The following is a 72,089-nucleotide window of genomic DNA, read 5'->3' as shown; positions in this document are numbered from 1 at the left end:
CAGATAAACTTCGACTCATATGCTTGTTCTACTACTTATTGAATTGCACACAAAGGCACGTTTTATAACATCAAGTTACTGATGCGTTTACGTGCAATCAATGCACAACCAACTCATAGGTAACAACTCATATCTCTAGGTTTGAAGACTTATATGATATTACCGTCTCACGATCACTCGAGATAAATTCCATGAAGTGATACAAGTGAGCGTGGGTTTATTCCAATACTCATAACTTATGAGTACTCATGAATGTTGTAGCAACCATTGCTATGGCTAAACACCTTTAGTCATCTACAATCCCAATTCATGACAGTCTTGATTCATACCTACTTCCGACATATGACTGACTGTGGAGAGTTTGAATAAATTAATTATTCTGGAAGTCAAAACATGCAAAACTGAAACAATAGTAAATAATTGACAATGATAGCAACACTTTACTCATAAATAAATCACAAATTTTATTCATCATCAAACGTCGATTACATTTTACAAGTTTCAGAAAAGGCTATCTAATCTGTAAAACTAATATCGTCCCTCAGCCCGATGCGCCTCACATGCTGCAAATGCTTCACCCTCGTCAGTCCCTTCGTAAGGGGATCCGCAGGGTTCTCATCTGACGATACCCTCTTTGCCACGAGGAGTCCCTCTTCTATCTTGTGTCTTATGAAGTGATATTTTCTGTCAATGTGTCGGGATCTGCCATGATCTCTTGGTTCCTTGGCTAAGGCAACCGCACTATTGCTGTCACAGAAAATCTCCATAGGCTCCTTAATAGCTGGTACAACTCCAAGGTCTCCGATGAAGTTCCTCAGCCATATCGCCTCCTTTGCCGCTTCACTCGCTGCTATGTACTCTGATTCACAAGTCGAATCAGCTACAGTCTCCTGTTTGGAACTCTTCCAAGTGATTGCCCCTCCATTTAAGGTAAAGACCCAACCCGACTGAGAGCGGAAGTTATCCCTATCAGTCTGAAAGCTAGCATCACTATACCCTACTACTCTCAAGTCATCACTCCCACCAAGGGTAAGGATCCAATCCTTAGTCCTCCGCAGGTACTTGAGAATATTCTTTACCGCCGTCCAATGAGCCTTGTCAGGGTTCCCCTGATATCTGCTGACCATGCTCAAAGCGAAGGCCACATCAGGACGGGTACAAGTCATAGCATACATGATCGAACCAACAGCGAAAGCATAAGGTAATCGACTCATCTCAGCTATCTCATCTTCTGTACTCGGGCTCTGAGCCTTGCTCAGTTTGGCATTGCTTTGGATCGGTAATTCTCCTTTCTTGGAATTCTGCATGTTGAACCTTTTCAACACCTTATCCAAGTAGATACTCTGACTAAGTCCAATTAGTCTTTTACTCCTTTCTCTTAATATCCTTATCCCTAGGATATAGGTAGCTTCTCCAAGGTCCTTCATGGCAAAGCACTTCCCAAGCTAGGACTTAACCTCCTGCAAGGTTGGGATGTCATTTCCTATGAGTAGTATGTCATCCACATACAGTACCAAAAAGCTAACTATACTCCCACTAGCTCTGACATACACGCAGGACTCATCTTCACTTCTTGAGAAACCAAACTCTTTGACCTTCTCATCGAAACAAAGATTCCAACTTCGAGATGCTTTTTTCAATCCATAAATGGATTTCTCAAGCTTGCACACTCTATTGGGGTACTCTGCACTGACAAAACCTTCTGGCTGATTCATGTAAACATCCTCAGCCAACTTTCCGTTAAGGAAAGCGATTTTGACATCCATTTGCCATATTTCATAATCATGAAATGCAGCAATGGCTAGCATAACCCTAATAGACTTAATCTTTGCTACTGGTGAAAAGGTTTCATCATAATTAATACCCTGAGTCTGAGTAAACCCCTTCGCAACCATTCGAGCCTTATAAGTGTGCACCTTCCCATCCATGTCGGTCTTCTTCTTGAAGATCCATTTGCACCCGACTGTTTTACGGCCTGGTACATTGTCAACCAAGTTCCAAACTTGATTGTCATACATGGACTGTATCTCGCTGTCCATAGCCTCCTTCCATTTAGCAGACTCTGGGCCTGCCATGGCTTCCTTAACACTGTTAGGTTCATCCAGATTTACCAGTGTACTGTCACTGATAAATGTATCACCTTCCGTAGTAATATGAAATCCATAATAAAACTCAGGTGTGTTCCTAACCCTTGTGGAACGCCTCGGAAGTATAGACTCGTCAGCTGGATCAACAGGAATTTCCTCCTCAAGTTGATTGCTAGTGTCTGAGGTTCCTTCACCAATTGAGTCTTGAATTTCTTCAAGGTCAATTTGCCTCCCACTGTCTCCTTGGTTTATAAATTCTCTCTCTCGAAAGACCCCTCTCCTAGCCACAAAGACCACATTCTCACTGGGTCTGTAGAAGAGGTAACCAAAGGATTTTTATGGGTAGCCGATGAAAATACACCTTTCACTTTGAGGTTCGAGCTTGTCATGAGTTTCGCGCCTCACGAAAGCCTCGCAACCCCAAATCTTGATATGGTCTAGATTGGGAACTTTCCCAGTCCACATTTCATGAGGTGTTTTGGCAACCTTCTTTGTAGGGACTAGATTAAGGATGTGGGCGGCAGTCTCTAAGGCATACCCCCAAAAAGAGATTGGTAGCGAAGCTCGACTCATCATAGAGCGAACCATGTCCAACAAAGTTCGATTGCGCCTCTCAGCTACACCATTCAGCTGTGGTGTCCTGGGAGGTGTCAATTGTGAGACAATCCCACACTCCTTAAGATAGTCGAGGAGCTCAGTACTAAGATACTCACCACCTCGATCGGATCGAAGCATCTTAATGTTCCTGCCCAATTGATTTTCTACTTCCTGTTTAAACTCTTTAAACCTTTCAAAAGTTTCTGACTTATGTTTGATTAAGTAGACATAACCGTATCTACTAAAATCATCAATAAAAGTCACATAATAGCGATTAGCATCCCTTGTGGCGGTTTTGAATGGTCCACATACATCAGTATGTATAAGGTCCAACAAACCCTCATCCCTTGCACAAGTACCAGTGAAGGGTGATTTTGTCATTTTTCCAAGTAGACAAGACTCACAACTATCATCCGACTTGAGGTCGAACGACTCCAAGACTCCATCCTTTTGGAGCTGGCATATGCGTTTCTTGCTTACATGTCCAAGACGACAATGCCACAAAGATGCTTTATCCAAGCTAGTAGAAGAATCAATACATAATACATTATTTCCTAAATTATCTACAACCGATACAGCTTCATACACACCATCACAAGGTAATGCTTTAAAATAAAGAACATTATTAAAGAAAGCATTAATACTACCAACTTCATTATCAAAAGAAAAGGTAAAACCTTGTTTGTACAAAGCATGAAAGGAAATAATATTCCTCGCCATTTCAGACGAGTACACACATTTATTCAAATCTAACTTTAACCCACTATCTAGCAACAAAGTATAAACTCCAATCTTGGTAACAAGTGAAACCTTCTTGTTCCCCATGATTAAGTTTATCTTTCCGTGCTTCACATCCTCACTTCTTCTTAGGCCCTGCAAGTCACAACAGATGTGAATACCACAACTTGTATCAAGAACCCAAGAATTAGAATATGGTGAGTTATTAGACAATATAGTGTAAATACCTGCATGGGATGGTTTCACTTTCCCATCCTTGACATCCTGCAAGTACTTTGGGCAGTTTCGCTTCCAGTGCCCCTTATTTTGACAGTAGAAGCATTCAGCATCCTTAGGGATGGCAGAAGGAGTGATAGAACCACCTTTGGTTCCAGATGAGGAGCCTTCAAGGGACTTTCCCTTGGTACCCTTCGAAGGGTGCTTCCTCTTCTTCCCTTTGCCTTGCCTGATAGCCAAAACAGGGGTAGTAGTAGGAGTAGGAGTAGCAACCGACTTACTCTTAAGACCACTTTCGGCAGTCTTCAGAAGTCCTTGAAGCTTACTGAGTGTGACTTCCTCCTTGTTCATGTGGTATGTCATACGAAATTGATCATAACACGATGGCAAGGAGTGCAAAATGATATCAATTGCCAACTCCTCATGGAAGTTCACATTCAGTTTCATTAGACGGTCCACATACCTTTGCATTTTCTGCATGTGGCTCGTGATTGGTTTGCTATCCTTCATACGGGTAGTGATCATGGAGGAGATTATTTCATACCGCTCTTGACGAGCACTCTGATGGTACCTTTCCATCAGATCCTGATGAATCTCAAAAGGGTAATAGTCCTCATAGGACTTTTGGAGTTCAGCTGTCATGGTGGCCATCATGATGCATGCCACCTTGGTGGCATCTCTTTCATGTGCCTGATACTCAGCGACCTCCTCAGGAGTAGCAGTGGACTCATCAAGCTCCTTATCGAGGACATATTCCTTGTCCTCGTAACGAGTAACCATCCTGATGTTCCGGATCCAATCCATGAAGTTGGAACCATCAAACATGACCCTCCCACAAAGGTTCATGAGGAAAAAGGAGCCAGTAGGGTTAGAGCCCGAAGCTTTGTTGTTGGAAGACATCTGAAAAGAAGAAAACAAGTTCATATTAGATATATCGAATCCTTAATAATACACCTAAATGTAATATTAAGGCTAGGATCCAACACAATATATTATAACTTAGAAGAGGGATGCCGTAATCTAAGCTATAATATATTTGAAGGTAGGTGAATGACGATTCACCAATTTCCACCATGAAAACGAAATGAATTATTAGGTTTAATTGGTTTTTTGAAATTCCTAGATTCTTTTGAGATTTATTGAACTTTTCAATGGCATGTTTCAATCTCGATTGTGCCCTTCAAGTTTTGTGACTGGGATGCCGAGGATCACAAAACAAGGTGTGAATAACCATGCAAATTCACTTGGTACCCTTAATATTATCACCTAATCAATGTGCCGGTTAACCACACACGCTCCACCGATCTATGATAAACATTAAGTCACCCTTCGTGATCCTTACTAGTCCAAGTTAGTGTGCCGGTTAACCACACACGCTCCACCAACGACTTGGTAAGGTACAAAGTGTGAATTTCATGGGTTAGCACCATATTCACATTTTCCTAAAGTAACTAAGATTGGGAATTTATATAAGGTTTAGTTACTTTATAATATTCATCATACTTTTAATGAGAATTTATAAGTCCTTGTCCTACCCGTTCGGCTAACGACCCTCCACCAGTCAAGCAAGCGGTGGGTGAGAGTGGACACCCATTAAGTTGCCATTTTATAAGCAACAACCTTATAAACACCTTATAGACTGGCTTCGTGAATGAGGCGTACTAGCGGTAAGACGACTTTGATCTTATACATATATATATAATAATTAACCATTAATGTTATAAATAGTATAAGGGTTGAATTTTAACTTTTAAAACTCTAAGGGTTTGGAATTAAAGTATATTAAAGTGTGTGTAACTTTACAAATTCCAAAACTTGAGGACAAGTTTTCAAACTATTCAAAACCTTTCATTTCATAACTTATGAATTAAAGGTTCATAAAAATGAAGACTCTTCATTTCCATGTAACTTATGTGTTTTAAGTGTGTGTTTAAAAGAAGTGTCCTTTGGATATCCATAACTTGAGGACAAATTATGGACTCCATTAAAACACATAAATGATCAAGAATTAATCCTAAACAATTCAGCAAATAATTCCTATCATCTTCTAAATTCATAAGAACATGAACATGATTATCAAAGTTTCAAAAATTATATGAACACATACAAAGCATGAAATTTTGATATATGCTATTGTAAATGGATTAGAACAACCATTACACCAACCAAAAACAAGTTTTAAAACACCAAAACAGTTTAGAGTAATGTTTCTAGTCCATTTCCAGCAGCAAAAGTCGAAAATCTGCATTCTGAGGCTTCTACTCGCCGAGTGCACGAACCTACTCGCCGAGTAGGATGAGTTTACTCATGAACTCGGCGAGTCCCCCCGTGGACTCGGCGAGTTCATCAGGCAGACAGCAAAAAATTCGACTTTTTTCACTATTTTGCATCAAGTATCAAACAAACAAGCCTAGGCTCTGATACCACTGTTGGGTTTTGAGCATTCTAACACTTCCTAAGTGTACATGCAACCCTATTAAACCTTGGATCTATGTTTGTCTAAGATACATGCAAAATATTATTTTCCAAGGTTTATAACCTATCTAGCATGGCATGGGGTACTTTTAACCATAAAAGAACTAGATGAATTACATACCTTTTGTTGATTGTTGATTCCTTGGAGTTTGAGAGCCAAGCACCAATAATGTGAATGCCTCAAATGGAAATCACAAATCACCACAAACTTGGAAAATGTATGAGAGAGTATACTAACTCTTGATTTTGGCCACCACACTTACACACACATAAGGGTGTTTTTCATGCAACATAAGCTTGTTTATATAGTGTACATGGTTAGGGTGAAACCCTAATAACCCATGTCTTTTCCTCTTCCAAGGATCCATGGGTAAAAGCTCCATGGATCATCCATGGACTTCCATATAAGCTTAGCCCATTCCCAAATGAGTGTTAGCCCACACCATATAAGTATAATAGCCCATGATTTAATTAGTCTTCCTTTTAATCACTAAATTAATTCATAATTAATTCAAGATTAAAACTAATTAAGTAACATGACTTTATATTAATATATTATAACTTATAATATATTAATAAATCGTAAGTATACAACTCTCATAAAATTATCCATAACTAGTTTGGGTGAAGTGCAACCCAAATGGACCATGCCGGGTCGGGTCAAGTATATACCAAATAAGTTATGGACTTAGACATCTTATCCAACAGTCGGCGCCTTCCCGCGATCCTCACTAGTACCTGAAACACATAACACAACTGCAAGCCTAAATGCTTAGTGCGTTCCACAAAATACCACATACGCACATACGCCACTCAAGGCTATAAGACCTTTCGGTCACTGTGTCTCAGAGGACTTCCGTCCACAACCCTGGTAGACCTTCCGGTCCTACCCGTAATGACCTTCTGGTCCATATCATCATGACCTTCTGGTCCACATCATAATCACCTTCCGGTCCTTCTCATTCATAACATATATAACACATACATATCATATAACAACATACAACACATACATCTCATAGCATATAAGACCTTCCGGTCACACATTGGTACCATCCTAGGTACAGTATAGTGAGAAGACTCACCTCGTACGAAGTCGGATAAACTCTCGTGCTTGACGTCCCGACCTAGCCTCCTCCTATCATCCGAATAACATTCATGATCAATACCCTCTCATAGTCTCATCTCTAAAGATTGGCTAGAAGGCCATTCTACCCCTCCCTGAACTCTCCTGAATCAGCTTGACCAAAACCCTAAGGTCAACTGAAGTCAACGGTCAAACTTTGACCCGACTCGTCGAGTGCACATGGGCGACTCGGCGAGTCCATGCGAGTCCTCTGAATCCTTCTAGCGTCACTTGGCACGTCGAGTCATCCCTTCACTCGACGGGTTACTCCTATCACGAATCGCGGGGCAACCCCGACTCTACTCGTCGAGTCCACTTATGAACTCAGCGAGTAGCATCCATGGCAACACTCAAATAACCTTCTGAGGTCAGATCCGCTTCTCTAACCTATAGATCTGACCTTTCCATACCTACTAATCACGTAAAGGTGAAACCTTTACACTCATGCAACACATATATGGTTCCTTTTGAAGAAATAGCCTCAAAAATGGCAACCTAAGTTCATTCCTTCCATAACACTTCATAAAGCAAGATGGATAATGCTCTCTGGACCTCTATGGGTCCAGATCTGAAGTCTAACACATAAAGGGACCATAAACTCATCAATTCAAGCCATAAAAAGGGTATAGAAAACCCTAGATTCATAGATCTTAACCAAAACAGAAGGAGAGTTCGATTTGCTACCTCAATACTGCAGATCCAAGCTTGAAAACCACGGATTAGCAATCCTCTTGACCTCCTTTAGCTGGAAACACCTTCTTCTTTGCAAAACAACACCAAAAAGGATTAAAATGGCTTGCTCTCACACACAACTCGCCCAATCTCTCTAGGGTTTCTCTCTCTGGACTGGTAGCCGCAAATGAGGGCTATAAGGACCCTTAAATAGGGCATAGGCCCAAAGATTTAGGGTTTCTGCCGCCAGCACGGACTCGTCGAGTCACCCTGCCGACTCGTCGAGTCCATTCATTAATCCAGTCAGCAAATCGCGATCCTACTCGACGAGTCTAGGCGTCGACTCGTCGAGTCCTTCTCTCAAACTCAAAATAAATGAATAACATAGAATACCTAGGAATCCGGATGTTACATCATCACACCTGGCCGCACAACCAACCCGCGCAACAGCACACGGGTCGCGCAACTTGCTGATCTTGATCTTCCTTTTTGCTTCATTTTTCTAGTATAGTGGTAAGTATTCCCGCCTGTCACGCGGGTGACCCGGGTTCGATCCCCGACAACGGCGCCAAAATTTGGTGGTTGTCGAGGCCAACAAAATTAATAACCCTAAATATTACACACTAAAATAGTGTATAGTGGTAAAGGGATCGTATCCACGAAGATTGGTTCAATTTTATAAATCTATGAAAATCTCTTTGTAAAAATACTTGTAAAAATAACAATAAATTAAAAATGGAGGGTTTGATCTTTTGAAATACTTGAAATAAACTAGAATTAAACTAAGATTTAAATATACAATTTCAACAAAAATAAGAGTTTGATGTAAAATCAATAAGGGAAGGATGGTTGACTTAAGGTTTCCTCACTTTGACTTTTGATGAACATATCATTAGAATCAAATGGTGCAATGCTTGATTTAAATCCTTAATTTGGCTATAGTAATCCAAGAAGCTTGAGATTACCTAGACTTTTCTTAGTTGTTAAAATGGTTAGAGAAGCTCATAACAATTTCCTTAGTCAAAGTCATAATTTCCATTAAGCATGTAATTAGTGAAAGTCAACTAGCATTAAGAACCAAAAAGTCACCAAATCCAAGAGGAGTCAAATGCTTTCACTACCATGTTGGAGGAAATGTTTTTATGATTGTGTGAAGCAAAAACTGTTGGATTAGGTGTCTAAGCCCATAACTATAATTGGTATGTACTTGAATTGATAGCAGCACAGTCCTTTTGGGTTGCCCTCAAACCTAGCAACTGGACAAGGAAATTATGAAAGGAGAGATATTAATTTATAAAATTAATAAATTAATATAAATGATTTATTAATATGTTAAAAGATTAATATATTAATTAGAAATCATTATGTTTAATTAATAGTTAGCCAGAAATTAATCAGAATTAATTTTGGGGTTAAAAGTATTAATTATAAAGTGCAGGGACTAGTTTGCAATTGTCAGATAGTTGAGTGGAAGGCTCCAGAACCTCCTTGGAAGGAGATGGACGAAATCTATAGGGGAAACCCTAAGGATTTCGTCCAAGGGGCTTTGGATAAGGCCTTTGGATTAGCTTAGGCCCCAAGCAAAGGAATATTAGGGTTTTCCCTAAACCCTAGATCCCTCAGCTATATAAGGAGCCTCCCAGCTCCTAAATTCGGTGACTCCTTCATTGATGAAACCCTAGGGCCGAAAATTGCATACTCCCTCTCTCTCTCTCTCTCTCTCTCCTTATAATTTCCTTCTTCCTAGCTCTTAGGTGTGATTCCATTAGAGGCATTACATTTGTGGTGCTAAGCTTCCAAGAAGATCAAGATCAAGATCAAGATCAAGAGGATTGTCAATTGTTTGCTATAACAATTGAAAGGTATGTAACTCTTAAACTCTAGTTTGTTAATTTCGAAATTAGCCTCTCTCCTCTAGGGTTCTTGTTTGCAATTCAAAGTTATATGTTCAATAGTTAAAACATAGATCCAAAGTAGGTTGCATGTGAACTTAGGAATTGTTTTTCTAGTTTATTTGTTTTACCTAAAACCCATTAGTGGTATCAGAGCCATTGTTTGTTTTAAATTGAATTGCTATAATAGTTGAATTGCAAATTAGGGTTTATAGCCATTAAACCCTAAATGCCAAAATTTTCGTTTTTAGGGTTTTTGGTTCAAAGGGTTTTTCGAAAAAAACCTAGCCTCCATGAACCCTAATCGAAATTAGGGTTAGGGTTTTGGAAAACCCTAGCCTCCTCCCTTAAATTTCGAAATTTGCTTGTTATTTTAGGGTTTTATCTTATTTTGGATAATTATTACTTGATTGGATAATTATTGCCTAATTGGATAATTGAGAAAAATAAGGAAATTATCCTTTACCCTAATTTTCGAAATCTAGAGGGATAAGGATTAGGATTAAATTAATTGTTTAATTTGATTAGATAATCCTTACAAGATTTAATAGATTAATTAAAAGTTAAATAATAGATAATTATTAAATCTAGTTATTTAGTTTATTTTAAATTTAAATTAATAGTTTAATTTTTCGAAATTTATATATAAACCTTAAAGTTTTAAAAAGTTTAAAACACACCTTATATATGTATTATAATTAAAAGGTTAATATTATATATGTATAAGAATATGGTCAGTCAAATCGCTAGTATGCCTCATTCACGAAGCTAGTCTACAAGGGGGTATAAGGAAACTGCCTATAAAATGGTAGTTGAATGGGTGTCCACTCTCACCCACCGCTTCCTTGATTAGTGGAGGGTCGTTAGCAGAACGGGTTTGATAGGACAACTACATCTCATTAAAAGTATAATGTTATTAAATAAAGTACTAGAACATTATTTTACAAAATCCCAACTCTAGTTACTTTAGGAAAAATGTGAAAAGTATGCTAATCCATGAAATTGCACATTATGCTTTATTGGTCGTTAGTGGAGCGTGTGTGGATTACCAGCACACTAATAGGCACTAATAAAAAGTAGTAATGGGTATCTCATAATTATCATTTTGGTGGAGCGTGTGTGGTTTACCGGCACATCAATAGTTAATGATAAAGACAATGAGGTTACCAAGCATATTTGCATGGTTATTCACATCTTGTTTGTGATCCTCGGCATCCCAGTCACAAGTAGAAGAGCATAATCCGAGATTAAAACATGCCATTGAAAAGTTCAATGAATCTCAAAAGATCTAGGAGTTTCCAATACATTTAAAACTTAACCTTCTTTTTCGTTTTTCATGGTGGAAATTGGTAAATCGTCATTTACCTACCTTCAAATATTCTGCAAATTGGATTACGGCATCCCTCTTCCAATTTGTGGAATGTTGTGTTGGATCCTAGCCTTAATATCTCTTTTGGGTGTTTTATTAAGGAATCAATCAACTAACTTGAATTTCCTCCCGTTTTGTAGATGTCAAAGTATGACAACTATGGTCTTCCCAAATCCCATGGAACAAGCCTTCCGCATGAAGATGATATTCCACGATTCGATCGAGGAACACGAGATCATGCTTCACTTCCTCCACCTCCTCCTATTGTTCTCCCTAACCCACAAGTTCAAACGCTTGAAAATTTCAAACTCACTCAAGCCCTTTTGGCAAGTAAACATGAAGAAGGAAAGTCAGTGTGTGCACACGTCTTAGAGATGAAGTCACACATTGATAGGTTAAGAATGTTAGGAGTCGTTGTCTGTGAGGAGCTGGCTGTTGACTGGGTTCTTCAGTCACTTCCTGACTCATATAGTGAGTTCGTAAGAGAGCACTATATGTTAGACCACGACGTGACCCTCATCGATCTCACCTATTTGCTTATTGCTGCTGAATCAGCGATGACTTGGAGCACTAGAAAAGCAAAGTTGATTGGTGGATCTGCCTTCCAGACCTTTATGGATATAGGCAATGGCAACGAAAGGCATGCCATGGTCGAAAAGTTTGATCATAAGAAAAAGGCAAAGTCTGAAGTAGTTCCGTGTACTGTTCCAAAAGAGTCAATTTGTTTCTGCTGCCAAGAGAAGGGGCGTTGGATACAAATCTGCCCTGAGAACCTGAAGAGTCCAAGAGATAGGAGAGTCAAGGAGTATGGCTCTGCTTCAGGTAAAATCCACTATCTAACTCCATTAAGTTCCTATTCATTGATTCTTAATACATAATGTGATAAGATTACATTTGAATGTTTTGTAGGATCAGAGAAAAGAGAGGAAGCTTGATGGAAAAGCAAGATGAGTCTGATCACGAAGAAATGGATCACGATCGCATGGATTCGAAGATCAGATTTTGAGCTTAGAAAGTTATGATAGATTTGTTAGGAATATTTGATTACATAGTTTTTCAGTTGATTTTGCATTGTAAGGACATGTTTTCTGCTGCTTTTATGAATAAAATAAATTTTGGTTTGAATAATTTTATATATCCTTGCAATGAAATCATTATGAAAAATTGATGTTTGTGTATTACTACAATGAATGTATTTGATTCTTAATTATGTTATTTGTGGAAATGTCGAGAATTTACCAAATAAGGGAAGATTCTCATCGCCCAAGTTTCAATTGGACAGAAACTTGGAATCATACAACTAGATTGCGTGATGAATGAGAAACTTCATATTTGGAAATTAGACTAATTCTTTGGCAAAGTGTCAAGAGAAGGACTAGGAGATCGAGTACACTAGGTTGTGCGTTGATCAAGTCCACCACAAGAGTGATAAAGATATTCATCATGATTTACTAAAGTTTAGTAAATATGGTTATACTTATAAGATTAAGTATAATTCTGAGTTGATCGAAAGAGTTTCAATCAATAGCAGAACGAATAAGAAGAATCAAGTAGGCAGAAAGATAAAAGTTTCTCTATTCTAAGAAGAAGGGAGAGTACCTTTTATTGTGTTTTATGATAGGTCTTAATGATTAAGAACTATTTCTCAATTGGTCCTCTAAGTGAGTCTTAGTGCATTTGCATGTCTAAGAAGAGGAATCGAGAATTATGGAAATAGTTAAATCAATAAGTCAATCATACTTCGTTCCAATATCAAGTCTTAAGAGTCATACTCCAAGATTGTGACTTGAGTGACACGTCTTTAGTAGGTTTATAACACTCAACAAATGTGGAATTGGAAAAAGTCTTCTTATCCCTGCACATTTGAGATTGGTAAGCTGTGATGTCTTGGATAAGACAAAGATCAACTAGAACCAATTATGTGAAGTGATAGTCTTGATAAAAACTACACTAACTCTTGAATATTTGTTTTGTCAAGGAATGTTTCTTGACAAGAGAAACTTATATGTCAAGGAGTCAGTGGGAGTCTTAATGGTCTTGAAAGGTTGCAAGAACAAATCAAGAGTTAAACCTAGTTGATCATCACTAGCACACGACTTGAGGTTTAAAGCCTATCGTGGATGACATACTCCTTTTCTGTGCCATTCCAATTGAGTTAATTATGCATGTGAGTTCTATGAGTTCTCATGTGAATGCATAAAGACAAAGCACCTTGATCAATGGAAAGTACATTGATAAGTAAGGATGAGTTGCTAAACCACTTGGAAGACATGGTGGGCACTCGTGTTACCATGAGGCAAGAAATCAAGATTGAGCACGTTCGGTCCATATGAGTTTGGATTTGTCGCAAACTTTGTTTTGGCAAATTCACATGGATAGGAACACATACACCATAAAATCTAAGTGGCATAAGGTTTCCCTCCTTCATGAAAATGATTGTGAGGAAATGCTTTCACTAAGAGAGATTTTAAGAAGACAACAATTGTGAAAATTGTATTCTCAAATTCGATTATGATTACGGCATCCCTCTTCATAGTTCGAATTGTGAGATTTGGCAATTAGTCTGAACATTTGGGACTTAGTAACATAAGTTCTGAATTTGGCTAGACACACATATGAGCTTTCTAAGGCAAAGGTGTATGAGTTTAAGAAGCTTAGATAAAGGCTTATCAAAGCATTAGGTATTAGAAATATGAACTTAAGGAATTCAATAAGCATTGTTTTCTGGAAGTTAAAATTGTTTTTTGAATACATGTCAAAGCTAGTGGGAGCATAAGTGTTATGATGGTAAGAAAATAATCATCATGTTAGTGGGAGCATGATTATTATGGTAAGTATTGCAAGTTAGCAATATTAATTATAGAAAACAAAGATTCACTTTACAAAGTTGCAATGGTTGAAAAGTTGTTTTGCTATAATTAAGGGAGAGAATATTATACTTCGTTTCAAAATTATAAATCTTAGATCGAGAAACGTTAATAAATTTAGTCAAGGATACATAGTGCATTCTCAAAATTCGATTATGATTACGACATCCCTCTTCATAGTTCGAATTGTGGGAACAGGGCACATAAAATATTATGGCAGAAGGATGATAAAGTATCACGTCTTTATGTGAGACATTATGCATCGTGTCCAATACGCTTCGGGTATAGGAACGATTGCATATGCTGTAATATTTGACCATTCTAAAATTTTCCAAATGCCTAGGGCATTAAGAGGGAAAAAGGGACTAGAATCGGTTTTGACTAAAATAATTAAACAACTATCAAAGGACGATCTGAGGTTCACTGAGGATTTGTCGCTTGTGAGTAGTTGGAAGTATAGTACTGAATGGACTATATTGACATTATTATGAATAGATAAGATTCTATTAAGAATGAGTTGTCATATGGCAAATATGGAAATGTTTCCATTAATGGGAGTTGGATATTAAGAAATATGTCTAGATTAGAAACTTTTATGCGAGAAGGATGTTCAAAGGAATGTACTTTGAATGTGAGACTTCACGTCTATGGAATTGTCTTGTAACAATTTCCGATAGAATACCTTGTAATTTCATTAGTCGAGTCTTGGTAACTTTTGTGCTATGACATTACGAAAGAATCATTGCATAAAATGTTAGAATCTGACATATTCTAAAAGTGGTAAGAATTTGGTATTCTTATACTAATAATAAGGATTGGAGATTGTGAAATGAAAAGTTTTTCAATTGATCTATTTCACAAAGTATGGACCATAGGAAACCAAAGTGTGCATGCTTGGAGCATGGGACAATTGTGGTTATAATTCGAGTAATAAGTTGATTTTCTGAAACAGTAAGCAATGAATAATGAGTAATCAATATGGTGTTTAAATAAAAGTGTTTTTATTTACACTCAAAAACTTTGGGGCCATATAGGATTAATATTATTATTGCGTTTCACTTTGCATGTTTTGACTTCCTGAATAATAAGATTATTCAAACTCCATAGTCGCTCGTACTTTTGGAAGTAAGTAGTGAATCAAGACTGTCGTGAATTGGATTGCAGACTGTCTAAGGATAGACATGGCAATAGAATTGCTGCAATGTTCATCAGTACTCAGAAATTGAGATTTGAGTATTGGATAAACCCTCGCTCCGAGTATCACTTCATGGAATTCATCACGAGTAATACTGAGACGATAATATCTTATAATCTTGAAACGAAGATATATGAGTTGTAATTTACAAAGTCGGTTATACATTGGTGATACGAAAACGCATCAGTAACTTGGTGTTATAAAACGTATTGTCATGTATAATTTGATGAGTAAAAGATACAAGCATATGAGTCAACGTTTATTCGTTCCTTTTGCCCTAACCGGAAAAGCGATATCTGTGGGGCCCTCGATGATTTGGTATTGACTTATGTGTTGGGCCCAGCCAGGACTAAATTGATGTGTTCAATTAGAAGTCCTACATCATCACAAATCAGAAATCGGGAAACAGAGATTCTGGACAAAGAGATTGATTACATTCCATGTCTTATGTCTGGGGATATCTTGCAGAACGAAGGATTATATGATCACTTATCTAAGGACACGTAACTGACTGGGTCAGAGTTCAGCAGCAGCTTTTGGAAGCTACAATTTGCTGGTCAAATTTAGAAGTCACACTAGCAATTATAGTTACAGACTTATCCAAGTGGGAGACTGTTGGATTAGGTGTCTAAGCCCATAACTATAATTGGTATGTACTTGAATTGATAGCAGCACAGTCCTTTTGGGTTGCCCTCAAACCTAGCAACTAGACAAGGAAATTATGAAAGGAGAGATATTAATTTATAAGATTAATAAATTAATATAAATGATTTATTAATATGTTAAAAGATTAATATATTAATTAGAAATCATTATGTTTAATTAATAGTTAGCCAGAAATTAATCAGAATTAATTTTGGGGTTAAAAGTATTAATTATAAAGTGCAGGGACTAGTTTGCAATTGTCAGATAGTTGAGTGGAAGGCTCCAGAACCTCCTTGGAAGGAGATGTACGAAATCTATAGGGGAAACCCTAAGGATTTCGTCCAAGGGGCTTTGGATAAGGCCTTTGGATTAGCTTAGGCCCCAAGCAAAGGAGTATTAGGGTTTTTCCCTAAACCCTAGATCCCTCAGCTATATAAGGAGCCTCCCAGCTCCTAAATTCGGTGACTCCTTCATTGGTGAAACCCTAGGGCCGAAAATTGCATACTCCCTCTCTCTCTCTCTCCTTCTAATTTCCTTCTTGCTAGCTCTTGGGTGTGATTCCATTAGAGACATTACATTTGTGGTGCTAAGCTTCCAAGAAGATCAAGATTAAGATCAAGAGGATTGTCAATTGTTTGCTATAACAATTGAAAGGTATGTAACTCTTAAACTCTAGTTTGTTAATTTCGAAATTAGCCGCTCTCCTCTAGGGTTCGTGTTTGCAATTCAAAGTTATATGTTCAATAGTTAAAACATAGATCCAAAGTAGGTTGCATGTGAACTTAGGAATTGTTTTTCTAGTTTATTTGTTTTACCTAAAACCCATCAAAAACAACACAAAAATCATTTGTTGCTTGCTAATTTGAGGATCCTTTACTTTATCAAGAAATTAGCCAACTAATCACCACAAACACATTTAAACTCATGAATAAAAACATACAAGTAGTGATGAATTGTTAAAACACAAAACATTTCCATAAAGATTTAAGAGCAAGTTCATGGATTCTTCAACATTCAACAAAAGTTCAAAGGATTCAACAAAAGTCAACCAAGATTTGTTTAGCCAAGCATGGCTAAACTCAAGAAAACAAAGTTAGAGAAGATTGTACCAAACATTTAACAAGAATTAGAGATGAAAAAAATGATGTTCTTGAGGTGTTCTTGGCCTTCAAAAATCTTCAAAATCCAGAGAGAATGCTCAAAAATCGGATGTCCAAAAGTCTCCAAAAGATGGGCACCAACCTTCCTCAAATAGCCTTCCAAATGGATTTCCGAAATTACCCCTGCAGGGCCTTGCGCGACCCGCGTGCTGTTGCGCGGGTGGTTCCGGAATGTGGCCTCTTTGAGGTTTGGGCCTCCATAGCTTAGCCCACTTGGCCCAGTTCGAGTCCAATCAGCTCCTAGCCCATTTTTCTTCAAGTTTTCTTCAATTTAAGCCCAATTTGGCTTCTCCAAATGATCCATAGCTTCCGAAATCGTCCGATCATCAATATCCGCATGCTCGAATATTCTCCCGCATCTCGCAAATTTAAAGTTTATTTCTTCCAAGCCTTCAATTAATAAGCAAGCCCACTCCAAGCATCAACTCCATTATCACCAAGCCCTAAATTCTTGTTGTCCTCCAAATCCAATCGCCTCCCAAAGATTCCGAACCGCTAGTCTCCTTAAAATCTGCAATTATGCTCACGAAACTAGAAAATACCCGAAATGGTCATAAAATAACAAAAAGGAAAATATGCATGGAAATTAACTAAAATGCGGATGAAATGCGCTAAAATAAACTATAAAAAGAAGTGAATAAAATGAAACTATCAGAAGGGTTGGTACGATACTATGCAGAAGTGATTTTTATTCCGAAGGGGCAGAATTAAAGTACATGAAGATCCGATGCTATGCATGATAGTGCACTCTCGAGGTGACATTAATATTCTGGATTGAAAGAGCAGCCTCGTGGTTCAACCCTCGGTAGTCTCATTACCCATCTCTCAGTGGTAGTGTTGCCCATCTATCGCTAGGAGCTCAATGCTCAGTTTTCAGCGGCCCTGGTGGCCAGCCCTCGACGGCAGCCTCGCTACGCACCACTTGACAGCAGCTACATCATCCAACTCTAAGTAGCATCGCCGCATAGCCCTCGGCAGACAGCCAAGACAGCGAGGCACCAATCGTCACTACAACTAAAGATGCAGCAAAGCATCAGGTTCCATTACACTTCAACCCGGACTGGTCACCCGGTCTAGACACAAAAGATTGCATGATGTTGCGCCCAATCGTGCAAGGTTTAGCATCCTTTCCTTGAGTCTCCTGGCTTCTCAGCCCGACTCCATTATAGCGGCAAGCTTCGCATGCGAGGTTCAGCACCCTCGCCTTGAGTCGCCTGGCTTCTCAGACTGACTCCATTATATCGGTAAGCTCTGCATGCGAGGTTCAGCACCCTTGCCTCGAGTCGCCCGAATTCTTAGTCCGACTCCATTATAGCGCCAAGCTCCGCATGCGAGGTTCAGCACCCTTGCCTCGAGTCGCCCGACTTCTCAGTCTGACTGCATTATAGCGGCAAGCTCCGCATGTGAGGTTCAACACCCTTGCCTCGAGTCGCACGAATTCTCAGTCCGACTCCATTATAGCGGCAAGCTCCGCATGCGAGGTTCAACACCCTTGCTTCGAATCGCTCGACTTCTCAGCTCGACTCCATTCTAGCGGCATGCTCCGCCAACGAGGCTCAAAGGTTTGCAACCTTTTCCTACATGATTCCACGCGATGCTCTCCCGCGTGATGTATCTACGATCGCTGGCAGCCAAGCCCGATCCATTCCATGCGATGTATCTACGATCGCTGGCAGCCAAGCCCGATCCATTCCACGCGATGCTTTCCTGCGTGATGTATTTACGATCGCTGGCAGCCAATCCCGATCCATTCCATGCGATGTTCTCTCACGTGATGTATCTACGATCGCTGGCGGTCAAGCCCAATCCATTCCACACGATGCTCTCCCACGTGACATATTTACGATCGCTGGCAGCCAAGCCCGGTCCATTCCACGCGATGTTCTCTCGCGTGATGTATGTACGATCGCTGGCAGTCAAGCCCGATCCATTCCACACGATGCTCTCCCACGTGCCGTATTTACGATCGCTGGCAGTCATGCCCGATCCATTCCACGCGATGCTCTCCCGCGTAACGTATTTACGATCGTTGGCAGCTAAGCTCGATCTATTCCACGCGATGCTCTCCCGTGCATCTCCATGATCGCTAACTGCTAAGCCCAAGCTATTCTTCTAAGTCGTGCAACATAAGCCGTGCACCATAAGTCGCGCATTACAAGCTTATTCCACGCCTAACACCATGCTCTCGGTGTTTCCTCTCTCACAGTCATCATAGGTCTCTTGTGCTCAAACAATCGACGAAGCGTTTTCCACATTACATCCTACTATAGTGAGGTTAGCTCCAGCAAGAAGGTTATCACGACAACAACCTTACTACCAACAACCCCTCAGCGTCTCTGTTGCCTGGATTTCAGAAACGGTCCTGCTGTACAACCCTTACTTATAGCCTCGCCGAGTATCCCTCAGCATCTCTGTTGCCTGACTCTCGACAATAATCTCGTTGTGCATCCCCTACCTACAACCCCTGCTACTTATATTTCGGTTAACAACCATGCGGCTCATCGGTTTGACAACATCCATCTCGGACAAAGAATTTTTGCTACTTTTTATGCCGGCAACTTCGTCGTGTATTGATATAGCAACCTTGCCTTATTCGTCATAGTCTGATCTGGCTACCTACGCTACCCACATCAGACCGGGGGGAATCCAGTTAGGTATAACGTACATTGGAGACACCTTCAGGACGGTTGTTAATGCTCGTGCAAAGCAGATCATGTACATGGTCACCGGTGATATCCCATATGCGTGTGACTACAACAACAACAGTGTCGGATAACAGTCTCAGGGACTGAATGGCGAGCTTACACTTCTTAGCTACCTTGGCTCGACGCCTCATCGACATCATTGTCGCATAGCAGCCCCGCTCCGTGTAACATTATCAACAGCCTCGCTCTGCATGATCTCAGTAACAACTTCGTTGCATCTCACCGACCGGATCATATTCTTAACAAGGAAAGATCATTAAGCCAACCCATGCTTGGTTCATTGCACAATACCACGGCTCCCGTGGGTAAGGTTCGGTCATTCTTTTTATTCTTTGATGCATTGGTGCTTTGTCTAGTCCGATCTGATTGTTAGCAATTCAATCACATCAGACTATGGGGACTTGATGATATATGGTCCATTAGCATGGCCGAGATAGCTCTGGCGTGCCAGCCTCTCCTGGCGCTCCCTTGCCAGCCTTGTTGGGGACTCTCCTGCTGGCCCGACCTGGCGCTCCCTCGCCAGCCCTGCTAAAGACTCTCCCGCTGGCCCGACTTGGCGCTCCCTTGCCAGCCTAATGTCACATGGTTTATATGACTGAGTCCAGTCCAATGTCATTGGTCGCGTACCAATAACATCGGACTGGGGGGGACTTGATGATATATGGTCCATTAGCATGACCTAGACCGCTCTAGCGTGCCAGCCTTGCCTGGTACGCTCCCGCCAGCCCTTCCTGGCTCTCCCTTGCCAGCCTTGCTGGGGACTCCCTTGCCAGCCTTGCTGGGGACTCTCCTGCCTGCCCGACCTGGCGCTCCCTTGCCAGTTTTTCCTGGTGCGCTCCCGCCAGCCTAGCCTGGTGCGCGCCCGCCAACCTAGCCTGGTGCGCGCCCGCCAGCCTCGCCCGACGCCTCCAGGCGGCCTCACCCAGCTCCTTGCTACCTGGGCCTGAATTGGGCTGGCCCAAGCCCTGACCTAATTCCCCTTGACCTAATTGTCCCCTATAAATAGAATTGTGTCTCCTCCATGAAGGAGGACTTTTCCCTTTGGCTCAGCCGCAACCCTAGACATCCCCCATGGCCCAAACGCCACACTATACTTCGGCCGGGTGGTTCAACCACCATCCTCTGCCGTCAGCCACCATACACCACCACTAGCACCAAGATGGTTCTCTCCAGCAACGGAGAACCATCTCAGATTTATCTGCTGATCAAACTTGATCGTTGGAGTCTGCTCTCGGGGCACAGTCCCTGGGGCGGCTCTAACGACCTTGTATGTTGTGGTCTCGCAGATCTGTCTCCGGCGTAGAAATACATCCTCAGAGCAGGTGGTCGGAGCCGAAGTCGCATCAGTTGCCAGAGATGTTTGGGTCTATCAAGACCACCATGGTTGATTATTTTGATGAGCGATATGCTGCTTTGTCTGAGACTGCTGCTACAGCAGCCACTGCAGCCGTTGCGGCTGCAGGGGTTGGATCAAGTCGGGGTTTTCAGTATCGGGACTTTGAAAATAGGGAGCCCCGAATTTCGATGGGGTGCAGGACCCGATCATCTTCATGAGGTGGATATCTTATGTAGAGGAGTGTTTCTTCACTTGTTCTTGTCCAGCTGACCAGAAGGTCAGGTGTGCTCTGAACCTTCTGAGGACCGGAGCGAAGGATTGGTGGAGGCTTTCTACTAGTTCTTATTTTACTGAGTAGAGAGCTACTGTGTCTTGGGATCATTTCTCTGAGATGTTCCGCTCCCAATATGTGTCGTTGGTGGAGCGTGAGAAGTTGGCCCAGGAGTACCTGGATTTGAGACAAGGTTCTAAGACGGTGACAAAGATCACCAAGATGTTCATGGAGAGGGCTATGTTCTGCCTTGAGTTTGCTACATCTGAGCAGGCTCAGATGAACCGTTACTTGAGCATGCTCAAGACGTACACATCCCCCATAGGGATGGGATTCAGGTAAATCGGGTAGATCACCCCGAATATCTCCAAGGTACAGTCATGGAAAACGCTCGAAACAGAAACCTTGTGTTCATTGGCGATGGACACTCGCAACAGACACTCCAACTACCCAAGGGTTATATCAAAATCCCTACTGAAAGACTGAGATACAAATTAACGACTTACAATTGAGTCGAAAAGCACAAGAGCATAAAATGAATTCACAAAGAAGGTACTGGTAATGACGTCGGGCACCGCCCTGGCCTCCTATGTAGTCAGCTGAAAAGCACGACCTCTGGCCTTCGGGGCCTCAACCCTCCCCTAGCGGTCATCCGCGATCCGAAGAGTAGTAGAAGTCGGTACCTATACGGGCCTAGAAGCGAGAAAATGATAGTTGGCATTTACATGACCAACTTGATCACAATGATAACAAACTCAAGTGCCTTGCTGCGGGAGTTGCTGCTACGACTGGCGACAATCTCTAGAAAAATGTCCATCCTTTCCACATTTGTGGCACCCGGTCCCTAAACGACATACACAATCATGCACCTTACCACACTTGTCACAAGTGTGGCCTCTCTGTCATTTGGATTGGGAATCAACGAGCTTAAACTGCTTCGCTACAGGCTGAGTCTAAATTGGGGCCTGCCGCTTCTCCTTCGCATACATGTCTATGTCAATCTCTCTCCTCCGGGAAAATGACTACAACTTTAAAAGAAAACGATATTGCTGGGTCGACACAAACTCCCAAATCTCAGTGTAGAGCATGCTAAAGTATCATGACATCTGAACTTGCTCCGAAGCAACATACTCGGGGCATGAGAGGGCTCTCTCATTAAACATCTTAGTGATCTCTGTCATCGAATCTGTAGTCTGCTTCTGTGATAGATACTACTGGGCTAACCTCTCTCTCTCTCTCTCTCTCTCTCTCTCTCGGCCAGTGTAATATACTCAGCTCAGAACATCTCAGTGAATTGTTCCCATGTCACCGCGACCTACTCCATAATAGAAAGAATGTGGGTGGCCAACTTCCACCAATCCTTCGCCACCAGACGAAGAAGTTTTAGTGCGAACTTCACCTTCTTGTTCTCTTGACATGAACACATGTAAAAACACCCCTCAACATCATATATCCATCTAATAGAAACAATCGTGTCCTTGAACCTGTCGAACTCCGGGGGCTTCATGTTGCTGAACTCCCGGTAATGAATAGACCATCCTCCCTAAAGTCTTGCAGCTACAATGGCTGTGGTGGCAACATGCCTTAATGATGGCAGGATAGCGCTCATCAAACATCTCGATCAAAGTGGTCTTGATAGACCCAAAAACCTCTAGGATCGCCTCCCTAACTATCAAAGTCATCTGATTAGTGATCAACTCACGGATCTCGTTGTCACCCAAACCTGGCCTCTTTGTGCCATCTGCACCTGATCTTGAACCTCTTGTAGTTACCATGCTGAAAATAAATCGGAACTCGTCAGAAAATCACATTAAAACCTAACACATCAATACTCGACCACTCATTCCTCAGAACTCATGAGTTCCTCGATACGCGTACAAGTCTAGTGCTTCTAGTAATACGAACCATACTACCTTCCACACATACCCATATTTTTCTCGGAAGATAGCCACAAAATTCATGGGCCATTGGGCCCAAAACAACTAGGGTACGCATACACCCTACACTTACTTTCTCAAGAGTAACTAATGATTCCTTAATTTTGCTAAACTCTAAAATTCACACACCCAACTCATGAAACCTCCACTAACATTGTGGTCGCCTTTTGTATGCTAATCATGTATAATGCCAAATTCAATAGAGAATAAAATAATTGATTCTACCCTTAGCCCATAACCAAACAAGGAACATGAAATAAGGCAAAATCAAGCATTCTCTGACTATAAAATCCTAGTTGTGTATAATCATCATGTATGCACTTATCAAATACAATAGTAATGTCCGTTTCATATAGCATAACAAGAAATCCCCTAGGCTATCAGGCATCATGAATTGGGAAATTCTATCATGTAATTTTGGAAGATCCCTAGCCTATGAACTAACATGCATTTCTAACACTATACATATCACCAATATACATATAACAAGTGTGGGTATCTTGGGGAACAACTTTTCTTGAGCTTCGACTGATTGTACGCATCACATCATCTCTTTCAGGTTTTTAGAAATTAATTATGAAAATATTTTAAAGATCCCTAGTTTGAGTCTGGAATCGCACGAGTGTTCATTTAAATCCCTCAAACTAGGGCTATGATACCAACTTGTAACGTCCCAAAACCAAGGTAAAACTTTTTCATTTTAAAAAGATATCTTCATAAAATGCATAAAGTAATCAATCATTTTTTCAAAACAAAACCATAAAATCAGAGTATCAATATCATATCTCAAAACATAATCAACAGGAGGATGTGTACGATCACGCCTTCACCTTTCCCCGATCATCTAAAGTACCTGAAACATTTAAATCCACAAATGTAAGCCAATCTTAGTGAGTTCCCCTAAAATAACCACACAACAATACACATACAATGTAAGCACACATGAGCCTTCAGTCTTCTTGGACCGCCTCACAAGGCCTACCGGATGCCTGGACTGCTCTATTGAGCCTACAATCTGTTGGACCACCTCTCAAGGCCTATAGTAGCTAGACCGCTCCTTTGGGCCTACAGTTTAACTAGACTACCTTGCAAGGCCTACATTACTTTTGGACCGCCCGGGTATCTTGGCCTACAGCAAAAAGCAGGATCGCCTCAACCCAATCACAACATTTCGACATATTAAAACAAATTAACAATAACCAACAAAGCACGTGTAATCATAACAGATATACCAATCCAACATGCTACTACATCATACTAACATCCTACACACAAGGATACATACTAAAATACAAAGTATAGTGAGAGAACTCACCTCACAGTCTAGCAGATAACACAACATCTCTCTTGAATCCAACAAATGGCACTATGAGTCACCTATATAACGAACGGGGCCAATCCTCAATCCATAGCCCCAAAACCCTCAAGTTGACCAAAACTCAACTTGGTCAAAAAGTCAATGGTCAAAGTCAACGATCAACGATCAATAGTCCATCAGTCGGTCATCACGTCGTGGCCAAGAATTTTCCACTCCATGGTAACCTCACGAACAAACAGTCGCAAGGACTACCTATCTGTGACAACCCGAAATTTCTATCTTGTACAGTCATTCAATTCAATCACAGTCAGACTTGTTTCTGCTATCTTTTAGCATTGTTAAGGGTCTATTTGAGTGTTCTAAGCCTAGTAAATTCAAGGATTTGGTGTTAGGAAGTATCTGCTAGAGTTCATTGTGCAGCATTCAAGCCGGAAAACTCCAAGTCTTGGAGTTTACGGCCGTAAACTAGAGATTACGGCCGTAAACTCTTGGCTGGCCGTAAACTCCTCCCATATACATGATATTCCTTCATTTTTCACCACTTCTCACACTTCCAACTCAAGAAACTCGATTCTCTCTCAACTATCATCAAGAGTTTTCATCTTGATCTTCAAATATGTAAGTGTTTCTTCCATTTGTTAGTTGGTACCTTGCTTAATCTAGTGAAACCCTATGATTTCATCCATGATTTCATCTCTTTTGGGTAGATCTTCAAATCTTCATCACTTACACCAAGAACACCAAGAACACATACTAGTTCTTGGACTGTGAACACCCCCTTCAAGCTTTAAAACGTAAGTATCCTTCCATATACTAGTTATCCTATAGAAGCTCTTAACATACACCTTGAAAAACAACCATTTCCCAAGAACAATAAGAGTTTACGGCCATGAGCATCTCCCTTGGCCGTAAACCCTCCTCAAGACCTTCATTGGCCGTAAACACCATGGCCGTAAACACCCATGGCCGTAAACACCATGGCCGTAAACACCTTGGCCATAAACACCAAGGCCGTGAACACACTTGTGTGACCGTAAACCCCTTTAGTACAATCACATGTGATTGTAACACTTCATTCCACGTGTTTCCTAGTCCCTAAGGTGGTTCCCTATCATAATTAGTTGTTATATACACTAATTATATCCATATATGTGTCATTATATGCTTAATAGAATCTGTTTGTGCTCGGGACTTCACCTGACACTTAGCTTCCTATATCGATCTTACATTCGAATCACTCACTACAGGTGAGTTCATACCCCTTAACTTACCTTTTAAATGATTTTAAATGCTTTTATGGGGGGAATACAAGTAGAAAACATTATAGTTATTGTATCAATCACATGTGATTAATAACTATCAAACAAGTGGATTTCTTATATTTCCAAATTGTGTTATCAAACAAACAGCTTTAAATCGTTTTATAAACTCTTTTATATGTTAAACTCTTTATCATTTTACAAAACTCTTTTTAAACTTATATATTGTCCAAATCAGGTCTATATAGATATAGTTATATAAATAAGGTTGAAAGGGCTTAGGACTGATAACTCGCCTTATTTCCTGTTCCTTGTTTGGTTGTGGACTTAGGGTATCGGTTGTTTGTCCGAATGTCGTTTGAATCTTAGTTATATATTATGTATATGTATATAGATATAAAAGTTCTTCCATTCAGTTCAATACCTTTGGGTAGCAAAGGTGTTCAAACATAATCAGCCATTCAAACAATTTTACTAGTAAACTATAATAGGTATAGTTTAGGAAGTCACTACTTACTATTTCTAGAACAATGAAACTTACAAGTGTCAGTTCATACATGAGTCAGTTCAAACATACTATAATGAGAAACAGAGAGAACATACTATACACTAGAACAGAGACAACATACTATACACTAGAACATAGAGAACATACTATACACTAGGAACAGAAAGAACATACTACACTAATATAATAACAAGATAACATTAATGTGAGCCACTACTTCATGGAACGACAATATACTGTTGTGTCACGTTTTGTAACCAGAGTCTCCTGGAGGGAGAGCGTGAATTTGTGTATAGATCTATACGGGATTTACCATCCTACACCTTACTGCTAGCTACAGTGGGACCTGCAGGTCTACGGGTGACGAATGTCATACCATTTCGACGTCTTTGATCGTCGTGTTTTACTAGTCAATCAAGTATGGTTATAATCTCATCACATTTCACCTTAATTAAACAAACTGGTTTAAGGTAGTTAGTACATGTGACATCCCCAATTTCACGGCCAGAAAAGACCGGTTTAATTTATGCTTTTTATAATAATTTCAGAGTAATCATATGATTAAAAGTGTTGCGGAATTTGTTCCCAGAAAAACATAATAAATATGTTATCAAATCATTTCCGAAGAAATGTATTTTATTCATTTAAACCATTGGGATGTCATTGTCAATACAAAAACATAAGCATAAACAAAACTTACATTCATTTACACTAGTGATCTACTTCTCTTTTAATCTCTCAATGTAAAACAACTTCGTATCGATACCTATGATACAACTAAACTGAGTGGGTCAGGCTTGGGAGCCTGGTGAGCATATAGGGTTTTCAACCCACAATAAATAATAAATTTATTAAGTTCTCAATCAACAATAAATTTATTAATTTTATCAATCAAAATAACCCTAATTACCCATTCCCATTATCCTCACTTTACGTCCCTAAAACACCTATCACAAGGGACCTAGCCTAAGGATTTTCACAACGGGTGACGGCATTGCTATCCTCAGCAATTTATGTCAAACAAGACATCCTAACATAAAACAACCTATAAAGTGACAACATTGCTTCCCTCTGCAATATATGTCAAATAAGACAAACATCGGGGTGACGACATTGTTTTTCTTCAGCAATTTATGTCAAATAGGCACGAAGTCACATCGTCGCCATGTGCTAAGTTCATAGCTCTTATTTATCGACAGTATTTCCTATGGGAGTCCCCCCCGCAATACATGTCAGTGGGTTTTTCCATATGCTAAGTCCATAGCCCTTATTCATCGACGGTATTTCCCACGGGAGTTCCCCCCGCAATACATGTCAATGGGTTTTCCATATGCTAAGTCCATAGCTCTTATTTATCGACGGTATTTCCCACGGGAGTTCCCCCCCACAATACATGTCAATGGGTTTTCCATATGCTAAGTCCATAGCTCTTATTTATCGACGGTATTTCCCACGGGAGTTCCCCCCCCACAATACATGTCAATGGGTTTTTAGAGTATAGCTAATGAACATATAGTTCATCCACTTACAGGTTGCAAGCCTGCTAGTTTTCCACAGACCGTCTAGAATAGTCCATGGTTGTCATCCATACTCTGCTGAATGACGGGGGCCAACGTTTGGGTAAGGGATTTTCTCATATTGCACCACTCACGCCAACGTTTGGGTATGGCTTTTCTCATATTTCACCACTCACTCTCAACTCATGATTTGTATCACTGATCATCTCATCAATCCAACTCACCTTTCATCACACACCCACTATTTGACTCATGATCTATATCACTGACTCATGAAGCTCGTCCGATCACTTCATAAAAGAAACAAAGACTCCAAAGCTCTTCAAAATAAAAGTATAGGGAAAATACTAATAAAGTACTCCTGTACGCTCTCGTACCTCGACACGTAATAGTGTAAAAAAGAAGAACTAACGGATGAACATATGGTTCAAAAACACCTAATGAACATATAGTTTGAGAACACCTTATGAACATATAGTTCAAACATACCTACCGATTACAAGTCTGCTAACGTTCCACTGGACTATCTAAAATAGTCTGTGGTCGTTATCTATACTCTGCTAGATGACTAGATCATCTTAAACATCGATATCTCTCATCACTTTTATTTCATCACACATCATCTAATTTATTTACCCATGTTTTACCCAACATATTTGTAGATAAAAATACATACACAGTTTAAAACTTGTATAAAACATCTATTCAACAGTCATCTTAATTAAACAATTAATATAATTACACATAGCACGTATTTTAAAGAAAATACTTCATATATATGTGTAAGGTGAAAGTGACTACACACTCACTTGATTTAACGATAATCGGGCAGCACTTCGTTGCCTAAAATGATCGTTTCTAATAAAACCGGGAGTTTTATTGAGAAACCGGGCTCTGCGAGGGTCGGGCTTCAAAACCGAAAAAATAAATTTCCCGGGCTTCTCAAGCACTCCGGGACGTTTTCCGGGCATTGGAAATGATCTCGGGGCATCGGGGGATGTGAAAATAGCCAAAATATTGAAAAAGGGGTAAAAATGGGCAATTTCCCAAAATTACCCGGGAAGGCTCGCATGCCTTCTATATATAGGCCCGAGGTTCGGACCCGAAGCAGCGGGGAGAAGACACACGTCACAGTCTGCGAGGTTCGGAGGCTAAGGCGGTGCGAGGCTCGGACCAGCTGGCTGCAGGGCGAGGCTCGGACGGACAGCTGTGAGCTTCGGATTGGTCAGCAGCCTCGGTCGAATCAGGAGACTACACGCATGCGAAGGGGTGTCCGAGGAGCATCCGCGGGGTGTCTCCTGCGAGGCTGTCCGAATGCGAGTGGACCGCAGAATTGGTCCAATCAGAAGACGACACGCGAAGCTCGGTCCTATCAGGAGGTGCCACGTGGAGGCCTCGCATGCGAGGGATGACGTGTCCGAGGTGACTCAGCGAAATTTCCCGGTTTTCCACATTTTCTTGATTTTTGTCCCAAAAATTTGCGAAAATCATAACTTTCGCATACGAGCTCCGTTTTTGACGTTCTTTATATGCACGCGTAGGTAAAATTACGCTCTACAACTTTCGTTTATACTTCGTCGACTAATTTTGACTTTAATTTTTATATTATTATTTTTAACAGACCGGGACATGAAATCCGTTAAAAATTCATAACTTCTTCATCCGACGTCCGTTTTCGTCAGACTTTTTACCGTTGTGCTACTATTGACGAGAACTTCGATTCTCGTTTAGGTCGTGTCGGCTAAAAATCACTCGATCTAAAATTCGAGTTTTTAGCTGTCTACTGCTAAGCCGAAACTTAGAAAAATCATAACTTCCTCATACGAAGTCAGATTTGGGCGTTCTTTTTATACATACTCTCGGTTTAATGAGCACTACGACTTTTGTTTAGATCACTAAGGCTAAAAAGTAGTTTATCAAAAACTCACTTTTTACGTCATTCGGCACTGTGTTGGTTTTGTCGTGAAACTTCGACAGGTCATAACTTCTTCGTTATAACTTGGATTTCGACATTCTTTATATATCCGTAATCCTTGTCACGACCACTACAACTTTCTTAATAGATATAGGCTTTATCTAATATTTATTTTTGACGCTCATTTTTATTCTTAATTAATTAAATCCTAATAATTAAGCATAAAACACATAATTTTCACATAAAATTCACATAATTCCTTTTCATTTCTTCAAAATGAGTTACAAAGGTTAACCTAGACTATAACGTCAATATTAATGTCTAGCCTAGAAACACGGGTGTTATAGTACAACGGTAGTTACTATATACAATACTACAAGTACATCTTTATTATTTTCCCATTACATTCAAATTGTGATCTTCTCACATAAACGGTAATGTAAACTATATTTTTGGTAAATGATAGTCTGTCTTTGGGAAAACACTCACTTTTACAAAGGAACAAACATACAGAACAGTTGTGTCTTGGTAGAAGACTACATTTAAGTTAAAGTAGAAAATATAGGATTTTCTAGGAGATACAAACATTTATAAAAAAACATTTACAAACAAACACTTTCATTAAACATATACAACAACTGACACTAAATACTTATGAACTCACCAGCTTAAATGGTGATCTATGCTTTCATGAAAACTTGTATTCTCAGGTCACCAGTAGACAGGTACACTGGACCAGGTTTTGTGAAGACGGAGCATATACAAGACTCGTCTTTTATTTTGATTCATATTTTGGTGTCTATCAAACTATACACAAAACACACTTGTATTAAATTATACTATTAATGCAATGGATGAGGTTGTTGCTTGTTTACTATTATGCATTGATATGATACTGTACATGACGTCCTCCGCCCCCGAACGTTTCTGTCGTTCCGGTTTGGGGGTGCGACACCATCACCACGTCGTGGGATCTAGGCTTCTATGTTGTGGGAACTCTTCTCGCCAACTTAATGCATTAAACTCTTAATTCTTCAATCTACCTATCTATACTTTCCAAAACGCTTTCTCGCACCCAATGGGTCATAAAAATCAATGTTTTATAGATATGCATGTCCAATGCATGTCTTAAACTCTAGCTAGATTAAAAATGATGATAATGATGTCAACACCTCATGCAAGGATTCAAAACTCAATCATTATTCCGATCTGGGACATATACTCACAGGAGGACCTCAAGCATCCATAAATTTTCCAACTTTATGGAATCCAACCATACCAACTAATCCAAACATGAATAACAAGGCAAAGAAACCTAGATCTAGAAGCCTGAAACATAAAGGTTGGAACTTGAAGACTCACAATGGTCCAAAAGATGAGCTAGAAAGTTGAGGAGGGGCTTGCTTGATGGATCTTCACACAATGGATGCCTTCTTCTTCTTATTCTCACCAAAACTCACCATAAAACTTTAAAATCTCAACAATGGTGACTATGAGTTCTTTTAGGACGAAAGGGGGGTGATGGAGGTTGAGGGTGTGCAAACCATAGCCATTATATCCCTTAAATAGGGCTTAAGGCCCGAAAATTAGAGTTTTACGACTTGCACGCCATCACGTCGCGGCTAGCATCATGCTACGTCATGAAGACCCAAATGAATGCACATTTCATCTGGCCTTGACGACTTCGTGGTGCATCCTTTTCCACGTCGTGGTCACCACAAAACTTCATTATTTAGGACTTGAATTCCCAAAACTCAAAGGTTATATTTACTTGGAACTTGATGTTCCATTGTACAAGACAATTAAAAACATCCTTATAAATAATTGCACTCACAAGCATGAGATAAGTGGAATTCCATTTGGTTTTACTATAACATCCGTCAATTGAGGTATTATTTATTTTAAATACTTATTATTTGTTGTTGGGATATGAATTGGATAAGTGGATTATTGAGTTGGACTTTAGCAAAGTGGGTCGTGTAGTTGGGCTGCCCAGAAGACGTACGATGGGCGTAAGCTTGGCGTATGCGGGGCGTAGAGGAGCATTAGATTCAGGGGGGCATGCACGTACGTGCAGCGTACCAGGGAGTACGCACAACGTACGTGAGCAGACTCCAAACCCTAATTTTTAGGGTTTAAGCCATATAAATACAACATTATGACCCAAACCATAGCCTCCTTACTAGCCTCTCAACCTCAGAAAACCCTAGAAACCCTTTCATACTTCATCCTTGTGTGTTTTTGGCCTTGTGAAGCTTACTTTGGTGATTTAGAGCTTGGAGAAGAAAAGAGAAGTTAGAGAAGAAGAACTTGAGTATATTGAGCTCAAGGATCTGATATTACCTCACCATTTGGCACTCATTGGAGGTATAAAGATTTCAAATTGCCTCATGAATGCTTAGATATATGTTAATGAAGTTTTGGATCTCCTTAGGTCCCAAGAATGGATTTTTATGACTCCACTTCGTTTCTAGAATTAGGGTTGCCACCCTTAGTGCTAAATGTGTCCCTATGTCAGTAAAGTTTCGATCTTTAAGGATCTTTTGTGACCATGCATGAGATCTAACCATTTCCATGGAAGTTAGTTGTTATATTTCAAGTTTGGGTTCATTTGGTGGGTTGCAATCCACCAAGTAGTCGACTTTATGACTTAAGACATGCTAAGGGACTCAGATCTGTAATATGGGCTTAAGGTCTTAATAGAAGCCATGCAGCAGTACGCTTAGCGTATAGAGGAGTACGCCCAATGTACTCTCAGAATTTGGGCTTTGTGACGTTTGGGCCTCGGTTTGGGCCAATCTTTGGACTTAGCAGTTATTGGGCCTTAATGGGCCATCAGAAGTCAGTTAATGGGCCAAGGGCATGTTTAGGCTTAAAGGAAGGCACATTTAAGGAGTTGGGCCCAATTTAGAAATTGGGCCATTAGTGGGCTTGGAGAGATTAGATGGAATTGGGCCTAGTTTATGGTCCAAATTAGACCAGGGGTAAAATGGTCATTTTACCCTAAGAAGAATTATGGATTCTGACTAAGTGTTGTTGTAATGATAGTCGGGGAGTCCTTGGAGCAACCACTAGAGATTCCTTACCGTGAGATTCAACACTCAGCTTTACGAGGTGAATTTTCCTCTAGTAGGGACGGGTCGAAGGCACCAATGTCGGCCCTTTTATGTATGTTAGTATATGCCGAACTTAGGTCCAATGTCGGGGTTAGCCCGATGTAGGATATATGTTTCCGGACTTCGGTCCGATGTCGGGAAAAGCCCGAGGAATGTTCGTATGCTTGATGTCTTCGTGATTCTTGCATGTGTTTGTTTATATGTGCCGGGCTTCGGTCCGATGTCGGGGCAAGCCCGAGGAATGTTCAGCTTATATGTTATGTTTATATGTTCCGGGCTTCGGTCTGATGTCGGGGCAAGCCCGAGGAATGTTTATATGCTTATGTTATGTGTTTATGTTATATGCTTTGTTGATATGTTTATATATATACCGGACTTCGGCCCGATATCGGGCGGGGCTTGATGCCGGACTTCGATCCGACGTCGGGCGGGGCCTGATGCCGGATTTAGTCAGATGCGGGGCGGGGCCCGATGTAGCGGGCAAGGCCCAATGTATGTTATTATGTGATTATATGTACGGTATGTGGTAGTTTGGGGAGACTCACTAAGCTTTGTGCTTACAGTTTTCAGTTTTGGTTTCAGGTACTTCCCGTAGCAAGGGGAAGGGATCGGGATGATTGCAGTGCACACACCATTTGTTTAGCCTGGGATGTTATACTCTGGTATATGTTTGACAGACGTTATTATATTTTGTGATACACTACTTATGATTTTTATATGATTTTCGATGAATATGGTTTTCTTAATAATTAAAAATGAAATTTTTGGACTGAATTTTTGGGATGTTTCAAGTTGGCATCAGAGCCTTGGTTTGAGGATTCAAGCACACTCTCGGGTGTGTCTGAACTCAAACTGAGGACTTGGCATGAAAATTTTCAAAAGAAAATCATTTTATAAAAGGAATATTGAAAAGTGAAAGGAATTTTGAAAAGAGAAAAGGGTGTGGTGCAAACAATCAGTCGAGCTTAAGTAAGCACTCCCAAATTACCCATACAAGTTTATTTTATGATATGCTTATGAGAACTGCATGCTAGATTAGGGCTAAGGATCTAGGAATGATGCCTTATGTGCTCGTTATATGTGCATGAGCTTTATGAACTGCATGCTAGTACAGATTAGTCAATGATATGATGGCCTGATTAGGATATGCTTGATTATGTTTACTCAATGCTCGAATGTTGCTTGCTTTGTGCTCTTGGGAGTTCTAGTGATCTCTAACTAACTAGTAAACGAATATGTTAAGTTACATATTGTGAGGACTAATTAATTTCAGAAGGTTAGGTTTAGCTCTATTTCTCAGCTCTTGTTTGAGTCTAACTGTTGTAGGGTAGGACCTTTCATTCGAAGAATTATCTGGTCTTAGTGATATGTAATGGTATTCGCGATCTAGTTAAGGAGAGATAGCATGGGACTTCTTATGCCGCTGATGGCATAAAGTGGGTTGGAGATTTCCCTAGGGCAAGCCTAGGATGAGATTAGCGTGAGAACAACAGTAGCAGTATAAGGGACTTGGTGGAGTCAAAGCAGTTCTTGAGGAAAGTACGGATAGATGTGGAAGGTAGTATGGGCCCGTACTACTGAAAGCAGATGATCCGTACTCAAATCAAGGAAGGCTGAGATGAACCCAAGAAACTTGTAGTATATGAGATCCCTCGAGTTATGATGTGTATACCGGTGTTTGTTATGGTGTATTTTCAGTATGGTGACACTACACACTAGGCCAATCGGCAGTTCAGGTGCCGGTGAGGGATCAGGCTCGGGCTCTGGAGCCGGGCAGCTCGACGAGCAGACGAGAGAGTTCATTTCGTTTGAGGTCACGCACAGTACTTTAGACCACACTCTTGTGATCTTCGGTACGATCAAGGAAGGCATCTTAGAGCTTTTGGATGAGAGACTGAGTGCATTCCGCACCGAGGTGGCGGCCATGATGGGTTCGCGTACGCTGACGTTCAAGGAGTTCTGAGCTTGCGGAGCTCCAGACTACCATGAGGCTCGGGACCCCATTGCTAGCAGTAGATGGTTAGCTGATGTCGCCAACGCTTTCCGTATGAGCCGATGTCCCGAGGGGGACAAGGTCCGACTTGCTTCCTGTCTTCTGAAAGATAGGGCACGTGACTGGTGGGAGGAGGTCGGGCGAACCATTGGAGATGATGCAGTTCTAGATGTGATGACCTGGAGTGATTTTTCGGCCAGGTTCAGGGCCGAGTTTGCACCTGTGATCGTGGTTGAGGATCTTGCTAAGGAGTTCTAGGATCTCTAGCAGACGAATGAGACGGTGACCGAGATCACCACCATGTTCAGGGAGAGGACCCTTCTCGTTCCACAGTACGTGGCGGACGAGGAGATGAAAAAGGCCCGATATCATGAGATGTTGCAGAGTGATATCCGCCAGTTTGTGAGCCGATCCAGCTGCAATACGCTGGAGGATATGATTGCTAGGGCGAGAGAGAGATAGAGAGAGAGAGAGAGAGAGAGAGAGAGAGAGAGAGAGAGCGAGAGAGATAGATAGAGAGAGAGAGAGAGAGAGAATTGGATTTGGAGATGGGGAAGAAGAGGAAACCCGTTGGGGTTCAGTCAGGGGTTCGGGCAAGAAGCCCAAGGTGTCAGATCACAGATCTAGGAGCCAGCAGGGCCGCAACCGTTGTGGCAAATGCGGCAAGTTACACGAGGGGACGTGCAAGGCAAGGAGTTTAGGCTGCTTCAAGTGCGGCCGAACTGGTCATGTGAGCAGAGATTGAACAACTACTACCACCACCACAACAGTATCAGATCTGATTTGCTTTCAGTGTAATCAGAGGGGACACAAGCGGTCCTAGTGCCTGAGTTTAGCAGCAGCAGGATAGGCGGCAGCACCCGCTCCTGCTACATTTAGGACTACAAACGGCCGTCAGGGCCGGACAGAGGCGCCTGTGGCAAAGAGCAGGGCCTTTCAGTTGATAGCAGAGGAGGCACGTGCAGCTCCCGACATGGTGACGGATATGTATCTTCTCCTTATCTCTTTATTTATATTTATTATTGCTTATTTTTATGTGTTTCATTATAGGATCGTTCCTTGTGAACAGTATATCTGCTCTGGTATTGTTTGATTCGGGGGCCACCCGGTCTTTTGTGTCGCTCGCGCTCAACAAGCGATTCGTAGGGGCTCCAGGGGAGCTGGATTGCCCACTTGATGTAGAGATAGCAGATGATATGACCGTTCGGGTCGCGAGGATTCACCGAGGATGTACACTGTAGTTGTTCGATGAGCAGTTTTGTAACATCCCGACTCCCAGGTATAATATTTAATTAATATATATTCATTTTGTCAGGGTGGCTCGACGAGTTGGAGGCCCCAACTTTCCGAGTAGAATAGGAGACACCCGCATGATTTTTAGAGTCTACTCGACGATTTGGTGGACCCCAACTCGACGAGTAGGAGTTGAGTATGAAAACCTTAATTTTCAGGGTTTGTGTCCTATTTAAAGGACCTTAAGCCTTCATTTCCGCTTCCCTTATCACTTTAACACCCTGAGAGAAACCCTAAACGAGCTGGTATCATCTGTGAGAGAGAGAGAGAGAGATAGACTAAAAGTGTATGATTTGGTGCATTCTTGGAAGGAGAAAGAAGAGCATAAGGTTTGGAACGAGAAGAAGCCTCTGAATCCGGTGTTCTTTCAGTGCTAGCTACTTTTTGGAGGTAAAAATCTATCACCTTGATCATTGTTTGGTTAGATCTCTTCTTTAGGGAGTTTGTGGCCATTTCTATCTTCTTTTTTGAGCCTTTGAGTTGTTTGAGCATGCCATGAAGTTGAAACTTCAGATCTGGGGGCCTAAAGATTCAAGCTTTATCAAGCTATTGGCCAAGTTTTATGCATTAAGCCCTCCATAGAGCCTTGTTTTGTCACTTTGAGTGCTAGGTGCCATGCATGGACGTAAAGCTTGCAGCTTTACGTGGTATTTCAGCCTTGGGAGGCTAGATCTAAAGTATGGGGCTTTAGTTCTGCTTAAAATCGTCTGAATGAGAAAGGGACTTAAGGGACTCGACGAGTGGATGAACCAACTCAACGAGTCGGTTAGGGTTTTCCCCGATAGTCTGGACGTGCTACAACTTGGCGAGTTGATGAGAGAACTCGACGAGTTGAGTTGGAGTTTTCCCAATTTTCTGAGAAGAGGAGGAACTCGACGAGCCGCATAGGTACACTCGACGAGTTGGGTCAACATGGACTGTTGACTCGAGTGTTGACTTTCGTTAACTTTTAGGGTTTGGTCAAGTGATGGATATGGAGACCATGGAGGGGGTAAAATGGTCTTTTACCCTTTTCCGGAGTTAGAAAAGGGATTAGCCTAACCTTTTTAGTGTGATTATTATAAAGTGTTAATTAGAGATGATTGTGATATGTAGGCGGAGTCTAGACCGATCGTTGAGTGCGAGACATATTTGCTTTGCTTACGAGGTGAGTCTTCTCACTATACTTATCTGAGTGGTAATACTGTGTGACCGGAGGGTCCTATTTGAGTTATCGACCAGAGGGTCCTATGTGCTTATATTGAGTTATGTGATATTATGCATTTTGTCTTTGTGATATATGCTATATTATTCTGTGCCTTACTGAGTTAAGATTGGGGGGTCCAAACCGAGTTGTGAGACCGAAGGGTCTTCACTGAGATACAAGACTGGAGGGTCCGACCCGAGCTGTGAGACCGAAGGGTCTTCACTGAGACACATGACCGGAGGGTCCACATCGAGCCGTGAGACCAGAGGGTCCTCACCGAGACGCATGACCGGAGGGTCCATGCCGAGCTATAGCCATGAGAGGCTTATTATTTGTGTATGTGGTATTTTGGGGAACTCATTAAGCTTCGTGCTTACCGTGTTGTGTGATATGTATTTCAGGTACTTCTCAGGGTCGCGGGAAGGTGCCGGCTTGATTGTACACACCAGTTAGAGATCATGATTTTGAGGATTCTCGGATTTTATCAAACATTTGTTGACTTGTGTTTTGACAACTTACACATTTTGTGGTTTTTGGGAAATATGATGTTGAGTTTATGTGATTTTAAAAATGAAAAATTTATTTGAAAATTTACAGTGTTACAATTTTTTTGTGGATCTAGTCCCCATTCCCCTACGAGGGAATAAGGTTATAGTTGGTATGGACTGGTTGAGCTCCAATAGGGCAGTGATCGACTGCGAGCAACAACTAGTGAGAGTTCGGACTCCTAGTGGGGGAGGGTTAGTGATTCAGGGCGAGAGGCCGCAGGGTGGACCGACTTTATGTTCAGCAGCGAGAGCGAGGCGCTACCTTCAGCAGGGTTGCGCAGGTTATGTCGCCTACGTTATGGATACCCATGATAAGGGTAAGACCACATTGGATGATGTACTGATCGTGCGAGAGTACCCAGATGTATTACCGGAGGATTTTCTGGGATACCTCCGGAGAGATAGGTTGAGTTCAGGATTGACCTAGTCCCTGGTGCGGCTCCGATAGCCAAGGCACCATACCAGTTGGCTCCTCCAGAGATGCATGACCTGTCTACACAGCTACAAGAGCTTTTAGACAAGGGATTTATCAGGCTGAACAGTTCACCATGGGGAGCCCCGATCCTGTTTGTGAAGAAGAAGGACGGGTCACATCGGATGTGCATAGACTACCGGGAGCTGAATAAGGTAACAGTGAAGAACCGTTATCCAAACATCATTTTTGACTTTTAGCTTTTTGAAAAAGCCAAAAGTCCTAAAAGTCATTCTCAAAAGATATCCCAGACACACTCGAAATTGAATTGTGACTCTGGCTGTGTAGTTTGAATTGTGATTGCTACTTTAAATTTGAGAGTTTGATTCGAGTTCAATAGTTGGCTGCTGCTTAATGGATATCTGGAACTTCATTAATGAAATTTCTCTAATTTCGTTAGTTTATTAATCATTACTAGAACTTCATTAACTTAACTAGGTTATAGCCCGTGAGAACCACGATTATAAAAATAATTAATTTTATAATAAAAACTCATAATTATTAATCAATTATTTTTATTAAATTATTAATTAAACGATTTATGTTTTTTGTTTATATAAAATTATAATCGTTGATTCAAATAAATATGTTAAATTAATTTTCAGGATATATGAGACAATTTTTATTTGTGAATTAATGAAAAATAATGATATTGTATAGTGAAATGTAAAATTGATTATAAAAATAAAACAACTACAATAAGTGAAGTAAATTAAAATTGGTATATGACAAATTAGATAATTAAGTTGTAGAAATAAACATATATGAAAAAATATAACAAATTACAAATGAAAATTAACAACAATGTTTTATTACAAATATAAAAAAATATAACAATTTACAAATGAAAATTAACAACAACATGCATTTTTTTGTTTAAAAATAGAAGCCGCACACTATTTTTTTGCTTAAAAACAAAGTAACATGCTACTTTTGTCTTAAATGAAAGTACGTCACTATAAGTGGAAAAAAATCTCATTTATATGTCATTCTAATGAATATTGCAAATGAAATAAAAGTATATTGTTATAAATGGAAAAATAGCTTATCCCACTCTTCTACCCAAACTGATATATTGTGTTACTAAAATACCTGTCCATCTTGTTAAGTTTCACTTATTCCCACATGTAAACAATCACTTCCCAAAATACCCCTCTTCTACCCAAATTGATATTTTGTGTTACCATATATTCTTTACTTCAAATCGATCAGATCAACCTCCTGTAAATGTTTTGTTGCTTCAAAAATCATGCACCAAGAACATCATCATCAATGTATAACTTAACACATCAGATTTATGTATGTTCTTGTATAAAGTACCAACGACTTGTCTCCTGAAATGACTAAGTTGTTCATAACAATTCCAAAATTCCAACAAAAGAAATCCAAGTATAAAGGTAGATGAACACCTTGCTATTTTGGTCCCCAAGTAGAGCTTATGTGCAAACAATTAGTTATTTTTCTATAAAAGTAAATAAACTTAAAGTAGAAAAGATGAAAAAAGTTTATCAAAAACTGGAAGTACATTGTTGTAATGAAACTGGAACCGAATGTTCTAGCATCCTACTTTTAGAAAATTCCAAAACTATGCATTTTAAAATAAAAAAGTGGTATAATACCGAAATCAGTTCATCAGACACTAAATATAAAAATACATTTTTTTACCAATGATTTTCGCAATCTTGGTCCCAAAATGTTTGTTATTGCAAATTCAGTCCATTTTTAGGTTTCTAATGATTTTCGTCTATGTGATGTAGTTAACAGAGATTCTTACATTTTCCTTTGGCAAAGAGGGTTTGTTTTTGTTTTTGCATAGTAATGACAGGAATTTTAGATTTAAAGGGAATTTCGGATTTCAAAACAGAAAATATTAGCTACTATTGTTTAGTTTATTTTAGGATTTCATCAAAAACTTTAAATTTAGAGTTTATTCTCATCTTTATTTAAGTAATGTTTATCTAATGTATATTTTTCCACCTAGTATTGATCTGCATATCCAGAGATTTACCTTCAAAGTCGATGTACCTTTAAAATCGGTGCATGTGGTGATTCTGGAATGCGTAGACGTGACTTTAGCTTCAAAAACTTGATGGGAGGCAGCAGGGTTTTCCAAATTGTAAGGGTTTAAAAGAGTGTGTGGCAGTTTAATCAAGATCTAGAGGATTTAGTTTTGAAGTTTGGCGAGAATTTGAGGGACTTGGGTTTTAAATTTGGCCATAGGCTTTTGGTTAAGGAAGAAAGGCAAAATGGGAATTTATATATGTTTTTGGTTTGAGCGGAATTTCAGAAATAGCTGATAGATCAGACGGTTTCAGAGGGTTTCAGAAGCAATTGATGGAGTGACAAAGGTGATGGCAAGCGACGGCTATATGGTGGCAGTGGTCATCTAGGGTTTGTCTGGTGAAAGGAAGAGAGTGTAGAAGATGAAGTAGAGATATAAAAACGAAGAAAGACAATATATGGAGTAAGGGGCAAAGATTGTTCTTGATTTTATGGGATTCAAATGATTGATGTATATAAAATATCTTACAAATCGGGATCGATGTATAACAGTTGCTGGTTTTATGGATTGAGTAAATGGGCAGGAAAGTTTTGTGTTAATTGATTAACATAATGCCACATGGCAGATTGTTAGTCTAAAAGAATGCCAAGTGGACTCTAATGGAGAGGTTTTTATTAGGAATAGATAACTCATTTTATAACTTCTTTACTGCCTACTGGACCAGTGCCTATGCCTACTGGACCGGTGCCTGTAGACTATAGTTAAGATATGTTTATATATTTACATTTTTTCCACAAAAACAATTATAAATCAAGGGAATATTCATCCGTTTTGGTAATCTTCGAGTTACAAAAAATCAAACTAAAAATAGTAAACTATTGGCCCTCATATATACCGATGTTTGTGGACCATTTAGTACACCAACTAAGGAATGACCGAAGAATCTACACCCAGTTAGATGCTCAAATGGTGAACAAAGCATGGCGGATCATACCAAGACCAGGAAACCGTTCTCAACAACCACGCTCACCGCCACCGCGTCCATCAACCACTCATTCTCCACGGTCCCCGTGGTGTCGGCAAGACCACCCTCATCCTTGAACGTAATAATCCGTATGAATTTTGATTTGACAATTGACATGTTCAATTGTTCATTGTGGTTATCCATGAATTTTGTTTAATTGCAATACAGGGCATCTCGAGAACTGGAACAAGGGGCCTCATGTCACTGGTTACATCGACTTCGCACAATCAATTGAAGAGAACCACCCACACCATGGTCATTCGTTTCCATGGGCATCTTGGTCGAATTGCAAACCACCATCTCTCCCCACCCTCCGGACCCAACTCGAGCAGTGTCTTGAGTCCATGGCTGAAAAGGGTGTTCAACTCGGTACCATAAGCTCCCACCAGATTTGCAAAACTCTTGGAAAATGGCATAACCTGGATACATCTCTCAAAAGAATTATTCAAACTAAGAACGAAACAACCACCTCCAAGAAGGCTTTGTCCAATAAAGTTTCAACATTATCTTTGTGGGACAAGGCTGTATGCACACTAACTGCTCGACTAAATGCCACAGAGATCGATGAGATTTCGGGGTTTAAAGAGAAGGGTAAAAACGTGAGTCTCCAAGAGACTTCGTATTATAGGGAAGGGATAGTTGCTCTGAAACTCGCTAAGGAAGTGATCAGGGTTCAACAAGGGTTTAGGGCTAATGCTGTTAAGCATTTGAATAGAACTGGTGGGTTTTTAAGAACTTTGGCTAATTCAGCTACTGATTGGCCCTATTTGTTGCTTGAGTTGTTGTCTGGAGCTACTCAATCTGACTACTTTCAGGTACATATAAACAATCTTTCAGTTTGTTATCCACAAAATATAATCATGCCACAATGTGTGGTCTCCCTGTTTTTTTTTTTTTTTTGCCATTTTGTTGCGATTTGTGGAACAGCCAAAGTTGGTAATAAACAATATCGAAGTCTTGAAAATTGCTGCTTTGGTGGATGATTCATCAGTCTCTGGATCCATGTATCATGACAGTCTGATATGGAGAATAATAGCTTTAGGTGCAAATGAGATGTGTTTGCCTGTGTTTCTCATAACTTCTGACAGGTAATATATATATATATATATATATATATATATATATATATATATATATTCTTTTTGGCTAAAATTACTTAAATCATATACACTGTTGAACATCTTTGTATGGACACCTATCTTTTTCCCCCCAAAAGTTCAAATTCACAATAAATTTGCAGCTATTATTCATACGGAGCTTATATGGATTTTGGGTTTCCTGACATTTCCATTTCCCGTGAGGTAACCTAATCCCTGTTTGATATCATGTTTCTTTTTTCTAATTATGAAATCTTGAAGCATAATATAAAACATAAAAGATTGTTACTTTTTTCACTTTTCATTCCATATAAAAGACATTTGGATGGACTCCACAACAAGCCAAAGTACATATGGTTCCAGATTACTTTAGCCAATCAGAGGTGAGTTCATATTGATATTTTTTTGACAAATTTCTATGCTATATTTATATAAATTTTTGGTTCTGGATGCATTTAAAATCTGAACTTGTACATTCTGTTTGTTTAATATCTAGTGGGATTTAATCGTTGAGGTGCTTGGGCCAAATCCACGTCATATGTTTGAGATATATGCTCTAAAACAGAGCAATTACTACCAGTCGTAAGTAATATATACAGTATATGAAGTACTATTAATTTGAGTTTTCTTATTTTGTTATGTGACACTCATGGCAATTGGCATGCAGGCTCATGGATGATAAAGAAAATACACTCGAGGACATTATAGATGCGTATCTAGCACATTTGCAAGTAAGTTTTATGCTTCAGAAATTCATAGTTACAAAATGATCCATAACAGTTTCTTGTTTATCTGATTTTTTAAGAAAATCATGTCAATTCTTGTCCCCATTTACAGGTTACTGTTGTCAATCCTGCAATGGATAGAGCACTGTCAATCTTGCAAAAGTTTGCTCTTGATGCTCAAAAGGGCAAAATTGTAAAAGACAAATTACGATCTGGTGCCCCTTGGAAGCACCCACCACGTAAGGATGACCCTTGCCTGCGTTCCGAATGGGCAAAGCTTCAACTAATGGATTTCATCCAATGTTTAGTCAGTGCCGAGTTTGGGGTATGTTTGTCTTTTTCTTGTTTTAGTTATTCTGGTTGTGAAGAATACACAAATATATCAAGAAATTTACCAAAAAACTATGGTTCTAAGAAACCATATAAGGTAGCCTGTGAACGTGTATCTTCAATCTAAATTGTTGTGGTTCATATTCACACTGGCAAATTGCAGGAAATAGCAACATACTTTATTTGTTTTCCTAATATAGGCAATGTACTTTCTATTTACCCATAATAGCAATGTACTTGCGTTTATATTTCCCATTTTAGCAGCATAGTTACATTTTTTTTATGTATAATAGACATATGTAACCCTAATAGCATCACATTTTACATTTTCTACACATAATAGCAGCATGCTTCCAATTCGTTATCCATAATAACAACATACTTACATTTGTTTAACAATAACAGCAATATGTAACAAATAAAGTACATTACCCATATTGGTAACACAATTTAAGTACATCGGTATTATGAGTAAAAAGTAAAGTACATTACCCATATTAGTAACAAGAGTAAAGTATGTTGATATTACCTGCAATTTACCCTATTTACAACTTGTTAAAACTAAAAGGATGCATGTTTCTATTTGCTTTATATAATTCGAGATTCTCTATATATTTTAATTCATTACACTAAATAATTCCAGATTAATTATTTTGCGGATTGTAGCCTTGAGATCTTTGATGATCCTTCCGTTAATGCAATGATGGAGGTTCTTTTCATATTCCAACAATTTTCTTTCACAACTTGATCCCTAATATCTGATATATTTAGTATTTACCCTTTTGAAAGTTAAAAAATGTCAAATACTTTGGAAATTTCCCAGGTTGGTTTACTGTATGTGCAGCGTGATCCATCTTTCTTTCGCCCAATATCTCGGGCTATTCAGAGATGTCTTGTGAGATGGTGAGGGCATTTACGTCTTTTACACAAGCAAGAATTTTCGGTATGCTAATGTTGCTTATATCTATCTCTCAGGCTTGTTCAGGAGAGAATTCACATGAGCTTTAAAAATTCACTGCTTTTTCGGTGGCATCGGGTTTTAAGAGGACGTAGCTATCGTCATCTCATGTTGCAGGTTGGCAATAAATAGAATTCAAGGTGTGGGTCCCACCTTTTATTTCCTTTAACATCCAAGTAAATGACTTATAAGTACTTCTTATTTTCTCAATATATAAAATAATGGTGGACTGTTTTCAGTTTATGCAGAAAAATGCTGATTCTTTTAGTGGTATTGCTGCCTCAAAAACTAACAGTAAGTGGTGGTTGAGAGCTATTCTTTAAGGCTGCATAAATGAAGAAAATTTGGATAAATAAAAAACTCCAATGTAGTAGTTGTGGCTGAAAACATAAGTAAAAACTCAAAAAAAATTCCAGCATTCATCCAGACAACACAAAATAGGGAAAACAAAGAATACAAAACTTGAGTCAGACACTATTTGCTCCATGCATTTTAGCACTTATGCTTTCATTTAACATCTTGCTGCATTTCCACGTTGTCAGTATTCCATTAACAGTTGCTTGCAGAAGCTTTAATGTCAACATCAACAAAGGAACTGAAATCATGTAAGATACCATTTTTGGTATGAAGTTTTATGATACAATATCTTATCATAGTTATAGATGTTCTATTCCTCTCTTTTTGCAGCTTTTGTACATCCAAATTGGCTGGTGATGGAACATATAAAAACTGTCAACTCCTTCATTAAGTCCCCTACAATACGAAGATAAAACAGATGGGCTATACCTTTAAAGATTCGGCTGTGAAACCTGATTTTTTGAAAGATGTTACAAATAGTTGACTTAATTTTTCTGAGGTTATGGAGCAACTTCAGTTTTGATTAAAATATAGGTGAGATTGTTGTAGAACTCAAAAATTACGTATACACATGTGACCATTTATTGAAGCTGCAACATCTATTATTTGTGATTTTATATGTTTTGTGATGGTTGTTTTTCATTTTCGTGTTTTGTGTTAACCGGTTTGGAATTTTTCGTGACAAAAAAGAAAACCAAACCAAAGTGAATCAAATCTAGATCAAAATTCTGATTTAATTTTGCTTCAGACTGAACGACCTAATTTCTATATGGATATTGCACTGGATGATTTATGCATTACAATGTTAAACGACGTTTTCTCCCGCCTCATGTTGCGGCGGCGGCAATGTATACGCGGATGGCTGTTTAGAAAAATTCAAAGTTGAGGGGATGAAATTGACATCTTGAAAACGTAAAAAAATTGCGTCCAGACATAGTAAAACTCGAATTTATATCGATATATACATAATAAAAAAAAGAGTAAATTACGCCAATGGTCCTTATGGTTTAGTGTAATTTGCGTGTTTGGTCTCTAACTTATTTTTTTAACTCGGAAGGTCCTTACTGTTCGTTTTTGTTACGTGTTTGGTCCCTGTCTTGACTAAAAATATTATTTTGCCTTTGATTTTTTACTTTATTTAAATAAACACACCCTCAACCCCACCTCCTCACCTTACCTTACCTACTCCACCAATTTTCCCTATTTAAATAATTGTCTTTTTAGGTAAGACAGGGACCAAACGCGTAACAAAAACAAACTGTAGGGACCTAGCGTGTAACAAAAGCAAATAGTAGGGACCTTCCGAGTTAAAAAAATAAGTTAGGGACCAAACGCACAAATTACCCCAAACCATAGGGACCATTTGTGTAATTTACTCTAAAAAAAAAAGTAAGTTTTTTTTTTTTAAATTAAATTATATAACAGAAGTTCTAAATTTACGTCGAAAAGTTGACTATCTTGAATTATAACGACACATAAATTAAAACAAAAACGTAAAAAAATAATTTTTTTTTAAGTCAAACGAACCATGAAAAATCAAATTATATAATATTATAGGGGATAAACACAAAAGTTTATAAAATAAAAGGGTGAAAATGATATTTTCTAAAATACAAAATGCAAGGGGTTAAAATAATATTTTAAAAAGTTTAGGGATTGAAAATGTCATTTTTTACAAAGTGGTTTAAAAAATAAAAGAGTTAAAAGTGTCGATTCAAAAATTAAAAGGATTTGAGGCAACTGTCGGCTCTACCCATACGTGCATTTAGTATATAGTGAATATTAGTAGTATAAAATGACTTTTTTTTGGCAACTTGACAGAAATGACCACCAATTCCTAATTTCTATATGGATATTGCACTGGATGATTTATGCATTACAATATTTAAATTTTAAAAGTTAGATATAATATTAGTATAAAATGACTTTTTTTGGCACTTGACAGAAAATGACCACCGATTTCTAAATTGCTTCTTGTGAAATTGCTTTTTTAATGGCCTCTTATCTCATAAAACCAAAATATAATCGTGTTGGGGCTTATCCACCTGTAACATATTTTGAATTCGTTTTATGTCAAAAAGATACTTTAAAAATGTTTTATGATCACCTTGTGGCATGCAATCGGGTTAGGGCTTATCTGTAGTCGACATACTATCAAACTTGTTACCAAAATGCTTGGAGTTTTTTAAATGACAACTACCTTATTGGGAGTTTACTATCTTATAAGTTGTTTAGTTTTAAACAAATGACGTCTTCAGTAAAACTAGCTGGTAGCGGGTAGCTTGTAGCTTGTAGCGTTTTGTTAAACGCTACATGAAGTAGCATTTGTATTTGGAGCGTTTTGTTTAAACTAAACGCTAGAAACTTGTAGTGCCAATCGATGATTTTTGTTCAAAACGGAGCGTTTTGTCAAACGCTAGAAGCTCTCAAACGCTCCCAAACACTTCGTGCCGAACACGCCCAAAATATTTTTAATGTGTTCGAAAATAAACGAGTTTGAAACGAGGGGCAAAATGTTTGAACAAATTGTGAAACTGATAAAAACAAAGTTTATAAAACAATTCAAAAATATGTCTCTAGTTATAACTTGTGTCACCGCTTTGAACCCAACTCTAAATGTTTGACGTGGTTGAGACTTTACTTTATAACATTTATTTACAATTTGAGTTTATTAGAAGAAGACCAAGATTTTGCATAAAAAATATCGAAATTTAACAAGTTTTTTCCAAAGTTTGTTTGAATTTTATGTAACAAAAGATGGTACTACATCAAACATCCATGACATGATGCGAAATGCGAGGGCATCCGGATTGACTTCTCACACAAAATCCCGAAACAATTCGAGTCTATAATACATTAAGAAACAAGAGTTTGAGAATTTCGATATTTTGACTTGGTGGAAAGAAAATGAATCCTATTTTTCGATTCCAGCCACTATGACCCGTGATCTACTAACTGTCCAAGCTTCTACCCCAACTCCAAATTTCACTTTTTTTTGTTAGTTGCAAGATTATGAGTGCGTTTGGTTGTTGTAAACTATTTTCATTTTTTTAGAATACGTTTTCAGAAAATAGAGTTGAGTTTTCGTTTTCGTTTTAGTTTTCAATGAAAATTTTAGAAAACACGTTTGGTTGAAATTGATAGAGTTTTCATTTTCCATCTTAGAAATTTAGAAACCTTTGAAAACTGTAAAAAATACTTTTCAAATTTAAATACAATTTGGAAAAAAATCATTTTCTTGGAAAACTTTTGCAAACTAAATCAACAAAACGTGTTTTCAAAATTTTCATTTTCATTTGAAAATTTTTCATGAAAAATTGAAAAATTTTCCACAACAAAATGCACTCTTATATCTCCAAGAATAACTTACAAAACTATCTTTTTGTCGGTGGAAGTTTACATTTGCTTGAAAAGCTACTTGAATAATGTGAAACAGATACAAAATGTTTTACAACTAGAAAACGAAATTGTAAGGATTGAACAAAAAATACACAAACAAAAACAACAATGTGATTATACTAAATGGCAGAGGAGGACTAAATCCAAACAATGTGATTATCGGTACCGGTTATCATACAAGAACTTAAATATGAAGTGAGATTATACTAAATGGCGGAGGAGGACTAAATCCAAACAACAAAAGGATAGTAACGATGGCTACGGACGATCAAATCAATGACTATAACGAAGAGGATGCTTCTTTTCAAATCATATTTTTATGTCTCAATATATATTTGTTTGATGTTTACATATGTTCATGAACTAAAAACCAAGAAAGAAAGAAAATTGCTTAAAAATGTTTTTATAGTGAATAGCTTTGAAAAAGCCCAATACTGCCGGATTTTATCGAACCGGTTTCAAACATTTCGGTCCGATCCGGTTTGTATAGGATCTGGTTTAGTGGTTTTGACTACTTTGACTCGATCAGAAGTCCGAACCCGTTTTAAAACCAGGTTAAGAAAAAAAAATCCGGTTTGCCCGCCTCTACTAGTTAGAGCCCAAGGCGCTTGGCTGTTGCTTCCTTTACGCAGGAAATCGACCGACGAACACTGGAACATCGAACAGGGGTGATTCACTATTTTCGGCCTCTTTCCCACATGCCGTCTTCTTGTCCTTCAACCCTTTCAGTCTTGGTAAAATTAGTAGTTCAAAACTTTAAATTTTGGTTTTAACCATTTTTTTGGGTAATTTTGAAAATCCTAAATTACTAGACATTGTTGAGATGATTTAATATTTTTATAAAATTATATGTGATCTATAGTCGTTTTTTAATATGATTTTGATAACTCTGTGAATTGTCTGAAGTTTAGAGTCAACAAATTATGTTTATTTGGCTACTGATTTTGAGATTCGGATTCTGTTTTGACAGATACTGGAACTAGACATCCAAGTTCAATTTGGTCAAACATAGATAGTTTTAGAGACATGGATGGTTTAATTTGAATAGCCACTAGTAGAAATAGAGTTGTTCAGTATATCTCTTTTTAGCATCCATAAGTTGTTTGTTTGGTAGAAAACAAGGTGTAAATCTAGCATTTAACCAAAATCAGTGTAATAATCTCTCCTTTTAGCATTCAAATATATGGTTACTCCGGCAAAACAAGAACATACTTCTTTTAACTTCTAATATATACATAAGACGACAGTAACATAGCTGCACAACATTAACCAACACTTACTACTATTAATAATTATGGAAACAATGGATTATTTGGCATATTTTCTATAAATTGAACTGAAAAGTAGATATTTTTGACCTAACCCAATTATTTTGACCATTTAGACTCGACTAGATTATATAGTTGATCGCCAGTGCCCCCTACGAAGGAATTTTCTGAATCTGCCATTGTAGGGAATAAGAAGATCTCATATTTAAATTGATGGGAAGTCTATTCTGGCATTTCTTACCTTATTCTTTTGACTACTATTTGACTAAATAGCACATAGCTTAGTATCCAAGGAAACATGAAAACATATAATGCAGGAGTGTGTATGTTTACACTGAATATCATTTCCTGATGCTATCTTCTTTGCATTTCATTTAAGTGCATCTTGAGTATTACATATTTCTTACGAAGTCTATATGAAGTTGAAAATAAGTTATTTCTTATATGACTAGCTATAGTCTTATAGCCTGATTTCACATTTTTACATATTTCCCTTTCCACATGTTACAGGTGGATTTTATTGCTAAACAATAATGCAATGGAGGAATTAATAATGTCTTTAAGGAGAATCTTTTACCACTAACATCGATTGGTTAGTTTCTTTGGGTTTATAAGGCCATGGGATTGGGTTCCCCTAAATCAATGGCTTCTGCATATCCTAAGACACTTGTACCAATTGCAGCTTCAATTGGGGGACTTGCCTTGTTCTTAGTTTTTGCCTCTTTGCTTCTTGTCGATCAGCCAATCGGATCTAAAGTTAGTTGGTACTTTTTTAACCTAGATCAAGCTAGCAAAGTGGATTTATCTCCCTTTAATAATGAAACAAGCATATTTGAGATCAAGGATAGGGCTAATGATACAGATACAACCAGAAAGATTGTTGATTCAGCTACCAACAAGACTGTTGATACAAATATCAACAAGACCACTGAGTCAGATGTCAACAAGACCATTGACTCAGATATAAACAAGACCGTTGACTCAGGTATCAACAAGACTGTGGATGCAGGTACCAAGAAGAGTGTTGATTCAGGTACCATTATTGTCAATGTCTTTACAGTTCTAAGGGGTTATTTCTGTTTGACTTAATAGGCTTAATGAGTTAAGCACTTAATCTGGAAAGCTATACATAACGGCTCTTTCTTTTCTACTTAATCTGGAGAGAATGAGTTAAGGTATAAAGACACCACCCGTTTACCTATTTGCCCTTCTTTTTTCCTCTCATGACATAATTTGAATAATCTAGTTAAACTTGATTTTTGGAATATTTGGGTAAACTGTTCATATAGAGTCTCTTTCAGATGGTTTATTCGGTCCAAACCTTATGTATACAACACTTTATCAAGACGTACATCATTATCTATCCAGCCACTTTACACATACAAGACTTGATGAAGAAAAAAAAAAAAAAACGAAACCACCCATTTATTTATCTTCAACTCATTTGTTGACTTTGGTCTAGAAGGGTTTAAAATTTCATATCTGTCATAATAACTAATGTAGTATAAAAAATGCACTTTATTGTTTTTGTAGTATGAAAAAACTAAAAAAAGTGACATGATTATGATGGTTGGATTTGTAATTTGTACTTTTGTAGGGTGTGATTTGTATGATGGGAAATGGGTATATGACTCAGTTGGTCCTTTATACACGAACAATTCATGCCCTGTGTTGACACAGATGCAAAACTGCCAAGGAAACGGTAGGCCTGATAAGGAGTATGAGAATTGGCGATGGAAACCCACAAAATGCAATCTTCCAAGATTTGACCCCAAAAAGTTTCTAGAATTGATGAGAGGAAAGACATTAGCTTTTGTAGGTGACTCTGTTGCCAGAAATCAGATGGAGTCAATGTTATGCATTCTTTGGCAAGCAAGTTTTCCGCATTCCTTCTCTTTCTCTTTCTCTTCTCTAATATAATTACAACTACTACATGCATATCTTAATAGAAATAAATAACCCAATAAAGTTTAATCCAATCCAATCCTTTCATAACATGGATTCCTATTTCTCAATGATCATATGAATTTTTATGAAATCAAACTAATGTTGTAATAGAAAGTAATTATAGTAGGATGCTATAAGACACAAATAAATGAAAGTATATTGTTATTTCTTGCATTCAGACCTTTAAATTACAGAAAAACACCATGTACTTTCACAACTTTATCGATTAAGCCCCTCACAATTATACTTTATTTGTCTTATTCAAAAGTATGCAAATCGCACCTATTTTTAGTAAGACGTTTAATCGGTAGAAGTAGTTTGTGTATTTCTTAACTTTCCCAACAAATAATACATTTTATCGATTATCCCTATACTAAAAAAATATTTAAAACATTTACAGGTGGAAGCTCCAAAAAACCGTGGGAATAAAAGAATGCAACGTTATTATTTCCAATCAACATCCGTAACAATCATACGGATATGGTCATCATGGCTAGTCCACAAAACAACCGAAAAATTTGATTTTGCACCCGAGGGTGTAGACAAGCTCCACCTCGATATCCCTGATGAAACTTTTCTAAATGACATTCCCACTTTTGACATTCTCGTCCTTTCCTCTGGTCATTGGTTCGCAAAAAAAGCCGTTTACATTTTAAACAACGAAATTGTGGGCGGACAATTATGGTGGCCTGACAAATCCCGTCCAAAAAAAATCGAATCCCCCGAAGCTTTTAAAATATCTGTAGCAACTATTATGTCCACCCTCGTGAGTAGCCCGGGTTACACCGGGCTAACTGTGGTCCGATCTTATTCACCGGACCACTACGAGGGTGGAGCCTGGAACACAGGCGGGTCATGTACCGGGAAGGTGAAGCCCGCCGTGGAGTTGGTGGAGAATGGGTTTACAAATATGATGCATGATAAACAAGTGTTGGGGTTTAATCTTGGTGTGAAAAATAAAACGAATAAATCGCAGGTTGTGCTTATGGATATTACAAAAGCTTTTGCGTATAGGCATGATGGTCATCCGGGCCCGTATAGGAGTCTTGACCCGAATAAGGTGGTGAAAAGGAGTGCGGATGGGCGGCCCCCACCACAAGATTGTTTGCATTGGTGTATGCCGGGCCCGGTTGACACGTGGAATGAGTTGTTGGCTGAGGTTATAAGGAGGGATTTTGAGGGTGGGGATGGGGATTGATTTATTGATTGGTTTTTAATTTCTTATGCTGTAGAGGATTAAGCAGTTGTACATACTATGTTGTTTGTCATAGACTGCTGCTATTAATATCATGGTTGTCAAAATCGCGATCCTGATCGTACGATCCTATGATCCTATGTATGAAAAACGATCCGGATCGTAAAAGGATCGTATTTGGGGTACGATCGCAGGTAGGATCGTAGGATCGAGATCCGATCCGATCCTACCTTTCCTTGATTTTTTTTTTTTTTTTTTTTTTTTTTTTTTGCAAATGAAAATTTTTTACCACTTCATGTCTTTTACCCTTACCAATCTACCATTTATCATTTTTTATTATGATTTATGACTAATATTTTGAAGTTTTTATAACTTTTGAACGAAAAATTAAATGTTTGAAATATTCTTCATGATTAAATATTATAAATTAAAATTATATTTTATTTTGTGGGATCTTAGGATCTCGATCCCGATCTTGCAAACCCAAAAACGATCTTAGGTAGAATCCCGATCTTGACAACCTTGATTAATATATGAGAGTTATAACGTTTGTTGGTTTTCATTATTCTTGTGTTATTATATGTTTATCTAGGCGAGTTTAACTTAATTTATAGTTTAATTGTATTGTTATGCTAAGTTGAAATTTTACGAGAGATCTATTTCATACCTTATATGGACCTAAAAACATCTCTAATGAAAGTATTTTTGATATGTCAGTTATGGGTAAATGACACAAAAAACACTCTTTTTACACAGAAATTCGATTTTGACACTGTGTTTTTTTTTGTGTCAATTTTGACACTGTGTTTTCCAATTTGTTACAATTCTGACCACTTGACCGGTTAACCAGGTTACATGCTGACATGACATGATGACGTGTCAGTTTTGATGACGTGGCATGCTGACATGATATGCTGACGTGTCAAAATTGATTTTTTTTCCACAAAAAACACTAAGTTTTCACTTTTTTTCGATTTTGACACTAAGTTTAATTTTTTATTTCAATTTTGACACTATGTTTTTTTTTGTTCTAATCGAACATCATTTATCAAATTTTGTTCAATTTTGTCTATTTTCCATTTGAAACCGTATAAATATATTTTTTTTATTACATTTTAAACCGTATAAACATATTTTTTTCGTTTAAAAACCACATTTTAAAGTTGCATATTTAATATAAAATACAATTTTTATATAACTAATACATATTTATACATAAAATATGGTTTGAGTGTAAAAAAAAATGTATTTATACAAAACTATGGTTTTTAAATGAAAAAAAAAACATATTTATACGGTTTAAATGTATTAAAAAAGTATTTATATGGTTTCAAATAAAAAATTGTCAACATTGAACAAAATTGGAAAAAATGATGTTCGATTTGGAACAAAAAAACATAGTGTCAAAGTTGAAAGAAAAAATTAAACTTAGTGTCAAAATCGAAAAAAAATGAAAACTTAGTGTTTTTTGTGAGAAAAAAATTCAATTTTGACACGTCAGCATATCATGTCAGCATGCCACGTCATCAAAACTGACACGTCATCATGTCACGTTAGCATGCAACATGGTTAACCGGTCAAGTGGTCAGAATTGTAACAAATTGGAAAACACAGTGTCAAAATTGACACAAAAAAAAAACACGGTGTCAAAATCGAATTTCTGTGTAAAAAAAATGTTTTTTTGTGCCATTTACCCTGTCAGTTATTAAGAATCAACTGCAAAAAGTTTGACATGATAGCTTTTTTGAGGTGATTTATACATACCAATTTTATTCTACTAAATGTCTTTTGGACTTTTGCTTTTTATACAATTATCTGTTTTTTTTTTCAATAGAGTTCTATTTTACTTCTCTAATTATATTAATCTTTTATTCATTTTTGACTAATTAATTTATTTTATTTTTATCTTCAATAGCAAATATTAAATTTGTGATTGTTGTAACTCATAATATACTAATGGTTGCTTTAAATCTTCCATAAATAGTATTTATGTACATGAATTTTACAACCTTTGGTTTACTTAACTTTTGCCTTGTATAAGTTGGTTGTTATGTATTTGTAAATATATTTGTATGGTCAATGCGAATGGTTGAGTTGAATTAGTTTTCCATATAACATGTTATTGTCACTTTGCTCAAAGAGGGAAGTATCATAGTTGACTTTTGTCGTTTGAGGAGTAACAAAAAAAAAAAAAAAACAAACTAAAAAAAAAAAAAAACAAACAAAACAAAACTAAACTAAAAAACAAACAAATCAGTTCATCGAAGATAATGTCGTTCAAACTTGATTTCCCAATTTTGGATGTTGTCAACAAGAAATATTTGGACTGGATTTAACATATTGATAACCATCTAGATGCCCAAGATTAGGAGTGGCAAATCGTGCTATCGTTTTATGTTTTTGTCTGACACGACACGACACGACAAGGTTTTATGTAACACGAACACGACACGACACGACAAGGTTTTATTTAACTAACACGAAAACGAACAAATTAAAAAACGACAAACACGACACGACACGAAAAATATATCATATACTAGAAACTAGTTTATTTAATGAATTTTTTATCAAATATAACACGAAAAACACGACAAACACGAAAAACACGATAAAAAACTGCTAAATTGTGTCAATTTCGTGTCAAATTTTGAACATGAACACGACACGACACGACATCGTGTTTTTTACAGTTAATACGAACACGACACGAACACGAATTCAAATTTCAGTTTCGTCCCAATTTCGTTTCATGTCGTGTATTTTTGTCGTGTCGTGTCATAAATTGACACCCCTACCCAAGATCTATTAGATGACATAATAGATGACATTTATAACGAGGACGATCATGAGGTTGAAGTTAATCAGAAATGAATGCTAGGGCAATGATATTATTTTGCCGGCATCTATCACACACCATTAAATTGTAACCGTAAACAAACGAGTGTTATATTACAAAAGTATCTTACCACACATCCTATAATGACAAAGAAAAATTCAAACAATTGTTCACATCTTTCTAGATGTGGGTAAAAGTTCTGTTATTTGAAAGATTATGACACTAAAGTGGGAAGTTGACAAAGCTTTTTTATGAACTCGACTTGATGAACTCATTTTCAAATGAATAAGCTATTATGACTTTTTGGTTGTAATGAAAGAAATGATGTAAACAAAGGTTGTATTTGTGAAACTTTCCAAAATGTACATTATCTACGGTAATATACTATGCCAGTTCGGGATGCACCCGTTGCTGACATGTCAAATTTTGGACTTATTTTACGTCACATCTCACATAACTTTCTATAAGTCCAAAATAGACATAAATACTCCATAATACATGTGTTCCGAATAAAATACTTATTTTTCAAAAATAAAAAGGTTATTTTTATTAATTAATTCATTAAATAAAAGCTAATCGATATCCCTTAAATGAATTGTTAAATTTTTTAAGGTTACTATTTTATTATTTTTATTATTATTTTTTTTTAAGGTTACTAATACTCGATGATAACCACTTATGTAAATTTTCTACTCTAGTTTAATTGCAGCATTAAGCCACTTCGCTTTTTTTTTTCCCTGCTAATTTGGCCGGAAATAGTTTTGTGTAAATAATTATTTAAAAATACTATAAATGAGTAATAAATTATTTGTTTATAAAATACTGTTAACTTTTATTAAAATAACGGTATTTTACAAAGACAATTCCATCCCGTTCGCAGTTCAACTTAACGAGAGAAAAGAAAAGAAATGAATGAAAGTGAGAAGTAAAAGAAATTTGTGTTCCCAAGTTTCATTATAGATAAAGAACAAAATATTTATTTTTCCTCCTAACTTTCATTCTGATTCGGAGAGAAAGAACAAAATATTTAATTTTCTTTTCTTTTATCTCCTACTCGGGAACACAAAGATGAAGTTCTTTTCCTTTCCTTCATCTTTTTTCTCTCATTACTTTGTTTTCTTTTCTTTACTTAAACTCGGGAACTAAGCGGAATAGTTTTTTTTTTCTTTTTTTATAAATCAATGTTGTTTTATAGATAGACAAATAAATCATTGTCGACTTATAAAATTAATCCTACTTTTATTTGTCGGTTTTAGTGCCGATAGGATCCTTCATATTTTTAGATGACATATATTATTTAGTTTTTATTTATAACCAGATTTAAATGGGCAACATCATCAACTTCTCCCTTCTATACTTCTTTTTGTCTGACTCAAGTCAACAGAACTTGTTGTAATTTAGGATTTCTGTAATTGAGTTTTCATTTAATATGAATCGCCTAAAATTCAATCTAGTTTGATTTTTTTTTTGGATTTGGACCAAAAACAAAATTTTTTAATCAAAACTGCTCACACCTAATGGCCGTTAATTTTAATCTAAGAGGGGCACCATATTGGGCTTTCTTTAGCATAGAAGTGCTTCAAAATCTCACATTAGTTATCCTTTAGTTTTATATACAAGTTTTATTTTACAACTTTTTTTAACTTATTATTATGAATATATAAAAATACATATTGTTTCTAGAAATTACATTATTAAATATTGTAACACCCCAATTTTCAAGATAATAAATATCAAAATATAACTATCCGAGCATCTCCCAAGATCAATTCTAACACTTAACTATTGACTAAAGTACAACGGAAACATAATAAAATAAAATAAAGTCTTCAACCGAAGAGCTTCGGGTGTTACGTCTTTGCGGAACTCCTTTGTCGTCTTGTTGATCAATCATTCTCTTTAGTTTTCTTACTGCCACTTGTATAAATAGTTTTCTGGGTTGCACACATTTAAAGTTTCTAAAAGGGTAAGCGTAGGGCCTAGTGAGTTCGTGTTGCACATACATGTCCCTCACTTAAAAAAAAACAAAAGGGTTTTATCATATAGTTTCAATAAATTATACAACAAAATATATCACCTGATGACATAATTTATGAGAACGATTAATTATCTAGAGAAAGAACCAAATGTTCATTTCATTTCTCCTTGAGACAACTCATCATCCATTGTACTCAAATATTTTAAATATCTAAGGAAATGAGTATGATTCTCAATTCCCATATCCGCCGATCACACGCATCCGTCATGATCACGACGATTAAACACTCACCCGTTCCCGCTAAACATTCATCCAAAAACACACACACAATAGATAACAAATCCAAAGTAACATTTGTACGCAACCATACTTATCATAAAACATACTGTGAATAAATAAATAAAAACCACATAATAAACGCATGACAAACATTTATGTGCGAGCAGCCACAGAACACGAAAAAACCCACCTTGCAACCGATAAGTCCTAACCGAAGCTTTGTTGCTAACCTGCACCCTATATTCCACCAACAAATTTTCTAAGGTTGTAATTCTAGAAAACATCTTATGTGCTCGTGACATTTAGTTCATCTTATGTGTTCGTGACATTTAGTTCGATTACTCGTATGTCTCCTTCAACAAACTAATATTTTTGCTTATTGATCTTTTAAAATATATTATAATATCAAATTTTCAAAAATAATAACCAACCATTAAATATTAAATTAAATGGATAATAGTTTTTTTTTAATCAAAAAGAAGGTCATATATCTAACTAGAAACTTTCTAAAATTTTCAATTAAAATAAATTAACATGTAATCAAAACTGCATGACTTTTTATTTAACTCAAACTTCATTTATAAACAAATGAAACAAATGGGCGTTTCTATTCTTTGTTAAAAAGCATCCAAATCTCCAAGGACCATTTCTGTAATTTATACTTTGTATTGTTTAAAATTTAAGAAAAACGATTCATCATATATATATATATATATATATATATATATATATATATATATATTAAAGCGGATGAACCATTTCAACAGTAACATTTGTATGTTTATAATTTTAACATTATATTTTTACTTTTTTTTAATTTTGCCACTAAAGTTTCAGCAAACTTTTCTTTTTTATAATTTTGTCACTTTATTTTTACTTCTTCATATTTTTGCCACTAAACTTTCACTTTTTACTTCTTTAAAACCCTTTTTCTTTATTCTTTTATAATTTTACCATTTTATTTTTACTTTTTTATAATTTTGTCACTAAAGTTTCAACAAACTTTTCCTCTTTATAGTTTTGGTACTTTATTTTTATTAATTTTGCCACTAAAGTTTCAACAAACTTTTCCTCTTTATAATTTTGAAACTTTATTTTTATTTTTTTATATTTTTGCCACTAAACTTTCACCCGTGCAATGCACGGGCTTTTTCCTAGTTTTGATTATTTTGTAAGGATCATTTTTGGAATTTCCAATCAACTTGTAAGACAATTCATCAAAATAAATTAACATGTAATCAAAACTGCATGACTTTTTATTTAACTCAAACTTCATTTCTAAACAAAAGAAACAAATGGGCGTTTCTATTCTTTGTTAAAAAGCATCCAAATCTCCAAGGACCATTTCTGTAATTTATACTTTGTATTGTTTAAAATTTAAGAAAAACGATTCATTATATATATATATATATATATATATATATATATATATATTAAAGCGCATGGCGCATTTCAACAGTAACATTTGTATGTTTATAATTTTAACACTATATTTTTATTTTTTTTTCTTAATTTTGCCACTAAAGTTTCAACAAACTTTTCTTTTTTATAATTTTGTCACTTTATTTTTTACTTTTTCATATTTTTGCCACTAAACTTTCACTTTTTACTTCTTTAAAACCCTTTTTCTTTATTCTTTTATAATTTTACCATTTTATTTTTACTTTTTTATAATTTTGTCACTAAAGTTTCAACAAACTTTTCCTCTTTATAGTTTTGGTACTTTATTTTTATTAATTTTGCCACTAAAGTTTCAACAAACTTTTCCTCTTTATAATTTTGACACTTTATTTTTATTTTTTTATATTTTTGCCACTAAACTTTCACCCGTGCAATGCACAGGCTTTTTCCTAGTTTTGATTATTTTGTAAGGATCATTTTTGGAATTTCCAATCAGCTTGTAAGACAATTCATCAAAATAAATTAACATGTAATCAAAACTGCATGACTTTTTATTTAACTCAAACTTCATTTCTAAACAAAAGAAACAAATGGGCGTTTCTATTCTTTGTTAAAAAGCATCCAAATCTCCAAGGACCATTTCTGTAATTTATACTTTGTATTGTTTAAAATTTAAGAAAAACGATTCATTATATATATATATATATATATATATATATATATATATATATATATATATATATATATATATATATATATATATATATATTAAAGCGCATGGCGCATTTCAACAGTAACATTTGTATGTTTATAATTTTAACACTATATTTTTATTTTTTTCTTAATTTTGCCACTAAAGTTTCAGCAAACTTTTCTTTTTTATAATTTTGTCACTTTATTTTTTACTTTTTCATATTTTTGCCACTAAACTTTCACTTTTTACTTCTTTAAAACCTTTTTTCTTTATTCTTTTATAATTTTACCATTTTATTTTTACTTTTTTATAATTTTGTCACTAAAGTTTCAACAAACTTTTCCTCTTTATAGTTTTGGTACTTTATTTTTACTAATTTTGCCACTAAAGTTTCAACAAACTTTTCCTCTTTATAATTTTGACACTTTATTTTAACTTTTTTATATTTTTGCCACTAAACTTTCACCAGTGCGTTCCTTTTCCTAGTTTTGATTATTTTGTAAGGATCATTTTTGGAATTTCCAATCAACTTGTAAGACAATTCATCAAAATAAATTAACATGTAATCAAAACTGCATGACTTTTTATTTAACTCAAACTTCATTTCTAAACAAAAGAAACAAATGGGCGTTTCTATTCTTTGTTAAAAAGCATCCAAATCTCCAAGGACCATTTCTGTAATTTATACTTTGTATTGTTTAAAATTTAAGAAAAACGATTATATATATATATATATATATATATATATATATATATATATATATATATATATATATATATATATTAAAGCACATGGCGCATTTCAACAGTAACATTTGTATGTTTATAATTTTAACACTATATTTTTATTTTTTTTTTAATTTTGCCACTAAAGTTTCAACAAACTTTTCTTTTTTATAATTTTGTCACTTTATTTTTTACTTTTTCATATTTTTGCCACTAAACTTTCACTTTTTACTTCTTTAAAACCCTTTTTCTTTATTCTTTTATAATTTTACCATTTTATTTTTACTTTTTATAATTTTGTCACTAAAGTTTCAACAAATTTTTCCTCTTTATAGTTTTGGTACTTTATTTTTACTAATTTTGCCACTAAAGTTTCAACAAACTTTTCCTCTTTATAATTTTGACACTTTATTTTAACTTTTTTATATTTTTGCCACTAAACTTTCACCCGTGCAACGCACGAGCCTTTTCCTAGTTTTGATTATTTTGTAAGGATCATTTTTGGAATTTCCAATCAACTTTTAAGACAATTCAGCATGCGCACAAAAATGTGGGTCGACCCATATTCGATTTAGTTATCTTCCCCACCCGAAAAATACAGTTTTCTTTTATGCCATTTTTCAAGAATTCTAAGGTCGTTTTTTATTTTATTTTATTTCTACAGAAACGCTTCTAATAAATTTAGCTTATAATGGTTTCTCATCTCCACTATTTTCCAACCAAAATCCAGGTTATTCTAAATCACTTTGTAAAAAATATGTCAATTAGCTTTTTATTTTTTTTTTAATCAAATTTAATCATTTTCCTACTACAACAGAGACATACAATCAAACCAGCCATGAACCACAAAATCTAAAGTTATTTCCTCTACTAATTCGAACTAAAATTGGGAGGACATACCTTAATTTTGAGCAAAAAATCCAGAAAAGCGTTTGCAACTTCTTCCTCCGATTTCTCTTACAATTCTCAATATTTTCTAGCGATTCCAGTGGGCATTCCATTCCATTTCTCGAGCTCTTTATAATGCTCAAGTTTGTAACCTTTATAGCTCACTCAAGAGTCCGAATTTATGCCTCTAATTAAGTGACGTTTTTAGAGTTTAATAATAATCATGTTAATAACTATTTACATATATTTTATATTTACCTATATTATATATATATATATATATATATATATATATATATATATATATATATATATATATATATATATATATATATATATCGAGTTGTCACAAATATATATCATCAATATGCTTAAAACACCAACAACTAATGTTATACCCGCCCGTTGGTCGGGTTGACGAATTTTAATAAAATGGATTGATTTTATTTTTTTATCAAATGAATGTAGTTTCTAACATATTTACTAAAAATATTTAGATAAATAACTAAAGGTCTTTCTTACTCTAAAATACATACATTGTCCATGAAGATCATCAAATAAGATTTTCCTTGCATCTGGTTGAAGTAAAGAAATCAAACTCATAATAGACAAATCATTATCAATAATCAACCACATGACGTAAAAATAACATATCGATTTTACTTTCTTGTATAACATCGCACCCTCATTAGTTAACTACCATAACTGAAACACTCTTTGAAGGAAGTTGAGAAAGAGTGAGAATAAGGAGAACTACCATAACTGAAACACTATTGGAACGAAAACTACCATAACTGAAACACTTTTGGAAGGAGAACTACCATAACCGAATCTCTTTCACCTACACAATTTTCAGTTTTAGCCCACCCTACAACATTTGCAATGACTTTATCTCTTAGACCTTCAAGTTGTTTAATCTCTATAATGATAATCTTTTCCTGGTTAATACTTTCATGTTAACGGCTGTAAATCAGAATCTTGATTTGTAGATAAAAAGACAAAGATCGCGATCATATTCTATATACGTTCAAGGGTAACATGGTAATATTAAAATCAATGACTTACAACATTATTGAGCTCTTCCTAAGATGAGAAAATGAAACTTCTATCGGTGTCCCCATTGGTTGGGGCCCACAACTTTCCCAATGCCTCTTGTAGCGATTCAATCTCTTTTCTTTTGTCTTCCATGATTAGTCGGAGTTCATTCGGCCTAAAAATCAATGAATAGTAAAATAACTTCCAAAAAAATTAGTGACATACCTACCAAGAGTGTGATCAGTTTCTTACCCTCTTAGCCCTCAACTTTTCAATAAATGGATCTTTGGTTGAGTATATTGACGTAAAAACAATAGATCGTTTTATTTTTTATTTTTTATTTTTTTTGTATAACATTATACTTTCATTTTTTCCAATTTTAGCATTGTACAATGAAAATCATTATTTTTTGTATTTATATCGTTCATTTGTTCCAATCATACAAATATATACAAACACAAACTTTTCAGCAATCTGTGTATATGAACATTTTTTTATTTTGCAAAAAAGCAATAAATAACAATATATAATTATTAAAGTTTAAGTAATTCTAGAATTTGTATTAATAAATGTTGTCTTAATTGGTTTTATTTCTTCTTTTATGGACCAATCTGAAACCCAAAAGGGTATCTTTGTACTGAATCATGAAAAATGGAATTTTTTGGAACTACCAATTTATTTGAAAAATGAAAATCCACTTCATTTTTGTTTTTATTTATTTGGCAAGAGTATTAATAGTTTGAACGTTAATTTGATGCTTATTTTTTTCATGGAATTTCATCCTTACTGTAATTCCTTTTGGTAAAATATGACATCTTTGATCCTGAAATACGGTTTATTTTAGTTCAAAACTGATCACTTTTGGTTTATTTATAGAGTCGTTTACTTTAGTTCAAAACAAAATCTAAACTTACAACAAAAAATTGTCTATGTGGATGGTTCACTTGAACATCTTTTTTTAACGGAAAAAATATAATATTAAAGGCTAACATGTAGCAAGCAAAAGTACAAGAGAGAATATATCAAAAAATTAAATAGAACAAATAATGCAATACTAAACCAAAAAAAGAAAATTTTCAAAATAAGCTTAAAATTTCACATCAAGACTGAATCATTGTAAAGATCATGTGAGCTTCTGAATTAGTATTTGCAACAATGTTCTTCCAGGGGCAAAAAGGTCATCATAACTATATTTTGAGAGGACCATACCAGCAGCTATGCAATCATATCCTAATAAAACAATGCCTCCAATACGACATCATCAATGTGATCATACATGACCATAAAATCAAGGACCTGGAATATGAACATTTAGAGGAAAAATTATCACTATCCCTAATTTTTAAAGGAATCCTCAGAGGAAAACTTATCACTATCCCTAATTTTTAAAGGAATCCTAAGAGCAACAGACCGTACTTTTTTGTCCCATGTAACTACAACATAAAAAGGGTAAAAAGTAAAAAATAAATCCAGTAATATTTTTGAATCCATTCCGAATAAGCACTGCTTATCATATGCTTTAATAATACTCTAATAAATGTGTTATTCTAAAAAAAATATACTATAATGAAAACATGAAACTCATTCTATAGTTTCTGTATAAGCAATTAACCACAACCAATACGGAAACTCATTCTATAGTTTCTGATTACTTCCATCAGATGTTTTTTTTTCGAAAATGCTAAAATTTTAATCAGAAGTGCATTATCTTTGCAACCTGGTGCAAGGCTACCTCCAATAGTTGGAGCTCTAAATGTGGTCCTAGGTCCATGGTTAAAGCCTCTATTTCTACTTGATAATCAAAAAAGGGCAAAATGGTCATCTGCTCATATTAATTAAATTAAGCAAGAGCAATTAATATAAAAGATATGAAACTTGTAGAAAAAAAAGACAATGATAAACACATAATTCGACAATTTGGCATGTTGTTCCTTAGTTCCATACAATTACTATTTTTTCACATGTCACCTCTACCATCTTCTTAGATCTCGTGCAGTACTTGGTATCATCAACTTGTTTCCTTCCTTGTTTGTTTTACATACCCTGCAGGAGATGACGTCTGAAACAAACAAAATTTGCAACATAAAAAAAATAACAATATACTTCCATATTTGTTTGAATGATTAATAAGGATATGGCCCTTTTCACCATCAAAAGCTGGTAAATCATTTTCGGAGATGAAAGTTGTCATCACATTCAAGGCACCATTCAAAAAATTTTCACTCCTAGCAAACGAAAGTAAAGATTAGCCTTTTTTGTGATTGTTGAATTGCAATAAAACTACAAATAATTTTCTTCAGGCTTCAATATGATAAAATAAAAATTATAGTAACAAATAATTGGGGTGATCGTTTGATGAAAACCAAAAAGGGTGCCAATCTCCCACATAGATATCCTTGCAATAGTCAAAATAAGGCTGCCCAGTTTTTTTAATTATTACCAAGATTTATAAAATATCAAACTTTGACAATATAAAAACCATATCAAAGCTTACATTCAGGATTAAACACATTCAATATTACACTGTTAAAGTTAACAAACCCAAAATAAGACCGTTCCATCCATGAAAGTAAAACTTTAACTCCAAAAACTTAACAAAAGTTTCTCGAACCAAAAAACTATGCATTAGTTGGACCAAGGAGTCGAAATCAAGAGTAATGATGATGATCCAATTGAAGATTTTCTTGAGATAGACAACTTTTATGAGTAGTCAGTCATTGCATTGCAGGTGTTGAAAAATGATGACCAGAATTAGTCAAAGATGTTGCAGTTGATCTTTCTACTTTGGTAACCAACCTTGTAATCTTACCAACTGCCAACTGTCAAGTGTCATATAATAAAAAAAAATATCATCCGGACTATTTTATGCTTAATTGAAGCTATTATGGTATTGATACACCAGCAAAAAATGAAACATATTATCCCTATGCTTCAAGCCTTCAACAATGTAAAATTTTGAGTTTAACTAAAGTTTATGAGTGCATAATACCAATTCTTCTTGAATCTGATAAATCAGGGCTGACAACATCCTACGACCTTCCTGATAGCATCAAAATATTGACATAAAGAGAAGCAATAGCCAACATATATATATATATATATATATATATATATATATATATATATATATATATATATATATATATATATATATATATGCATATTTAGCTATATATTTAGTATAGATTTTCATTATTTGTTAGCTAATTATTTACATATTATGGACAAAAGGTACTTAATAGTGTTCAAATTGTATTTTCAGTCCAAAAGATATGCTCAGAAGCAAAAGGAAGCACGAGAAGCAGTTGGAAGTTCAGGAGTTGAAACAAAGAAGAAAAATGCCAAAAACAAGAAGGACTCAGCGAGTCAAAGCCTGACTCGACGAGTTGGATCGAAGATTCGAGAAGCTCTAGAAGTCCTTGCCGTACACGGATTTTTAATGAGGGACTCGACGAGTTGGGACCTTGACTCGACGAGTCACCTCTGTTTCCAGAAAAATATAAATAGGGACTTTGAGATCGAGATGGGGACTTCTCTGGAACCCTAGGAGGCTCAGATTGCGATTGAAGATACTGCTAGACCGAGAGAAGCTGAGGAATCAACCCTAAGTTCGTTTTTGAAGAGGATTAAGGCAAATTCTAATTCATTCTTAGTTAAGCTTTTGATTGAATCATGTTTGAACTAATTGAATTCGTTTTTGAGTTTGTTTTTACTGCAATTATGAACTAAAAACCTTTGTCTTCTGTTTAGGGTAGATGATTTTGTGAATATGGATTGATTTTATGGTTAGAATTAATTTTAATTGGTGATATTGTTTTGCTAAGCTTGTTAAAGAACCTCATAGATTAATAACAACTATTTTCTGTTAATAAATCAGTAATTAAGTTGTATGAACATCTCTTAGTTATTAATTTCATATAATTTATGTGACCACATAGTTATATGTCTAGGAATAACGAATGTGAAACTAGAATTAACTAGAAGATAGGTAAATTAATACGTGAGCTTGTGTGATACACCATCAACAAGAGGTTAATTGAATCACCAATTCAATTAACCATTACAAGTCTTACTTAACCCGAATTAATTAACCAGTGAACTTATTAATTTAGACAACTGACCACTGCTTGAATTAACCTGTTTTCTAAGGATTAGCAATAACGAACGTGAACCTAATCATCTAAATCGGTAGCCAATGAAAAGTTAATCTGATATATTTACCATAAAATCAACCATAGGATCAAATGACTCGAACCTAAACAGAAGTCCTTTTTATCATTGAATTTAGTTGCAATTTAATTGTTTAGCTGCTTAATTAAGTGCTATGTAAGTTTTAGTTAAGTTTCTAGTCTTGTAAAACTAGAGAAACCCCTCCTATTTTATTATTTGTTTTAGATAATATTAGTAAGTAGTTTAATTTCCGTTTCTTGAGTTCGATACCCTACTTATTTAACTATACCACAATTGATAGGTCCACTGCCTTTGTGTGTCTAATTCATAAGTGAAGAGTAGGATAAAACTTAGTTCGTTTCACACACATCAAGTTTTTGGCGCCGTTGCCGGGGAACGGTTCAAAAATTAACTCTAATTTCTCGTTTTATCGATCATTTGTGTGAGAATTATCTTGCACAAAGTTATTTTTTTATAAATTAGTCATTAGTTCAAGTTTTAGTAGTTTTCTGTTTTTAGGATTATTATTAAATTTTTTTTCTGTTTTTAGCCTTGAACTCGCCGAGTGCAATCGAAACTACTCGACGAGTCCATCGCTGAAACTCAGTTTCGTTTTTATTTTATTTTTGTTCTTTTTACGCATGTTTTCTGTTTTAATTGCAGTTCGTTTATGACCAGAGGAGGAGGTACACCTTTGGTTACACCACTTGAAGACCCGGAAGCAACTTTGAAGAAAAACAAGGGCAAGACCGTAGGAGAAACCGCAACATCAAAGAATTCGCCATTGAAGAATCTCAGATCTGTTTTTAGTAAGAAAAAGGACAAGAAAGTGGGAGAATCCAACAATTTTTCTGAGGCGAACGAAGACCCAAACAAGGACGATATCGTGTACGAATTTGAAAAAGAAGAAACCGACTCTGAAGAAGGAAGCGATTTAGAAGGCGAATTAGCTAACCCCATGGCTAACATCGATGAAGTTCCCATGGGCGAATGGAAGAAGAGAATACGTGACGATACCGGACCGGGACTAGTGCAACCCATCATTCCCGCAACTTCCACCTTTGAACTTAAAGGCCACATACTTGCTCAACTTAAGGAGATTCCATTCTACGGGAAGGATCATGAAGACACATACAAGCATCTTGACGAAGTCAATGACATAGCCGACTACTTCAATGTCCCTAATGTGGCTCGCGACACTGCCTTGCTTCGTATGCTACCTGTCATATTCAAGGGAGCTGCAAAGGATTGGCTGAAATCACTTCCCCCAGGATCCATCACTACATGGGCTAAAATGAAAGAAGAATTCATAGACCAGTTTTACCCTCCTTCAAAAATAGCCAAGTTGAAGAAAGCAATAGCTAATTTTGAACAGCAAGCTGGAGAGTCACTATATGAGGCGTGGGAAAGGTACAAAAGCTTACTGAGGAATTGCCCACATCACGATCTAAACAACCAACAAGAAGTTTCCATTTTTTATGATGGAGTAAATGTGACAACTAGGCAACTCCTTGATTCGCAAGGACCACTCACAAAGAAAGCACACCCGGTGATAAAGGCCCTAATTGAAGAATTCTCTAAGCACTCTAGAGAATATCATAACCCAAGGAATGAACTGATTCGGGGGCGGTGAACTCAGTTAATGATAGCATGGCAGCAATGATGGCTAAACTAGAGAATTTGGATCGAAGAATGACTAAGATTGATCAATCCATCCATGTCATTAGGGTCGGTTGTGAAAATTATAGAGGGCCTCATCTCACTAAAGATTGTGATCTAGACGAAAACGGGAACCGGAGGGTGCAAGTGTGCTATTCAAGTGGTTATAGGTATGATGACAATTGGCGAAAACCCAAAAAGGATTGGCTTCCTTATGATGAGTACAAAAAGGCAAAGTGTAACGCCCGTAGATCCGGGCTAGTCAATTTAGAAATAATAGGGGTCGAAAATGACTTTTTGACAAAATATTATTTAGAATAAATAATCTTAACCAAGTTTTAGAATACGTCTCAAGGGTTCCGTACATATAAAGAACGTTGAAATCCGAGTTATAACGAAGAAGTTATGGTCCGTCGAAGTTTTACGGCAAAACCGACACAACACCGGGAGACGTAAATAGTGAATTTACGATGGATGACTTTTTAGCCTTAGAAATCTAAACAAAAGTTGTAGTATACGTTAAACCGAGAACATACAAAAAAACGAACGCCCAAATCTGACTTCGTATGAGGACGTTATGAATTTTCTAAGATTTGGCTTAACAGTGCACAGCCCGAAACTCGAATTTTAGATCGAGCAGTTTTTGGCCTACGCGACCTAAATGAGAATTGAAGATCTCAATAATAGGAACTTAACGGTAAAAAGACAGATGAAAACAGAGTCCGTATGTAGAAGTTATGAATTTTACGCGGACATTTAACAATATAATCTCCTCGTACTGTTAAATTTAAGATCGGTCGAGAACTAGCCGACGGAGTCAAAATGAAAGTTGTAGATCTTATTTTTACCTACGCGTGGATATAAAGAACGTCAAAAACGGATGTTGTATGTGAAAGTTACGGATTTTAGAAGTCGGAAGTGTGTTGTGCGAAAATGGGTGATGTGGCACAATCTTGGCCATTGCTTTCTCCCCAAGTCTTGCCACTAGATGGTGACATGTGGCACCAAGTTCAACCATTTTTCACCCTATAAATAGAACCCCTCCCACCCTCATTTTCTTCACACCTTTCCCATTCTTTCTTCTCTTTACTCTCTCTCTAGAACCTCTCTCTAGCCCCAAAACCCCCCGAAAAGCCTAGGGAACCTCCCTAGCACGAGGCGGAAGCCCCGGAGTGCTCGACGGCTCCGAGAAGAAGAGCTTTTTGGCTCGGGAACGCTGCTCCACGCAAAGCCCGGTTTTCTATAAAACCCGCTGTAAGTGAGCTACACCTACGCTATTTTTAATATAACTTTTATTTAATTATAGTAACGTTATTAGGAACTTATACTAAGTAGTTGGGCTATTATTATGGGTTATATAAGTATTTTTTAACGCTTATATAATAGTAATAATAGCTAGACTATTAATTAGTCTCGGCGAATAATATACTAAACTCTAGTGGTAATAATACTAGGTTTCGTCGAAGGAAATTATTTTTAAGAAGCGAAGCGCTGTCTGAGTTCGGAATCACCACCTTTTCAAGTGAGTGCATGGTCCCTTTCATCTTACACATAGATATGAAGTATTTAATATAAATTACGTGCTATGTGTGCATATTGTCTGAATACTTGCTGTCTATGCTGGGTGAAATATTTTTATACACGTTTTAAATGATTTAAATTGTATATGTATTTTATATCTACAAAACGTGTTGGGTAAAACATGGGTAGATGTAATAGTTGTTGTGTGACCAAATAAAATAATGAGAGGCCTCGATATAGATGTTATTGATGATCCAGTCATCTAGCGGAGTATAGATGACGACCACGGACTATTCTAGACAGTCCAGTGGAACGCTAGCAGGCTCGCAACCTGTAGGTGTTTATTTGAACTGTGTGCTCACCAGCGGTACTCCATCCCCCACATGGTTGCCTTATTTGACATGAATTGATGAGGAACCCCTGAAGGATGTGTTGTCACCCCGATGAAAGTCCCTTAGAGACTAGGTCCCTTGTGTTAGATGTTTTAGGGACGTAAAGTGAGGATAACGGGAACGAGTAATCGGGTTTGTTTGGTTTGATAAAGTTAATAAACTTATTTATGGTGGGTTGAAAACCCTATGTACTCACCAGGTTTCCCAACCTGACCCACTCAGTTTATTTATATCACAGGTGTTGATATGAAGTCACATTACACTGAGAGATTAAGGAGATATAAATCACTAGTGATAATGAATGTAAGTTCTGTTTATGCTTATGTTTCTGTATTGACAATGACATCCCAAATGTTTTAAAATGAATAAAAATACTTTTCTTCGGAAATGTTTTGATAACGTATTTATCATGTTTTACTGGGAACAAATTCCGCAACATTTTTATTAAAAGAGGTACTCTGATTTTTATAAAGCATAAACAAAATCGGTCTTTTCTGGCCGTGAAAATGGGGATGTCACACAAATGAGGAGAAATTTAAGCAAAAAGAAAGGGGCTATTATCAAAAAGAGGAACCGGTGCTGGAGAAGAAAGCTGACTGGGAAGATATGTTCACAAGATTTGTAGCCGCGTCTGAGAAGAGGCATAATGATTCAGATGCTGAAATGAAGGAGCAACGAAATATGCTTAGAGAACATCAAGCTATGATGAAGGATCAACAAAATATGCTTAGGAATCAGCAAGCATCTATTCATAACATCGAAAAACAGCTAGGTCAGCTTGCACAACAAATCAACCAAAGAGCACCCGGTGAACTTCCTAGCAATACCGAGCAAAATCCAAGAATGGTGCATGTTAATGCAATAACAACAGATTCTGAGCCAATTTACACTCCTCTGACCGCTATCCAGAAAAATCCCAACAAAGTGCGAACAGAAGAAGAAAGTAGTTGGGATTTGAGTAAACCCGACTCGAATCGCCGAGTTGCCATCATGGACTCGACGAGTCGACAACCTGATACCAAAAACTGCTCTCTTTTGAAGCCTTACCGACCCTCTTTGCCATTTCCGAGCCGAGCCATACCTGATGAGCAGATTAAAGAATATAGGAGGTTTATGGAGCACATAAAGGCACTCCAAGTAAATATTCTGTTTGTTGAAACGATATTACAAACACCGAAATATGGTAGTTTACTTAAAAACCTCTTTACCACTAGAAGAAATATAGAAGAAGATGCTGAAATAGTGCTAAGTGAACTGCCAGAAAAGAGGGGCGATCCGGGAAGCATCACCGTACATTGTCAATTTGGGAACATAATGACCACACGAGCATTGACGGATTCGGGTGCAAGTATTAATATTATGCCATATTCCTTCTTCCAAAAGTTAAACCTTCTGGTCCCAAAGCCTATTTGATAGCTTATTTTATTTCCTTATTTTTATTAGTTTATTTTAGATTTTTAGATCTTTTTATCATTATTGCATTGTATTTTATTTATTTTTCTTTAGTATGGATCGTACCGGGTGTTTTTTATGTTGCATGAGGAGTTTTGCAGGGTTTTGGAGCTTATCGCGATTGTGGATTAGAGTGAAGACGGACTTGTGGGCTCTCGAGGCGCTATTGGGCTTGGCGGATCCACCAAAGAAGATTTGGGCTTAAAAAGATAAAGGCTTGGATGAAGTGGGCTTGTGAAGATGGATCATGGATAATTAATTTTGGGTTTGGAGCATCCACATTTGAAGCTAAAAGATGATTGGTTGATTTGAATGACATGGATATGGAGGGGACCAAAGG

At 36.8% G+C, this 72,089-nt stretch overlaps 1 protein-coding gene, 1 non-coding gene and 1 pseudogene across 3 annotated transcripts; 2 read left to right on the top strand and 1 right to left on the bottom strand.

The window, feature by feature from the left end:
* The first annotated feature begins 41,290 nt into the window (after positions 1-41,290).
* Positions 41,291-45,523, top strand: LOC145160602 (uncharacterized; annotated as a pseudogene). The gene is made up of 14 exons (XR_013738167.1): positions 41,291-41,518; positions 41,608-42,254; positions 42,367-42,527; positions 42,680-42,740; positions 42,854-42,919; positions 43,033-43,118; positions 43,204-43,267; positions 43,374-43,586; positions 44,235-44,300; positions 44,415-44,494; positions 44,567-44,666; positions 44,789-44,843; positions 45,092-45,154; positions 45,237-45,523. The product of XR_013738167.1 is annotated as an uncharacterized LOC145160602 (transcript).
* Positions 45,524-48,875: 3,352 nt separating this feature from the next.
* LOC145160601 (protein YLS7-like) lies at positions 48,876-53,351 on the top strand. The gene is made up of 4 exons (XM_079079872.1): positions 48,876-49,039; positions 50,084-50,606; positions 51,171-51,445; positions 51,921-53,351. The coding sequence occupies exons 2-4, from the start codon at positions 50,192-50,194 to the stop codon at positions 52,716-52,718; spliced, it is 1,488 nt and encodes a 495-aa protein (XP_078935998.1). The 5' UTR covers positions 48,876-49,039; positions 50,084-50,191; the 3' UTR covers positions 52,719-53,351.
* A 14,716-nt stretch (positions 53,352-68,067) lies between these two features.
* Positions 68,068-68,174, bottom strand: LOC145162042 (small nucleolar RNA R71). Its single transcript, XR_013738897.1, has one exon. It is a non-coding gene; the product is annotated as a small nucleolar RNA R71 (small nucleolar RNA).
* Positions 68,175-72,089: the final 3,915 nt, after the last annotated feature.

The sequence above is a fragment of the Lactuca virosa genome, chromosome 2 (assembly GCF_052849685.1).
Source record: "Lactuca virosa cultivar CGN04683 chromosome 2, Lactuca_virosa_CGN04683_v6, whole genome shotgun sequence".
Taxonomy (NCBI): domain Eukaryota; kingdom Viridiplantae; phylum Streptophyta; class Magnoliopsida; order Asterales; family Asteraceae; genus Lactuca; species Lactuca virosa.
Note: the sequence above shows the minus strand (reverse complement) of the source record. Positions and strands in the feature narration are given on the sequence as shown.

Excerpts from the sequence above, each read along its gene's own strand:
- LOC145160601 (XM_079079872.1), top strand. The coding sequence starts at position 50,192 with ATGGGATTGGGTTCCCCTAAATCAATGGCTTCTGCATATCCTAAGACA. Across the intron at positions 50,607-51,170 it reads CAAGAAGAGTGTTGATTCAG|GGTGTGATTTGTATGATGGG; the intron begins GTACCATTATTG and ends GTACTTTTGTAG. Across the intron at positions 51,446-51,920 it reads TGTTATGCATTCTTTGGCAA|GTGGAAGCTCCAAAAAACCG; the intron begins GCAAGTTTTCCG and ends AAACATTTACAG.